The sequence below is a fragment of the Malaclemys terrapin genome, chromosome 1 (genome assembly GCF_027887155.1).
Source record: "Malaclemys terrapin pileata isolate rMalTer1 chromosome 1, rMalTer1.hap1, whole genome shotgun sequence".
Lineage (NCBI taxonomy): Eukaryota > Metazoa > Chordata > Testudines > Emydidae > Malaclemys > Malaclemys terrapin.
The window spans coordinates 57,817,522-57,889,610 of record NC_071505.1 but is presented as its reverse complement, the minus strand read 5'-3'; the positions used below and the strand labels follow the sequence as shown (position 1 = coordinate 57,889,610).

The window sequence follows — 72,089 nt, the reverse complement described above, 5'->3', positions numbered from 1 at the left end:
TATGGCCAGTGTACTGGATTGACTTAATCTGACCCTGGGTACTCTTTCCTCTTCAATCCTTACTTCTCTACTGGATTTGGCTGTTGGGTATTTCTATTATGTTTGCCAGTTAGTGGCCAAACAATAATGGGAAAATCCTCCACCCAGCACCCAGGTTGAGTAGTTAGTCTACTTGCTGGTATCTTCACATGAGTGATGAGGGAAGTTTTCTTCCTCCCAAAGTGTATAATGACTGTTCCATGGACATCACTTCAGTTTAAAGGCTGAGGTAGCCACCTACGTCACCGGGGATAAGGAGTACCAGAAAAATTGTGCACACTTGGATCCTCTGCCTTTCCCCAACATGACCCTGAAATGCTCCTTACATGCCCCCTTGCATGGAGGGAAACTCTACAGGGCATGCACAGTTCCATGAAATCAATTGTCCATCTTTGTGCAGTAGATCCATGCTAGTTCCACTGCCAGGAGGACCTCAGCAGTTGAGGAGATAGGGGCTGGATCTGCTTGCAAAATTAGATAATTGTTTGGTTGAAGACTAAGCTGTGGTAATGTGTATGGCACAGATCCACCACGTCTAGCCAGCAGGGGAGTCACTATGGTGACTGATTAAGTCCACTCTAGTGTCTGACCACTAATTGGCAGATATACAGCTTTGGTTTATCTTTATCGCTGCAAGCTCGTCTTGACAACATATTCACTGTGATGCTTGCAAAAAACAAACACAAGAAAACCTCACACAACAATTATATAAGACTCAAAATCACAAGAGGAAGCTCTCTAGAATCACTTATTTTTTTGGTCCTACTTTCACTCTCTGCTGTTTAAAAAAAAAACAGTTTTCATGGTCTCAGAGCGTTTCACAGAGAGGTGGCTGTATTTCAGTAATGGATAATGAAATCCCTGAGTATATTTTGTATATCAGTTTGATAAATATATAAATATTAGGGTCCTTCAAGATGTAGGGTGCTTTATTAAATAAGTACATAAAATCAAAGTTGAATATTGGAGAGGCTCATGGCAGTGCTGCTGTCAGAGAATCTGGCAGCATTTTAATTCTACATTCCATGTCTGAGAGGATTATAACACAGATTTGAAATTCTGTATTAAGATATTTTCCACTGATAAAGGACACTGCAAAGTAATAAAATCTAACCCACACAGCAACCATGATCAAGCAGGGAATGTCCTTCAATGAATAAATATACATATAAAATATTTTAAGGTAAAATGATGGCTATTGTTTACAATCCTTAAGCATTTTGGTTCCAGTACAGAGGAGTCAGCTTACCAGCCTGAAGAAGGAACACAATTTAACATCCCCTGTTCCCAGAATTGTGCTGATAATACTGAAGGCATGAGAAAAAGCAACCAAGCCAGAGCAAATGTTGGCATTTTCTTTAGAGGGAACAGAAGGGGAAAAGTTACTGTTTACCCATGATAAAGGACTAATGTGGTGAGGAGCTTAATGGTATGATGGCATTCATCTTGGTTATCACAAAGAGCAGTCTATCAAAACAAGAAAAAATCTGAATACCTGGTGGTAGCCCTTTTAAAATTCTTTATTTCTTCTCTTCTGCCTAAAGTACCCTTTAATTTTTAGCAGTGTAACTTTGGAGGCAATTAAGAAGCTGTTCTTCTTTGGGGCTCACTAATTAAAATTAATGGGAGAGGGCAGTGTAACATGAACACTGTGTGAAAATAATTTCACCTCCATAAAGCCAGAGGACCAAGTTCTGCCACTCTTACTCACATTATTCCTTCAGTAGCTCCCACTCCAATAACCTAGGAGAAGAGAGACACTTTATTCTATGCCCTGTAGGTCAACAGACAAGGTCCATCTATACATCTGTGACAGGGTTGGGTCTCACCGCTGCGGCGCCTCCTACTGGCCGTCTCGGGGAATTGGCTCGAACCAGTAGAGCGTCGCTCTCGGGCGGCATCCCGCCTGTTGTTTCGTCTTTGGTTGGCTAGGGGGAACTCGCGTTGCTCCCAACGCACAGCGCACTCTTCAGGAACACTGTCCTCCGACAGTGTTTCTTTGTCCATTCAAACCCCCTTCCGGGGGGGGGGGGGGTTAATCAACAGTCCCACACCTTCAAACCCAATCCTTGCAGTCCCAGATCTGGCGTGGTTCCGGCCGGCCGCTCCCTGCGGCCTATGGCTGTGCGTAGGGCACCACAGCACACAAAAGGGGAAAAAGGGGAGGGGGGACTCAGGCCCGCCCACTACTCTGAGTCCCGGTCCAGAGGCCCTCTGGCGACAGTCTCGCTGTCCTCCTTCTCCTTCCTCCTCTGGCTACTTCTCTGGACCGCTTCCCCAACAGCCCTTCTCTACGCTAGGCCTCCTCCTCCCAGGCCTGCCGCCTGGCAGGCTATGGAGTAGGGCCTTCTCCCACTCTCTCAAGCTGGCCTGCACTGCGCTGTCCATGGTGCTGGCCTCCCAGCTCTGGAGACAGACCTTCCCCTCTGAAGGCCTGGGACAGACCGACTGCTCTCACGCTGAGCAGCCTTTTATGTGGTTGAGCCGGGCCCTGATTGGCTGGCCCCAATCTGCCTTCTGATTGGCTCCCAGTAAGCCCTTCCCTGATTGGCCGCGCGTCTACGCAGGCATCTAGGCCTGCCGCAGCCCACTCTCTCTGGGCATGGGGCAGCCGCCCCACCACAACATCAAATGAAGGTGTGATTTTAGCAGAGGCAGGCATACCCGCACTAGCTTTAATCTATGTGGTGGCATGGACAGAATAGGCCCATTACTCAATGAGGGTGGGGGAAAGAACAGAAAATGTGCAAATAACAAATGTGCTAAGTGACTTTTTTGTTTCAAATTTTACCAAAAAGATTAGTAGCAATTGGACATCTAGCATAGTGAATGCCAGTGAAAATGAGGTAGGATCAGAGACTAAAAATAGGGAAAAGAACAAGTTAAAAATTACTTAGACAAGTTAGATGTCTTCAAGTCACCAGGGCCCAATGAAATGCATCCTAGAATACTCAAGAAGCTGACTGAGGAGATATCTGAGCCACTAGTGATTATCTTTGAAAAGTCATGGAAGATGGGAGACAGATTCCAGAGCAAATATAGTGCCCATCTATAAAAAGGGAAATAAGGACAACTGGGGAATTACAGACCAGTCAGCTTAACTGACTTAATCAGTACCTGGATATATAATGGAGCAAATAATTAAGCAATCAATTTGTAAATACCTAGAAGATAATAAGGTGATAAGTAACAATCAGCATGGATTTGTCAAGAACAAATAGTGTTAAACCAACCTAATAGCTTTTTTTGACACAGTAACAAGCCTTGTGATAGGGGGAAAGTGGTAGATATGGTATATCTTGACTTTAGTAAGGTTTTTGATACTGTCGTGCATGACCTTCTCATAAACAAACTAGGGAAATACAACCTAGATGGAACTGCTATAAGGTGGATGCATAACTGGTTGGAAAACCATTCCCAGAGTTTAGTTATCAGTGGTTCACAGTCAAACTGGAAGGGCATATCAAGTGGGGTTCCACAGGGATCCGTTTTGAATCCAGTTCTGTTCAATATCTTCATCAATTATTTAGATAATGGCATAGAGAGTACACTTATAAAGTTTGCAGATTATACCAAGCTGGAGGGGTTGCAAGTGCTTTGGAGGACAGGATTACAATTCTAAATGATCTGGACAAACTGAAGAAATGGTCTGAAGTAAATTGGATGAAATTCAATAAAGACAAATGCAAAGTAGACCACATAGGAAGGAACAATCAGTTGCACCCATACAAGGCATACTGCAGAAAGGGATCCAGGGATCAGAGTGGATCACAAGCTAAATGTGAGTCAACAGTGTAAAGCTATTGCAAAAAAACCCAAACATCATTCTGGGATGTATTAGGAGAAGCATTGTAAGCGGGACATGAGAAGTAATTCTTCTACTCTACATCATGCTGATTAGGCCTCAGTGGGAGTATTGTATTCAGTTCTGGATGCCACATTTAAGGAAAGATGTGGACAAACTAGAGAAAGTCCAGAGAAGAGCAACAAAAATGATTAAAAGTCTAGAAAACATGACCTATGAGGGAAGACTGAGAAAATTGGGTTTGTTTAGGCTGTTTAGTCTGGAGAAGAGAAAACTGAGAGGCGACATCATAACAGTTTTCAAGTGCATGATATGATCAGAGGTTTGGCTGTCTGTGTGTTTTCCCTGTGTGCTGTCCCAGCTCTGCGCAGATAGTCGCACAGCAGACCTTGAACGAACCACCCAATGAGCACAAGAATCGTTAAGGTAGGAAGGCACCTGGCCAGGTTTATTGTCGACAAAGCATAGTAATAGCACCTGGCAGACTCTACGAGGATACTAAGACATGTATGCCAATGACAATGGATGCAGCTCAGTCAGTGGCAGGACTTTCCACTGCCCCCTAGGTTGGCCAAAGATACTCCCTCTGAGATACATCTTTATACCCTGATATAAACAAGTTAGGGCCGGCCCACAACATTTTGGCACCTGAGGCAGGGAACTCAAATGACGCCTCCATGTCTCCTCACTTGGGCCAAAACTTTGAAAGGTCTCAATTCTGCCTTCTTCCTGTTCTACTCCTCTCATGGTACTGCTCTGCTACCTACCCCAATAAAGGAGAACTAACAACTTAAAATGCCTGGTTCAAAAATTTTAAGTAACACTTAACTTTAAAATGCCTGAACAGCAAATGTAACTTTTCTTGTCTGCATAGTAAACACTAGCATTTTTATCTGTTTGAATAATCAAAGTGGTGCTTTCTGTGCCTTCGTGGTTGCAAAGATTTGAACTGCTTTCTGAAGGTCCACAGTCTGGGCCAGCTCATGCTCTATTGAGATGGTTGCAAGGCCGACCAGCCTCTCCTGTGTCATTGTGGAGCGTAGATGTGTTTTTATTAACTTCGGCTTGGAGAAACTGCGTTCTCTACTGGCAACTGTTACAGAAAGTGTTATAAGTATGCGCAGAGCAACAAAAGCATTTGGAAAGAGGGTGGTCATCTTATTTGTGCACATATATGGACAGCCTTTGGAGTTGATCCTGCTGAAATGTATCTTGTGAGGGCTTTCAGTTCATCACCTAAATCACTTGCACCAATATCGTGCATGTCATCATGTGTCAACACTGTCTCTAGTGCCCTGCATTGCTGATGTAGGTCTTCTTCAGTATAGTGAGGAGTTTTGGAATATCATACAACATCCCAAATATACTGCTGTGTTCCTTGAGCTGCATGAAACGTTCTTCAACTGACTGTATTACACAATCTAGCAACTGGTTAAAGAATTCAACTTTGAATTGTTGTTTGGGGTCTCTTATGGGATTATCCCATGCCTCGTAATCAAAATGTCTTCTTCTTCGGTGACTCTTGTATCCTTGAATGGGTGTGAAAATAGCTTCAATGTGAAGTTCCTCTGCCAACTTCTGTGCACTCTTCACAACGTTTTGAAATCCCTCATCTGAGTGGTAAGACTGTAGGAATGACTTTGCTTTGTCCAGTTGTTGCATTGCTCCAGATATATCAAGGTCAACACCTTGGAGTCTCTTGCTTACAACATTTATTTCAAACAGTATGTCATGCCACAGCACTAAGCCACACAGAAATGTGAAGTTATGTATGTTTCTGGTGATTCCATTTCCCTCTGCCACTGTTCTCCCACGAACTGTTCCTGTCATAGCATTATCCCCCATAATGACAACTATGGCATCATCTATCTTCTCAATTTGGTGTTTGATAGGCTTTATCGCCTCCACTCGACTTTCCCATCATGTGGAACTCAGTGGTTTCTGTGTCAGAGAGGATGTTCCCAGATGTTGCTTCAAAATTTGCCATCGATGAGTTGATGCAGAGAAAAATACATAGATGCTTTGAATTACATTAAAAAATTCAGCAGCCTCACTAAAAGCTGATGCTACATCACTGACCACCAAGTTCAATGAATGAGAACTGCATGGGACAAAAAAAGCTTGAGGGTTTAACTCTCGGATCGGTGTCTGCACTCCTCTGTTCTTTCCTCTCATGTTATCGTAGCTCTGACCTCTCATGTCAGCTATCACAATTCCCATATCTTCCAGCTTTTTAAGAAGCACATTTGTCAGACCAGCTCCTGTAGTATCATCAATATCAATAAATTCTAGAAAATGCTCTCTGATAGTCACCATTACAGGGACATTTTCACTAGGTTCTGTTGTTGTTACAAAATGCACCATTAAAGTCATTTGTTCCATATGGCTGGTGTCAGGTGTGCAGTCCAGAATAACAGAGAAATATCTTGCTGACTTCAAATCTACCACAATCTTCTGTTTGACTTTTGTTGCCAGTAACTGTATGATCTCATTTTGAATTGTTTTTCCAAGGTAGTGGTGTGTGTACATTTCTTGGGTGGTGACTCATCTTAGATGCTCCTGGAATTCAGCATCAAACTCAGCCATCAGCTCCACAATTTTAAGGAAGTTTCCATTGTTTGGCACATACAGCTGATCTGAAGTGCCACTCAGTGCTAGATTTTGGGTAGCAAGCATCCTCACAATTGCAAATAGCCTTTTCAGAACATTTTGCCAGTAAAGAGACTCTGATGCAATCTTCTCTTGATGTTGATCATCTATGGTGGCCTGTAACCTTAGTCTGATCTCAAGCTCTTTCCACCTATGGAATACTCTCTGGTGATTTGCTGCCTTCTCATGGCATGCCAGATTTCTAGCCAGATTTTTCCAGTCCTTTGTTCCCGTAGAATCCAATGTGGCTGGAACATTAGACTAGAAGAGTTTGCAACAAAAACAGTATGCAGCATTCTGGGTTTTTGAGTACATGAGCCATGGCCTGTCCACTTTGTCACCATTGGGGATTTCACGCCAGTAATGCGTTGGATGGAAACTTCTGTCTTTGGGGAACATGAAGTTTTTCACTTGCTGTGGCCCATGCAGTACAAGGAAGTCCCTCAGGCTACTGCTCAAGTGGGTCCAGAGTCCTGGATCATCTACATTTAAGGAACTAAACTCAGCAGCAGCTGTTTCTTGTGCCTCCACCACACTCTTCTCTTATCTACACTTTTCTTCAGGAATGTACATAGTTACATCCATTTGAGATGGAGATATGGATGCTGCAGTAGGTGTATGGGGTGGCCAGGGAGGGGTAGTACCTCTGATGGGGGGACTTGTCGTACCCCTTCGGGGGTAGTCCGTCCACTTTGGTCCCCACCTGTCACTCAGCTCTCACCTGTGGCTCCAAGTAGCTGCAGCATGCGCAGCAGCCACACCCTGGGCAATGGCTTCGACAGGCCGGCCAAACCAGATGAGTGTAACTGATGGGATTCAAACCCTCAGTGAATTAGGGATATGCCTACCCCGCATGTGATGTCAGCTCTGGTGGACTGGGCGAAAGAGATCACTAAGATCCAACGGCCAAGAAGGCGGTTTTGCAATGCTTTGTGGAAAGCGAAGGGCTTGACTAGGCACGAAAGACGTCAAGGCCATCCACTGCAACCAAAGAAGTTACCAGTCATGACGATTTTTCGTACCATTGGTGTCTGGCTTCTAAGGTCGACAGAGTGGGATTGCTCCTGTGCAACGGCTCTACCACTTAAAAAGCTTCACGCATAGGTCCTGTGCAAATCATCAAACATTATCATCATACCACCCAAGTCCTGCGGCAATGGGGGAGGGGCAAAGCGACAGGCGGAGGTTACCGCTGGGAGTCGTAGTCCCAATCCTGCATGCAGGCGGTCTGTGGATAGGTGGCAGCATCCCAGGCATCTGAGCAGCCCTCTTCAGGACAGCACTGCTCACCCTAGTAAGGGAGGGGCCTAGAAAAGGTGGGCTAAAAATTGCCTGCTCTACAACAACAACTGGCCAGCAAGCCGCGGCTGGCAGTTTAACCCAATCTGCGGCCGAAACAAAAGAAAAATTTGAGAAAACTTACCATTGGATGTCACCGCGAACTTCCCATGCACCATCTGCAGCAAAATGTGCACCTCTAGAATTGGCTTGTATAGTCATCAGAGGGCACACCATGAGACCAACAATTGATGACCTGCACAGATTTTGTCATCATCGGATCGATGGACTACCAAGAGTAGCTGCCAGGTCACCTACACCTGGATCCATCATCTGCCTGTTCTCCTCAAGTGGGTTCAGGGAAGCAGCAGGAAACAGGAAGCTCCCTGAGAAGCTGGTGTTAATCAGTCCAGGCTCCTGGGGGTGCTAGAGAGGTACATAAGAGGCTCCTCTTCCTCTCTCTCCCTGCAGCTCCTGCAGCTTTCTGTTATTCCCTCTCACCTTTTCTTCTGCCTGCCTGTTATGTCTCTTGTGCCCTCCTTCCTCCAGCACAGCACTCCACCATCTCTGTGCATCTAGAGCAGAGAGAATACATATGCACCAGCAGCAGACACAATTTTCTACTCCCTGGGTCTTGGTGGCGCCCCCTCCCCCCACAGTCTGGCACCTGAGGTGGCCGCCTCAGTTTGCCTCATGGTAAGGCCAGCCCTGAAACAAGTTATGTACTGTCATCCTGACCTTATCTTTTAGGAGGGGTCAGGGTGTTCCTGTTATCCTCGGGGAATGTTTTTGTACCATCCTTGATATCGGGATGTTCTCGTACCACTTGATATCGGGATGTGTTTGCGTGAGTACTCTGTGCTTAGCACTTCTTAGGAATGTGTATTTTTGTAATATCAGCCCTATTCTTGCCAGATTCTGTGAGCAGGTCCTGCCTCAAACCAGGCCTCTGATACAAGGGCTTATGTCTCAGGCTCTCTTCCTCTTACACATGAAAGGTTGTTACAAGGAGGAAGGAGAAAAATTGTTCTCCTTAACCTCTGAGGATAGGACAAGAAGCAATGGGCTTAAATTGCAGCATGGGCAGTTTAGGTTGGACATTAGGAAAAACTTCCTAACTGTCAGGGCAGTTAAGTACTGGAATAAATTGCCCAGAGAGGTTGTGGAATCTTCATCATTGGAGATTTTTAAGAGCAGGTTAGTCAAACACCTGTCAGGGATGGTCTAGATAATACTTATTCCTGCCATGAGTGCAGGGGGCTGGACTAGATGAGCTCTCGAGATCCCTTCCAGTCCTACAATTCTATGATTCTATGAACTTCTGCACGGGCTAGCAACCCAAATACATACCCAGGGTCACTGGAGGGCTTGTACTGGGGTGGCTAGCCCAGCCTGAAATCCTTGCCACCATGTCTTCACTACCACATGCCTACCCATGATACAATCACACCTTCATCTGCTGTGTAGATGTACTCGTAGGCTGTTAAATCTCTCTATACTTTAGGACCAGGGTTTGTCTGTGTGGGATGGAGTGACCCTTCTCTGAGTTCAGCTGGAAATCAAGTGGTTCTTTCTAACATGATGCCCACTTAGAAGGGTTGTGGATGTACAAACATCAGGAATTACACTAAGACATTTCAGTTTAGGTGCATAGATAGATACATAAAGTTAACAACTCTATGGAGTCAGGAATATACATGAAAGTATAAGCAATAATGTATGATTTTCTAAATGGAAAGAAAAAAGGGTGATGAGATACAGAAAAGCAAAAGGCATTATTGCTTATCTCCTACAGTCAATAATGGGTGCTATTAAAAAACCCTAAAGGAATCCCAAGCAACTCACTCTCTCCCAGCGGAGCATCCCCCAGCAATTCCAGTCATGGGACCTTCTCCAAAATATCATTTTTCAAAACTATTTCTATACATGTAAAATGATTTTGAGCAGATGCACATGACAGTGGTTATGTGACACAGGATATCATCCAACCCTACTCTCAATCTATTTTCTCATAAAACTGTCTTTTCTCTGTAGTATCTGTGTCTAATTATCATCAATTTTGGCTCAGGAAGGAAATGACCTAACAATGAAAAGATCTTAGCAGCAAAAGGGGGAAAAAATCAAATTAGTAAACGAAGAATTCTAGATGGTGAGTTGATCTTCAGGACACTCAGGGCTTTGAGGAACAGTGCATTAAATAATATATACATTGTCAGTGATGGAAGCCAGATTGCCATTAACATCTGTAACTGAACCAGGACACAACAGACTGGCAATTTTATTCAATAAAAAAAATTATCTCTAACTTCTACCACTGAAGCTACCAGAGTAATTAATTTCCTTCCTAAGTAATAATAGCAAAGTGTCCTTGATAAAAGACTTTGAAGACAAAATAGGAAAGGGATAAAAAATTAGACTGAAAGAGAGCAACATCATGCTTCAAAAATTGAGACCTTTCTTTTTTACAGCAATATTTCACCACATTCACTCATCACAATGATTTATTAGCAGACAACAGAAGTACCCCTGACAGGCATGGTTAATATTTTAATACTGCAGGCAATGGTATGTGACAGTTTCACTTGTTGCATGACCTTTATTTTTCTTTGTACCATAATTTCCTAGAACTTTCATTTATCTGGAGAACATGCAATTAGAGCTAGCTTTTCAGATAAGCCATGATCATTTCTCACATATCTTTAACTCCTATCCCTCCAAAATGGAGCTTGTTCTTCACAGTGCCCACATCAAAGTAGTTTGAGAATGACCCATCACTAGAAACAATAAAGACCTTAGAAAAGTCACATTAAATGCTATTGATTACTTATCAGAGGTTATTAAACTAAAATTTGATTTTTGGAGTGTTGGAAGATTACATACCAAAAAGTACTTATAACCCCCTGGATAGAAGCCAAATTGCTTTTACATCTGTATCTGAACAAAGAAGCAGCAGAATGACAACTTCATTAAATTTAAATAAACTGCCTCTACCTTATGCTATAGAAGCTACTGGAACAATTAATTTCTTTTCTACAAGTAAAGATAATGTCTCATTGAATGGGAAACAGCCAAAAGAATTGAAAACAAAATAAGAAGGGGATAAGAACAGAAAACTGAAGAGCTAAATCAGACTTTGATAGCATGCTTTTTTTCCTTTCATGAACAATATTTTGCAATCATCTCTCCACACAATCAATTATTAGTACACTAAGAAACACCCCTTTCCAGGCATGGTTAATATTTTAGTACTCCAGGCAACAGTATGTGACACTTTCCCCACCTTCATGACTACTCTTTATTTTTCTTTGTACCGTGTAAGGTGCTGAAATGGGAGGACGCTCCCTGCGGGGTGAGAGCATAACACTCAGGAGTTTTCCACTGAACTTAATGGGAATGATGTGGCTCTTACCATCACACTCTTATATCTCTTGGTGACTTTACTTAGTGAGCAAAGTCATTTTAACACATTGGAACTGCAGTAAATTGTCATTCACTGAGTTTTCAGGTCAATTTGATATGAGATGTGTCGCTTGACTGGTTATTCAGGAAGACTTGATAAATGCTGAGCAATCAGGTCATTTAAAAGTAGTTGAACTTTTATGTACAAAATATTGGAAGTGCAGCAGTCAATAGCCAACAGGATTATCAAAGAATTGGCAGTGCTGTAGATACTGCAATTATCTCATTGACAATAGCTGTTACACGAAAGCACACAGGAGAAGAACCCACACAAACAAAATAGTCAGCCTGATTCTCCATTGCCTTGAACCTTGTGCAGTCCTTTAGACAAGTGCAAGGAGGGTGCATAGTGGCTGTTAAACACTATCAAATAAGAATGGCAGCATCGTATACCCACTCTGCACAGCAGTCAGTGGCTCTGATAGGTTCAAAGCAATGGAGAATCAGCTGAAGGAAGTGGAGGAACTAAAAGAAGAGGATCATAAAGAAAATAGCCTATTGTCTTTAGTGAAGCTGATGGGGAGTTTAGGGTTTAAGGCATTCATGTGGGAGACCCAGGTTCAATTTTTTTGTCTGTAGGATTCAGAGGAGGCACATAAACCTGAGTCTCTCACATGTGTGCCCTAACCACTCTATAGAAAGAGTCAGTCTCTTCTGTTGGAGCTGTTCCACTTTGTATAACTAATGAACTATGCACTGGGTCAGAGAAAGAGACAAACTCTCTCTATAGCTTGGTGGTCAGGGCACTTGCCTGGGATGTGATAACTTGCCTTGTATGTGATAGACCTTGGCCTGAGAAAACAGATAAGCCATGTGATATGCCCTTAAGATCAACAAATCTGAATTCTATCAGACCGAAGTTAGTTTCAGAACTGGACTTTCATAGAAATATTCTGTTTACATGGCCACCAGTTTAAAATGGGCGGGTTCTGGCTTGACCTCTCCAACTGTTCACAGCTGCCATGGTATCACACTGGGAGACAACTGGCCAGTTCCCAAACCACCTTGAGGTTTATATGTAAAAAAACTACATCTTAAATTTCACCTAGAAACTATTTGAAAGCTAATGAAGACTTCATAATGCCAATGTAAAGTGCTCTCTGTCTGAAGAACTAAGGAGGCAGCTACATTTTGCATTTGTTTAATTTTCTGAGTGGTCTGCCCCATGCAGAACACACAACTTTATTTTAATCTCACATGACAAGAGCATGGATAACTGAAGCAATGGCCACTTCCAAGACAACACATTGAACCCTATTCACCAAGAAGAGATTTAAAAGAAACATTCTTGGACACAGCTGAGACCTGAGCATCTTGGAGAGGCCAAGAAACTAAAACTAACCCCTGATTGCAAATCTGAGTAATAACATCAGCTGCATTTCCACAATCTTCACCATTTCTTCTGGTTGTTGCAGTCACCTTCCCAATACTACCTTCTTTTTATGTTGGTTAGGCTTCAACCGGCTAGCTCGTCAGCTAGGCCTGAATCTTGCCAGTGAGAGAATAATTCGCACCAGTACTCAAATTGGGAAAAGCAAGGTGGTGACAGAAAGCCAGGTGTCAAAAGTAAACCGAAGGCACCATTTCCTGCATCTCTTCACTGACCCTGCTGAGAGGCACATATACATGTTAAAAGATGTGTGCGACAAGTTAGTGACAATCTGGTGGGGAGCGTATAGCTATTTCAGTAAAAAAAAAATGTCAGCACTGTTTGCTGAGAAATAAATACAAGATGGACATTTAAAGGTTCTTCATTAGAAACATCTATGTCCTTCTGTGCTCACTCATCTGGTTTTTCACTAGACATGGACTAACAGTCCCTATTCTCAAAACTGTGCTTAAAGATGATGCTAGAAAAGAAGTAAACAAAAATATTCATAATTTTAATTGAATATGTTAACAAACACACAGGCAAACCCTGCCCCTGTTCACAACACAAATAAATGCAATCGTCCCTGCAAGCTGCACTCTATGGCCACTGCAGCAATCTTAGGTCATTACACTCTAATGATTGATCCACATCATCCCCTATACAAGGGAATGTTCTATTGATTTGTGTGCCAGTAAAGATCCTTCCTCTGGTTTTCATTCCTCCATAGGGGAGCGGGGGGGGGGGGAGGGAGAGGAAGGGACAGGAAACCCCTCCATAGGTATGTTCTTCAGTATACAGAGGTGTGGACCTTCTATGGATGCCCCTGAATCCTACTTCCCAATAAAGCAGAACCATATCATTTCTGCCTCAATTTAATCTCTATTCTAATGGTATATTTTTGAACCTTAAAAACTGGGAAATTGAAAGAAAAAATGAAGGCTCACTCAGAAAATCAAACCCAAACTAAATTAGGATATACACACTGTGCTCTTCTATGCTTATGTAATATTCTAAGACTGAAATATCATTATTGGCCAGTGTCAGAAGACAGGATACTGGGCTAGATGGACCATTGGTCTGACCCAGTATGGCTGTTCTTATGTTCTTATGTATACTCATTGAAATCAATAGGAGTTTTCCCATTGCCTTCCATAAAACTAGGCCCACAGTTAGCAATCTGGGCTTTTCACTTTGGTAAATAGCCACGTTCCTGTTCTTGAGATTTCAGCTGTACAAAATAAATGAACACAACACGCCTGTACTGGCAGCAATATGGTTCAATATTTTCACTAAAACAAAAAATAATTAGGAATCCTGTGTTCCATAGAACTCTATGAGTTAATTAAATTTTGTATGTCTTATGCTTATCTCGGTATTAATTAAGTTGCAAAGCTGAATCAGTCTATTATACACCCATTGGACCAAACTACATTTGTTTCTTACCATTTGAACACTGCAGGTGATTTGGTACCAGCAATGCAGCATGGATAGCAGAGAGAGGAATTCTTTCTCAAGCTTCTGATAATTGCATATATTATATTATGTTATATACTGGGAGACAGGAAAATGCACCTCCCTAAAAATAATTGCCCCAAATTATAGCATTTCTGAAGTCAGAGGAAAATTGCTCGTAAATACTGCCAATGGCAATTTGCCTGTCAAAACAGATTGTAATTAGAAATCTCACCTACAGAACTGAATATGGTGATCAAATCCAGGCGCCAAGTCCTGACATGCTGCCAGCTGAGCCAGTGTGACACATGCCACTAGCACATCATATTCACAGTCCCCACTTGGGAGCTATCTTACATTTACTAATACCTGAATATAGCTTGTCACTGGAGTGGTGTTATGGCCTTGAGGTGTTTTTATTAAGTAGCATTATTCCTTACCTTCTGTGCCACAGGTTAGAAACTACCACATTAAGTATTCTAAGACTTAAATAGCACTAAAAGCTTGCAATTAGCTTATGATAAATGATTTTATCATATTCACACAGGGTATTGAGGATTCATGCAGTGTATTCTTTACTCTGAAAGCATTAGAAGTGCAGGAAAATATCCAAAAGTGGGCCAATCACCAGCTACTGTAAATGGAAGCCACTCCATTGATTTCAATAAAGCTATGCCTATTTCCACCAGTTGAGGATCTGACCCAGCAAGTTTAACGCTAAACTTTACATCTAGCAATGGCTGAGCTCCCATTAACATTCCATTGTCCTTATAAAAAGTGCCGTTCTCCCTTCTATGGTTCTATATGTTTTTGTTTTTCTCAGAGCCATTCATTGTTTGGCAATACAATGCAACCTTGTCTTTCTGAATGTCAGAATGTCTGATGGACTTTGAATATATTTGCATAATTGAGGTTTTGGAGAACTGAAGTGCTTTTCAATGTTATTTATATACCCTGGGATTCATGACTCTATTTTTGAAAACCGAATTATGGACCTTGAAGTGTAGATGATAAAGGTCACACTGTGATGCTTATTTAAGTGATTCCCTCCTGTTAAATATTGTTTTTTAATGTATCAGTTTGCATTTTTTATCTTGTTTTGTTATTTCCTGCCCATATTTTAAACCAGTCTACATGCATAGGAATTGCCATGTTGGATATGATCACTCAATACTTGGTCAGTGGGACTCAGCAGCCTGTCTCCCTCGACCCTGGAACCAGTGCTTTGGCCCTCCTGAGCCCCCATGGGCTAAGGCACTTTCCCCCCAGAGTCCACCTGCTTGAATGAGCTCTAGTTTCCTAGTTGCATCCTTCAGGGATAACATGGCAGTAAAATAGTAAGCACAGGTTTAGCAAAGGTATTGTTTATTCACAAACACTTTACTCTTAAAAAAACATAAGAGAGTTACAGATCTATGGAAAACATTGAATTCTTGAATGCAATCCCACTAGTCTGATTTCACCACTCCTGTGAGTACTGGGTTTGGTCTGAGTCCTGAGTCCAGCCCTTCTGGTCTTCTTGGCCTGACCATCTTTCTTCTGGCATTGGTTGGCCTTCCTTGCTTAGAGAAGTACCCCTTTTAAAGCTGACTCTGTCCACTGTTTCCCTGTGTGCTTCACTGGAGGAAGGTTCAGGCTGCAGCTCCCAACAGTGTCTGTGCAGAGACCCATTCAAAGTCAAAGTCCCTGCTGTTCCAATAAGGAAGAGTCATTCATTGTCTATGGCCCTTGATGGTTCTACCAGATTCTCAGACATAAACTGTCCACTAGGTGTCAAGCCTCTGCTACAAAAGGGATGTCTGAGCCACTGTGAAATGCACAATCACAAACACAACACAAAAAAATAGAATTCTCACAATTTGACACAGATAAACCCCCAAACTGCCACATAGAGGAAATTTCTCCCTAACATCTATAAGTTAGTGGCTGGCTCATGGCTGAAACTTGAGGGTTTATTCTAACCCTTTTATACTTTTTCTCCCAATCCTGTTTCATGTAATTATGGATGTTCTCATTATCCACATACATCTTCAGTCTTTTCTGGAATCCTACTGAACCTTTGGCCTCGTTGATATCTTCTAGCAATGAATTCCCATTGGGCACTGCACAGTCCTCACTGGTGACTGTGACAAAGGATCCTCAGGTCTTTGCAAACAGGCCTTATTTAAGACCTGACAACCTTACTACACCAAACACGTCTTGCGGGTTATTTATCCATAAAGGGTAACTTGTAAGGTATCTACAGAAAGCTTGTAACTTGTCAAGATTCATAAACATTGCAAGATGTATGTATGGGTAATATTTAACAACAATATATCTATACTGAAAGTGTGCTTTATGGTCTTGGAGTAAAAGTTAGTCACCAGGCAATAATATGTCTTGATGATGGCCCATTCAAGCAGGTGGCAATTGTCACCCTTCCCTGGTTAGCTAGTGATCTAATATAAGGCTCAGTTGCCTAGCCTTGCTCCACCCCATGCTATCAGTGGAAAACCATCAGAGACAACTGCAAACAATCAAAACCAGTTGGAGATAAAAAAGGAACATTACAACAGACAGGGGATCACTCTGTCTTTGAATAAAGACAAAAGACTGTTTCAGCATAACATAGGGAAGGGAGAGACCTCCTGTGTCCATTCACTGAGGAAACATCTTGTAGAGTGGGGGTGTTTTCAAGAAAGCTTGGATTCTGTTTTTTGTAAAGCCAGCCAGCTCTGCAACAGATTAAATGTTGAGGGGGAACCTACTTTATTAGATAGGAAAGGTAACTATTAATAACTAGTGTAGACCCTAGTTCATATTTTATGATTTATTTAGAATCATTACCATTTGTTTCAATCACTCTCTCTTGTCTCTATTCTTTCTGAAATTAACCCTTTTTTATTGCAAGTGCTGTGTGTTATATAGGAGCAGTGATTTTGGGTAAAACTAGTAGACTGGGCTGCATTGCTCCTTTGGGGACAGAGGATCCAGGATTTCTGTGAGTAACCAATGACAGGGGCTGGATAGCACAGAGGAATGCTTCACAAGGACATAAGAACATAACATAAGAACGGCCATACTGGGTCTGACCAGTATACTGTCTTCCGACAGTGCCAATCACAGGTGCCCCAGAGGGAATGAACAGAATAAGTAATCATCAAGTAATCCATCTGCTGTTGCCCATTCCCAGCTTCTGGCAAACAGAGGCTAGGGACACCATCCCTGCCCATCCTGGTTAATAGCCATTGATGGACCTATGCTCCATGAACTTATCTGGTTCTTTTTTCAACCCTGTTATAGTCTTGGCCTTCACAACATCCTCTGGCAATGAGTTCCACAGACTGACTGTGTGTTGCGTGAAAAAATACTTCCTTTTCTTTGTTTTAAACCTGATGCCTATTAATTTCATTTGGTGACCCCTAGTTCTTGTGTTATGAGAACGAGTAAATAACACTTCCTTATTTACTTTCTCCACACCAGTCATGATTTTATAGACCTCAATCATATCCCCCCTTAGCCATCTCTTTTCCAAGCTGAAAAGTCCCAGTCTTATTAATCTCTCTTCATACGGAAGCCGTTCCATACCCCTAATCATTTGTTTGCCCTTTTCTGAGCCTTTTCCAATTCCAACATATCTTTTTTGAGATGGGGCAACCACATCTGCATGCAGTATTCAAGATGTGGGCATACCATGGATTTATATGGACTCAGGGACTGGGGTTCACCTATTGTTAACCTTCTAGACAAAGACAAGGCTGGCATAGACCAGAAGAGAGCACTTGAGTTGCTAACAAGTTGATAGTGTTAGGGACCAGGGGCAAGGCTATCTCTTGGTAGAGGCAGGAGGTAACAACATGAATCCAAGTCCTGGGTACACTGACCATCACTAGCTAACCATCACTGTTATTACAACCCATCTACATTTGGTATAATCTACAGAGTAATTGACTTGTGGTTCACTACCTCTTCCAGATCATGGATAAAGCATTTAAATAAAACCAGCCCAACCCTAGTCTATGCAGCGCCCTGTGAGACATCTCCCCCATCTTAAAATATTGCTGTTTATATTCTCCTTTATTTATGTTCCTTTAGTCATTTTTCAGCCCAGGTGACAGGGCGCACATCAAAGCCCATTTGAATTAATTTTTCAATAATGATTTTCTGAAGCACTGTGTTGAATATTTACTGAGCTATAAATGAAGTTACTACATTCCTTACAGGTACTGTATACAACTACACAAAATAAAACATTTTAAGTAACAAACGACTACTTTTCCCCAACATCTAGATGGTTGTTCGCTATTTCTAGGCTGAATTACAATTATTTGGGGAAATTTCTTCTCAGGGCAAGAAGTGTTGCCTGAAGCAATAAAAAAACATGGAAATAAGGCCAAGACTGATACGATCTCTACATCGCCTAGAGGCAGGATATAGTAAATTTCTTTGTCAAGCAATGTAATTTCTACAACTTTTTTTTATATAAATCTTCTCAGTGAACTTATATGCCTACTTTCAACTGATCACATTTACCAGCATCTAACAGTATGGGGTTACATTTGGGTTAGCTAAAAATCATTCTCATTGGAAATGACATTAATAAAGATGTGAAAATCTTTCACAGAGAGAGTATTCCTTATAATTTTGTTCCGCACAACTTCATAAATAATATTACACAATTGAATGTTACATTTCCATTGGTCCATAAATTGTAGGTCTGTCTTCTAAATTTGGAGACACAGTCAGGCTAGGTCAAGCTTAGTAAGTTTTCAAACTCCATTTTTGCTCTGGTTTTAAAACAAAAATGCTGATAAAAAAGTGGATGGTTTATAACTTCTCTCAGACTGGTGATTATTATCCCTTAATCTTCCAGTTAGAGATAAACCGAGCATGGAATGTCCAGCTTTGACAATATACACAAAGAGAATCTGTTGAATCATACATACCTTGTAGCTAATACTAATTTAGAATATAAGTCTTTGTGACAGACAGTTGTGACATCCTCCTCCCCAGAGCTTCATTCCAAGGAACTGGAGTTTAAAGATAATGAAATGGTTTGTGTCTCAACAACTCTATTACGGTCTATGGAGGAAGGATCAGCATGCCGTAGCTTGAGAGCTTTATGAGCATTCTCAGTCTAGCTCAGCAATTGTAGCTAACAAGCACATTATTTTTGCCCCCACGTAGAATAGGTCTTTCAGAGCACTGCTTGATCTTCTGTCTGCCTCAGATTTTCTCTCTGAATTCACCCTTCTTGGCAGCAATACAGTAAGTTGCAGATGGGTTTGTTTTGTGAGCTACTTCTTTATTTTTCTTCCATTTGATTGTGATGCCTGAACATTAATTATGCAAGTGGTTTCACATAAGAGCCCTGCCTACTAACATTGAAATGTCAATTGAATATGCTCTCATTAACATTTATGAAATAAATGTGGTGAGCAACTCAGAGTATGGATGTATTTGTGCTGGGGAGGGGGTGGGGGAAGATTATCAACAGGGGAAAAGAGCTAGAGGAGAGCATACCATTGTTTTCCTAACAAGTGTATCTAGGTAGAAAGTATGCATTGCATGTATTTGTTCCATCTTTCATTACTTTGTTAACTACACAAGATGAGATTTTCTGCTTTTGTAACAAACAAACAAAAAGTCAGCCTGTAAAACATGCCTTACAGCACTGGTGGGCAACCTGTGGCCTGTGGGCCGCACGCAGCACGTCAGGGTAATCCACTGGCGGGCCACCAGACCATATGTTTACATTTTCACAACTGCCTGCAGCTCCCAGTGGCCGGGCTTCACCGTTCCCGGCCAGGCCCATACCACTTTCCGCAGCTCCCATTGGCCGGGAACGGTGAACCATGGCCACTGGGAGCTGTGGCAGCCGTGAAAATGTAAACAAACAGTCTGGAGGCCCACCAGCAGATTACCCTAAAGACGTTCTATTACAGCAGAGCACACAGAGAGAAAGATCATCCAGAGCTAAGATCATCACACCAGGGTCTGAAGTGCTCACAAGTTACTCCAATAAAGTGCAGGCCACCCACTAGCTGTTTGGGTGAAATCAAAGGACAAAGTTATTAGCCAAAGACTCTAGTTCACCAGTTAGGTGCGTACCAAGCAGTCCTAAGAGTCACGTGCCAAATAGATTACACTGCACACGTGCAGAGAAAGAAGGTAACTATACATTACAGGACCTGAATAGCTCAAGGGTGCCAGTTCCAGCCATCAAACCTTCACCTGTACCCAGCCACTGAGAGTTCAAATCCAGTCTTAGGTAGACATTGGAAAGAAAAACAAGGAGACATGTGGCTACAATCTGCTTCAGTCAAAAGTTTTGGGTGTTTTTTGGGGGTGGGCATATAATCTAAGTACATTAGACTATTCAGAAGGCACTGAAACTATTTTTGAAATAAAAGTAAATTGCACATGCAAGTGCTTGCTGGAAAGGAAGGGTAATTAGCGGGTGGAAGAGTAGGTGGGAATAGGTAGAGAGAGGCCTGGGGTGCAGCAAGGGGGGGCAATTATGGGGAGGGGCATAAATGGTGATGGGTGGGTCAGATCAAATGAGGGGGAGGAGTGGAGGCTGGGAGGGGATGGGACACTGGAAGGAGGGCAGGGTGAGTGACAGTGGGACCAGGGGAGAATAGGAGCAGGGGCACCTGGCATCCTCACATTCCCCTCCCATGTGCCAGGATCTGGGAGGCCTCATCCATCTATTAAGGGTAGACCCCTCCTCATGTGAACCAGGTTCTGGGGGACTTGTTCTTTGGCAGAGTCCACATCCCTTATCTCCTTTTTCTGCCTCCCACCTCCATGAGAGCCACCATCTGGAGAAGTGAAGATGAGAACAGAACTATTATGAGCATGCACTGAGAACCCACTGCTGATACAGGTGGGGAGATGAGAACAGGCATACTTGATGCATATCACAGGTTCTCCAGCAGTGGGGAGAGGAGATGGGAACACCCGCTGCCATGAATGGAGCAGTTCACATATCTCAGAGCTATTGTGTCAAGCTGTATTCCTCTCCATGGGATGTTCCCATTTAGCTGAGAATATCTCATCGAGATGAATGGGCCATTTCACATTTCTCTGAGTCTCCTATGCTGTAAAACCCCTTCCCTCCAGCCTCTATCCTTCCTAAAAAGTCCCCCTTTCAACACTGTGGTTGTTATGGACTGCCAGATTCATTCTGTTTAAGGTGTAGACAAGCTTGCAGTTTAAAATTTGACTTTTAAGTGCTCTAAAATCTATATGATTACTCAGATTGCCTTGAATATTTGTTTGCCTCATGGAGGCATTGGGTAGGTTTAGTGAGCCAAAGGATTTCCCACAATACAACACTTTCCCTCCTCAAAAAGCCCAGTATTTTATTACATTCAAAGATTCTACCAACTATTTTTATGCACCTCTTCTGAAATGCTAATATTTTAATGGGGTGGGAAGAGAAGGATGAGCTGGTAAGAGGGCTCTATATTGCAGGCAATTGCAGGGGAAAGGAGCTTGACAGTCATCGGTCTTATCTCACATTTTTAAAGTTCCTATGAACACCAGATGTCTTGGGACACAGCCCATGTCTGAGATTTCTCTCACCAGCCCTGCTAGCAACTACACATTCCAAACATTTTAAAACAGGATTATCCGAATTCCATTATAAAAAAAGTTGCACAGAGGAGTCACTTAGGTATCACATAACAACTATGTGGTCTAGTAGAGTGAACAGTAGACTGGGACTTAGAAAACCTGGACTCTAGTCCCAGATCTGCCACTGGTCTGTGGGATGTCTTTGACCAAGTCACTTGACTTCTCAGTTTACCCATCTGTATAGTGAAAATAATGATGTTTCCATTACCTGGCCACAGTAGTGTCTGAGCTGCACATCTACATGATAATTACAACTGCCTAGATGACCACTAATGCCTACCAACACCATTTCTCTTTCTGTTAAAAAAAAACCCTAGGAAATCTGTTGCCAAAAAACTTTGTTAATGCAGAGTTACAGTTGCTCAGTGGTATCCCGTGCCCGTCTATAGAATGTCAACATGAGCAAAACTCAAATTTGTGAAAACAAGGAAACACCAAGTTCAGCTATACGCCCATGCAACCTAGAAGACTCTGCTCTTTTTGAGCAGTGCCCCAACACACTCATAAAACATACTGCATTCTGCCTTTGCATGTATTGAACAGGAACGACCTGCACCTGCTTTGCACTCAAACACTTAGCCTACAGCACAGCAAGAACACACTACAATAATGTAGCTCTGCTACATTTTACAACCTCTTCAACCCCTTTTACAAACTCTTAATTCCTATGCACATGCTGCTATCTAATACAATACTTTCATTATATTCCATTAAACTCCCAGGCCACACTCATCTCCACCTAACTGCTGACAATCCTGATGGCAAGAAGACCCCTCTGTCTTGCTAGTGATACAACCTGCACAATGCAGCACTGAAATGAGGGATACTGACTCTCTCAGGGCACACATGCATCTCTTTCCTTTGATCACACAAAGAGAAGTCAGGGGGAGGGGCTCGTATACACCCCCAAAAAGGCCACAGCCCCTCAGATTGCCTCACATCACAATCACAGCTCTTCCAAACTGCTAGAACTAATTTATCCACTATTCAATACAGCTAATGCAATCAATACATTCATTTCAGTGAATGCAACTGGAGGGCATGCAGATAATTCCCAGTGGCCATTGTAACCTCCGGGGGAGCAGTATTACGGCTGCTTCCACATGTACCTTATTTCCTGTATTTCCTGGTTTTCGCAAGTTTGAGTTTTGATTACCTTGACATTCTGAAAGGGGCTGAGATATTTCTTCCCTGCCCCTGGGCAACCTCAACTCTATGTTAATACAATTTTTTGCTAGTTAATCTATTTAGTTTATCAAAGAGGTGACTTGATCATAGTCTATAATTCTCTAAAAAGGGGAAAGTTATATGATATTAGAGGGTTCTTTCATCTGGCAGATAAAAGTATAACAAGGTTCAGTAGCTGGAAGTTAAAGTCAGCAAAATTCAAAGTGGAAATAAACGGTGGGAAGCAACTATTGGTACAGCTTACAAAGGCATGTGATATTGTATTAACTGTGTTGTAATAAATGGACCCAGAGAACCAAAGGTGTTAACATGACTCCATAATTGTACAACATTAACAAGGGTGAGGACTCCAAAGTACAAAGGCCTCAGCCTCCTCAGTATCATGGCAAACACCATGAAACATCTTTTTAACCTTGTATTAAAGATACAGAAAAGAAGAAGAAGAAGAAGAACAACAACAACAAACAGTTAGAGCACTTGAAATATAAAATATTAAGTAAGGCTTTCATTTTAATAATATCCTTTATTCTCCTTTCCCCTTAAATTGTAAAGAGATTTTATAAGGGAAAAAAATTGTTTGACAGTCTTTTAGATGGTATTAAAGATGGCAATAACCTTCCTTTTGGGGGAAAAGAAAATTAGTTGAGATGGGCTGGAGCTGTTATTGCTAAAGTTTGATCCCATTTCCTAGAAACCAAAACAAGACAAACACACACGAAAAAGGAGAGAAAAGAACAGGAAAGATAGAAAATACAGAAAGATGTGGACTTTCACTTGTAACCTCACTGCTGGAAAAACACGGCCATAGCACACAGTTTTATCAGTCACTCCCAGACCTGACAAACTTGTACCAGCATTGGGCTGTTTAGGTCATTGCTTTTAGTTGGCTCTTTCTCGTCACAGGCTTACAACAGTGTTACAAAATATACAGTGTTGGCCAGCTGAGCTTGATTTTTATTAGACAGAAGGAAATAAGGAGAAGGATAGGAAAGAGAAGGAATAAGATGGTGAAGGAAAAGGAAATATGGGGGAAAGGAAGAGGCAAGAGCATGAACCACAGTGTCACATCCCAGAGGGTGTTTGGGATTTAGCCATAATCAGGGCAAGGTGACAAAGTCATCTGAGTCCCTGTTTCTAGCCCAGTCTGGTCAGGACATCTCTCAGGATCAGGACAATTAAGGCCTAGTGGTGTTATGGTGGTTCCCTGGGTCCCAGTAAACAGTAGGAGCAGCAGTGAGCTTGAAGCTTATTCTTTCTGGTTCAACCATCTCCCAGCCAGCAGTGGCTGTCAGACAGCTCTTAATTCCACTCCCCCCCCCCAATCTTTTATAAGGACCCCAAAAAGGGATTGCTGGGTGGAATAGCCCATCCTCTCATTATTTTGTCCAACAATTAGACCTAACGTTTGACACACCAATTTTGGTCTATTGATTTCTGGACCCACGCTTCTCTTGTTTACCAGGCCTGATTTTATCACAGTCCTTAAATTATATCTTGTAGGTCTTTCTGTTTGGATTAACCAAGTCTTTCTGTCTCCCTTTTGAACCCTTTTTCATCAACATTTATTGTTATAGGTTATAGTGACATTTTATGATTTTACTCACTTCTCACATTTGAGCTCACAATAAATTTGTAAGCCCATATGATGGGGTGTCACCCCACACAAGCACTGAGTGGGTTAATGTGGGTCAGGAAGGACTAATTAAATTTATATGGTGCACCTGGAGGGGAACCAATGTGTGATGCTAGCAGACCAGGTGCCAGCTCATAACAAGGCCCCTAGATTTCATTGAATACTGACAAATACATAGCTGGAAATCAGTCTGGCTCACCTGTGTGTTAACATTGTTAAAATAGGTATCAGTGTGACAGGTTACCCCCAGGGTGACACCTGGAACTGAGGTACCACTGAGCTGTCCTGACCCACCGGCCTAGGCTCCCTCTCACACTGTGCTGCTGTGACAAGTTGCAAAGTGCGCCAACCTTGCTCTTTCACCCAATTTACCCTCTCAGGGCCAGTGTGGGGAGTACATCCCATCCCAGGGATCATCCATCACCAAGGCAGTCTTGCCTGGGTGTCAAGATAGACTGGAGACTGCATGTGAAGGCTGTTGTAGTGCTTAAGGAGTGCACACTTGATACTTAGTTGGTGACATCTAATTATAGAACACACAACCAGCTGGGCGACCTGGTTTGTTACAGTTTGCCCTGAGGGTGGCACTCATTGTCATGGGCAACTCCAGACAGCTTGACACGGGGATTGATAAGGCCTAATGGATGATGAAGCTCAGCCGGGGAAGGAGCTGGGCTGGGAGTAGATAGCCAGGAAGTGAGAGAAGGAAAGGGCTGCAGGGACATGGTCTGTAGTCGCTCTTTAGAGGGAAAGGGAGTTGGCCAAGGACAATGAGGAGAGCCAGGGGAAAAATACACCCTAGGGTGCTGCCTGGACTGGGGAGACTTAAAAGACTTACAAGAGGCCAGAGGTCAATTAGCCATTAGGAGTAGAGGAAGCTCCAATATAAACTTTTAGGTAAGGATATAGAGAGGTGGGGTAGGAAGGAGCCCAGGAAACAGCAACAGGATCTGAGACTGAGCAGACCTAAATTGCTAGTCATAGGGCCCCTGGGCTGGAATCCAGAGTAACAGGTGGGCCCAGATTCCCCTGCCGGCCACTGGGAAATGGCACAGGAACTAGAGGTGGAACAGAAGATCATCTGAAGTAACATCAGCCAGCTTCTTTGGTGGGACTTTGTTCCCTGTGTTGGAAGGGAGGGAATTATATAGTGAACCGATCGGAGGCTGAGTCATGAAGAGGGAGCACCCAGAGTCACACACATACACACACACAGAGATGGGCCACGGTATGAGCAACTGACAGAAGGGGGCACCAGCTGGGGTCAGAGCTAATTCCCAGACCCAGCCACAAGGAGGTGCACCTGCAGTGAGGGAACCCCTTTAGAGCCCAATTCTTCTTGGAATTTGTGCCTGGATTCCTCATACAGTATGCCTGTTTGGGGATTTAGGCCAAGGGTATATTCCCTCTGACATCCACAAAGTATGTTTCACCTAGTAGACAGAAGCACAGCATCGACAAAGCAGCCATATTTCTTGGAATCAGTGCAATAGGTCTGACAGCTGTGTCAAGATCTTTGGTGAATGCCAGCTAGTTTGCTCTGTTGAAGTTGAACTTCATTCTGGCACCATGATAGAAAAGACACCAGTGTTTACCTCAATTCCCATAGGGTGGTGGTGTGCGCTCGGAATTAGGTCTAGCACCAATTTTCTAGACGTGTGAGCTAATGTAGTAGTAACAAAGCTTAGGTCAGGGTTATACACACACTTCCACTGGCCACTGTTAAAAGAACTAGGGAGCTGCAGGATCAGCTGATGACCAACTGCTAAATTCCTATTATCTTTGCTCTCTGTATAGCCCTCTTGACTGTTATGGCTGTTGAAATCACCAATTAATGTGTGGTACTCTTCGTTGTCATACAGGTGGGTCGACGAAATTGAATAGTATCTCTGGTGGCTTCTACATAGACATTATGGAGATCTTATCTTGCTCAGTGGTGAGAAGTTGATATTATTCTCTTCCATTTTTTTAGATGGATGCAATCCTGATACCTGGCTTAACAATACAGTTCTGCCAAATTGACTGTGTGGTCTCTCCACAGCTAACATCATTCCTAATGTCCTGGGTCATTTGTCCTGTAATCCTGAGTGTATCTCCTGTCGGCAGAGAACATGGCACTGGTGTTTTGCCTTTTGAAAGTTTGAATCCTACAGTCTGATTTAAATAAATACCTTAAAAATTCAATAATAATTTTCATATAACTCTACACTGGTCAGGATATTTTTCTTCAGCTTTGCCAAAAAAAAAAAAAAAAAAAGCCAAGTGTAATGAGCTACAAATGTAGATTTACATTTAGACTAAATGTTCATTGTTACCATGAATAGATCTATATGAATTAATAAGACCCTGATTTGGCAAAGTTTCTTAAATAGGTTCCTAAATTTAAGCATGTGAGCCATTTCATATATGTTAGATTAAGGACAACAAAAAAGAAAAAATACATCTCCATGAGGAAAAAAAATAACCCAGAGTGTCTCTTTCACTGTATAAAATCCTCTGCCCCCCCAGCACAGCACCTAACTGACAAGCAGAGAGAATCCTCACATTTGAAGGTACAGTACTCAGAAAAAAAGAAAAATAATGGGCCTGATTCTCCTCTCACTTACACTGCTGTAAATCAAAAGTAATGCCATTAAAGCTAATTGAGTTGTACTGATGAGAGGGAAAACAGACCCAAGAGCTCTTCATATCTATCTAGCCCTAGACACCATGTTTGCAACCCCATTGACATCAATACAAATTATACTCACGTAGCTGAAAAGAGTGTGGTCATTAAGGGCTCACATTTTTCAGGGATGCTGAGCACCAGCAGCTCCCATGGACTTCAGCTGGAGTTATGAGGCTCAACACCTCCGCAAATGAGGCCCTTAATTCTGTTCTTACACATGCATAACTGTTTGAACATCTAACATGAGGGTGGGAAATGGGGAGTGAGGAGAAAGTGTAATGCTGGCAAGACTTTTGGCCTATCCAGTCTTACAGGCTATTATAGGGTATGTCTACATTAGAAATGCTACAGCAGCACGGCTGCAGCACAGTAGTTTAGACACTTGTTACAGCAATAGAAGGGGTTCTTCCATCCCTGTAATAAATCCACCTCTCCAAGTGGTGGTGGCTAGTGTCTGCACCGGGGCTTAGGTTGGCTTAATTACATTGCACAGGGCATGACATTTTTCAAAGCCCTGAGCCATGCAGCTAAGCCGACCTAACTCCATAGTGTTACAAAGCCCTGTTTCATTCTAGTTTATGTGTTATTTGAACCTCTATCCTCTTTCCCAATAGAGAAGACATTGATGAATCCCATACTGTTTATTTTATTGCACTGCTTAATGGTAAGCTCAGATAGCTAGTTCCTTATCCAAACAAGCAACAACAAATGATTTTTTTGATTTGATCAAAAGTGTTCCGGAAGTCTGTTAATGCCTATGTAGAGCTGCAGCAGCAACCAGTTTACCAAAGATTTGACAGCTGACAAACCAGTTGACCATGGCTCTCTTGTGTAAATAAGATCTCTGCTGTTTCTTCCTATTTAGGAACCTATTTAAGAAACTTTGCCAAATCAGGGTCTTATTAATTCATATAGATCTATTCATGGTAACAATGAACATTTAGTCTAAATGTAAATCTACATTTGTAGCTCATTACACTTGGCTTTTTTTTTTTTTTTTTTGCAAAGCTGAAGAAAAATATCCTGACCAGTGTAGAGTTATATGAAAATTATTATTGAATTTTTAAGGTATTTATTTAAATCAGACTGTAGGATTCAAACTTTCAAAAGGCAAAACACCAGTGCCATGTTCTCTGCCGACAGGAGATACACTCAGGATTACAGGACAAATGACCCAGGACATTAGGAATGATGTTAGCTGTGGAGAGACCACACAGTCAATTTGGCAGAACTGTATTGTAACAGGGTAATCTGCCCCTTAAGGGGGTAGTACTGCCCACTGGTCAGCCCTCCCTGTCACATGGCATGGCCCTTTAAGAGTTTGATATACAAAGCCTGAGGAGCTGTGGGGAGAGAAGAAAGGAGTCCTGGGAAGAAGTAGTATTTTGAAGAAATCCTGTTACTGTATCTTTAAAGGCCTGGAACCTGGTGCCTTGCAGAGAGGGGTGGGGCAGGGCTCATCTCTCACCCAGCCAGTAAGAAATGTGGGGAGAGAAGGGGACATCATATATGCTGGCCTTCTCCTTCATAGCAGGGCAGATGCCTGCAGACACTGAAAGGAGCAAGAAGGGTCCTGCAGGCAGGGGTGAAAGTGAGCCGGTATGGGCCGGTACTCCCTACCGGTAAGAACCCGCACCAGCCCATACCCAGCCCACATTAAAGTGCCAATGGGGGGGCGGGATGGGCAGCACTTTAAGGATGGTCCTTTGCTGCGGCGGCACTTTAAGGATCCTCAAAGCGCTGCCGCGGCAAAGGACCGTCCTTAAAGTGCTGCGGCAGCGCTTTAACGTCACTGCCCCTTCCCCCCATTGGTGGCTCTGCCAGTAGGGTCCATACTGGCAGGGCCGCCAACAGGGGAGGCAAAAGGGGCAGGGACATTAAAGCACTTTGTTGGTCCTTTGCCGCGGCAGCGCTTTAACGTTCTTGTGCCCACCCCACCCCCGGTCGGTGGGGGGCGCAGCAACATTAAAATGCTGCCGCAGCAAAGGGCCCTGCAGTGCTTTAATGTCCCTGCCCCATTGGCCCCCCTTCCCCTGCAGCCTCCTTGCGGGGCTCTTGCCATAAGGAAAGACTTGAAGACAGAAGTCCCTGAGAGGACTGAATAGACCTTAGAGGGCAGGCTTCAGAAGGAAAGTCAGCAGGTACACTACTCAGAAAAAAGAAAAATAATAGGCCTGATTCTCCTCTCACTTACACTGCTGTAAATCAAAATACGCATGACATGCTTATCTTTGCACTAACATGTTCCACTCAATGCACCAGCCTGTGGCTCTGTCTCATACAGGCCTGCCGACGCGGGGGTGGGGGTGGGAGGGTGTGTGCAAAGGGGCAATTGCCCAGGGGCCCAGGCAATTTTAAAGGGCTGCCAGCGCAGCAGGGCTAAGGCAGGCTTCCTGCGCCCTCGCTCCACTACTCCACGCCGCTCCCGGAAGTGGCCGATGTTCCTGCAGCCCCTGGGGAAGGGTCTCCATGCGCTGCCTCCACCCTGAGCGCCGACTCCGCAGCACCCATTGGCTGGGAACTGTGGCCAATGGGAGCTGCGGGGGCAGTGCCTGTGGGCAGCGGTGCACAGAGACTACCCGAGACCCCCACCTAGGAGCTGCTGCCAGAGGGGTGTGCCAGTCACTTTCGGGAGACGCCCGAGGTAAGCACCGATCCTCTGACCCCCTCCTGCACCTCAACCCCCTGCCCCAGCCTAGAGCCTGCATCCCGCACTCAAAATTCCTCCCAGAGCCCGCACCCCCTCCCACACCCAAACTCCCTCCCAGAGTCTTCAACCCGCATTCCCTTCTGCACCCCAACTGTCTACCCCAGCCTGGTGAAAGTGAGTGAGGGTGGGGGAGATCGAGCAACGAAGGGAGGGGGGATGGAGTGAGCAGGAGGCGGGGCCACAGAGAAGGGATGGGACAGGGGTGTGGTCTCAGGGAAGGGGTGAGCAAGGGTCTTTGGGTTTGCGCGATTAGACAGTTGGCAACCCGACCGGGTGGGCATGTGGAAGCCCTGGCCATGCCAGAAGAGCGCCCCCAGCAGCACAGCCCTCAGTTCACTGAGCACCGGCCAGCGCAGGTGCAGCACCGACCAAATGTCAGGTGGACCATGTCTGCGTGGACACAGCTTGTGTGTGCGTGTGGGCCCATTGACTGTTCTGCCTTGGTGCCCGGAACTGCCGTCAACGGGCCTGGTCTCCGATACTGAAAATATTATGTGTATCCTCTTGCACTCGCTTCCCTATAGGGCACATGGCCCTAAGTAAGGGGTAGAGCACAGTAGAGCTGATCAGAAAATTAAAACAAAATATACTGAAAAATGTAAAGTTATTTCCACATCACAGGATTTGAAATGGACTCAGTTTTCATTTTCCTATTTTTTTCATGAAATTCTTTAATTGACTTTTTTCCCCCAGATTTATTTGTTTAGAGAAAATGGACTTTCAGGAAGTGGTCTACCAATAAACCTTCATTTTGGTAAACAAAATTTTTCGCTAATTATTTTGAAGAGAACAATCATTTTGATAAACATTTCAATATAAAAGTCACAAAAAGTTTTTTTTAATGTCAACATTTTGCAGATTTCTTGTTTTAATTAAAAGGCCATTTTTGACAAAAATATATATTTTTTAAATTTTGGCAGGCTCTAGTGTAGAGCGTGTGTGCGTGCATGCGCATGTACACAAAATGTGCCTCAGAAAGCAAATTCCTTCTCCCAGCTCTTTGGTGCGCATGGGCATTTTTTCCACTGCTAAGGGATCCCGTGGACTGATGCAGAGTGAGACAGAACCATGGACTTGCCTTCTTTCTTTCTTTCTTTCTTTCTTTCTGTTCCTGCCTTGTGATTTGTGCCTCAAGAGATAGTATGAGAAAGCATTTCCTGGCCCTCAAACTGGAATGCAAGAGGATAGAAGGTTCTTGTAGCATTTCTTTCTATCTGCACTAGGGCCAGATACAATATCTGACATTCAAAAAACAGTAAACAGAAAAGTGTATCCATTTGGCTCATCCCAGAAGTCTGCAAATGGTGTCAAATCAATAGCTTTTCCTCTGTAAAGAACTTTAACCTAAGATAGCACCAAAACAGAAGAATGAAGTCAGTAGTGCTTTGGTGTGAAAATGTTCCTTTTCTATGACAAAATGCCCTCTTTTGGAGATCAGTTTGAATCATAGAATCACAGAATATCAGGGTTGGAAGGGACCTCAGGAGGTCATCTAGTTTAGGATGACCAGACAGCAAATGTGAAAAATTGGGACAGGGGATGGGGGGTAATAGGAGCCTATATAAGAAAAAGACCCAAAAATCGGGACTGTCCCTATAAAATCGGGACCTCTGGTCACCCTAATCTAGTCCAACCCCCTGCTCAAAGCAGGACTAATTCCCAACTAAATCATCCCAGCCAGGGCTTTGTCAAGCTGGGCCTTAAAAACTTCTAAGGAAGGAGATTCCACCACCTCCCTAGGTAACGCATTCCAGTGCTTCACCACCCTCCTAGTGAAATAGTGTTTCCTAATATCCAACCTAGATCTCCCCCACTGCAACTTGAGACCATTGCTCCTTGTTCTGTCATCTGCCACCACTGAGAACAGCCGAGCTCCGTCCTCTTTGGAACCCCCCTTCAGGTAGTTGAAAGCAGCTATCAAATCCCCCCTCATTCTTCTCTTCTGGAGACTAAACCATCCCAGTTCCCTCAGCCTCTCCTCATAAGTCATGTGCTCCAGACCCCTAATCATTTTTGTTGCCCTCCACTGGACTCTTTCCAATTTTTCCACATCCTTCTTGTAGTGTGGGGCCCAAAACTGGACACAGTACTTCAGATGAGGCCTCACCAATGTCGAATAAAGGGGAACGATCACGTTCCTCGATCTGCTGGCAATGCCCCTACTTATACAGCCCAAAATGCCGTTAGCCTTCTTGGCAACAAGAGCACACTGTTGACTCATATCCAGCTTCTCGTCTACTGTGACCCCTAGGTCCTTTTCTGCAGAACTGCTACCTAGCCATTCGGTCCCTAGTCTGTAGCTGTGCATGGGATTCTTCTGTCCTAAATGCAGGACTCTGCACTTGTCCTTGTTGAACCTCATCAGGTTTTTTTTGGCCCAATCCTCTAATTTGTCTAGGTCCCTCTGTATCCAATCCCTACCCTCTAGTGTATCTACCACGCCTCCCAGTTTAGTGTCGTCTGCAAACTTGCTGAGAGTGTAGTCCACACCATCCTCCAGATCATTAATAAAGACATAAAACAAAACCGGCCCCAGGACCGACCCCTGGGGCACTCCGTTCAAAACCGGCTGCCAACTAGACATGGAACCATTGATCACTACCCATTGAGCCCGATGCTCTAGCCAGCTTTCTATCCACCTTACAGTCCATTCATCCAGCCCATACTTCTTTAACTTGGCCGCAAGAATACTGTGGGAGACCGTATCAAAAGCTTTGCTAAAGTCAAGGAATAACACATCCACTGCTTTCCCCTCATCTACAGAGCCAGTTATCTCATCATAGAAGGCAATTAGGTTAGTCAGGCATGACTTCCCCTTGGGTGAATCCATGCTGACTGTTCCTGATCACTTTCCTCTCCTCTAAGTGTTTCATAATTGATTCCTTGAGGACCTGCTCCATGATTTTTGCAGGGACTGAGGTGAGGCTGACTGGCCTGTAGTTCCCCGGATCCTCTTTCTTCCCTTTTTTAAAGATGGGCACTACATTAGCCTTTTTCCAGTCATCCGGGACCTCCCCTGATCACCATGAGTTTTCAAAAATAATGGCTAATGGCTCTGCAATCTCATCCGCCAACTCCTTTAGCACCCTCGGATGCAGCGCATCTGACCCCATGGACTTGTGCACATCCAGTTTTTCTAAATAGTCCCGAACCTCTTCTTTCTCCACAGGGGGCTGGTCACCTTCTCCCCATACTGTGCTGTCCAGTGCAGCAGTCTGGGAGCTGACCTTGTTCGTGAAGACAGAGGCAAAAAAATCATTGAGTACATTAGCTTTTTCCACATCCTCGGTCACTAGGTTGCCTCCCTCATTCAGTAAGGGGACCACACTTCCCTTGACTTTCTTCTTGTTGCTAACATACCTGAAGAAACCCTTCTTGTTACTCTTAACATCTCTTGCTAGCTGCAACTCCAAGTGTGATTTGGCCTTCCTGATTTCACTCCTGCATGCCTGAGCAATATTTTTATACTCCTCCCTGGTCATTTGTCCAATCTTCCACTTCTTGTAAGCTTCTTTTTTGCGTTTAAGATCAGCAAGGATTTCACTGTTTAGCCATGCTGGTCGCCTGCCATATTTACTATTCTTTCTACACATTGGGATGGTTTGTTCCTGCAACCGCAATAAGGATTCTTTAAAATACAGCCAGCTCTCCTGGACCTCTTTGCCCTTCATGTTATTCTCCCAGGGGATCCTGCCCATCTGTTCCCCGATGGAGTCAAAGTCTGCTTTTCTGAAGTCCAGGGTCCATATTCTGCTGCTCTCCTTTCTTCCTTGTGTCAGGATCTTGAATTCGACCATCTCATGGTCTCTGCCTCCCAAGTTCCCATCCACTTTTGCTTCCCCTACTAATTCTTCCCTGTTTGTGAGCAGCAGGTCAAGAAAAGCTCTGGCCCTAGTTGGTTCCTCCAGCACTTGCACCAGGAAATTGTCCCCTACACTTTCCAAAAACTTCCTGGATTGTCTGTGCACCGTTGTATTGCTCTCCCAGCAGATATCAGGGTGATTAAAGTCTCCCATGAGAACCAGGGCCTGCGATCTAGCAACTTCTGCTAGTTGCCGGAAGAAAGCCCCGTCCACCTCATCCCCCTGGTCTGGATAGCAGACTCCCACCACGACATCACCCTTGTTGTTCACACTTCTCAACTTTATCCAGAGACTCTCAGATTTTTCTGCAGTTTCATACCAGAGCTCTGAGCAGTCATACTCCTCTCTTACATACAATGCAACTCCTCCACCTTTTCTGCCCTGCCTGTCCTTCCTGAACAGTTTATATCCATCCATAATAGTACTCCAGTCATGTGAGTTATCCCACCAAGTCTCTGTTATTCCAGTCGCATCATAGTTCCCTGACTGTGCCAGGACTTTCAGTTCTCCCTGCTTGTTTCCCAGGCTTCTTGCATTTGTGTTTAGGCACTTAAGATAACTGATCGATCATCCCTCTTTCTCAGTATGTTTATTTCCAGTTTGTAGTAATGGCTCAGACCCAGTTGAAAACAGTATTTCATGTTTTCAATGGTATTTTATATTTATCACAAGATAAATATGAGTCAACAGTGTAACACTGTTGCAAAAAAAGTGAACATTATTCTGGGATGTATTAGCAACTGTGGGGTAAGCAAGACACTAGAAGTAATTCTTCCGCTGTACTCCGCACTGATTAGGCCTCAGCTAGAGTATTGTGTCCAGTTCTGAGTGCCACCTTTCAGGAAAGATTTGTACAAATTGGATAAAGTCCAGAGAAGAGCTACAAAAATGTTTAAAGGTCTAGAAAACATGACCTATGAGGGAAGATTGAAAAAATTGGGTTTGTTTAGTCTGGAGAAGAGAAGACTAAGAGGGGACATGATAAAAGTTTTCAAGTACATAAAAGGTTGTTACAAGGAAGAGGGAGAAAAATTGTTCTTCTTAACCTCTGAGGATAGGACAAGAAGCAATGGCCTTAAGTTGCAGCAAGGGCGGTTTAGGTTGCACATTAGGAAAAACTTCCTAACTGTCAGAGTGGTTATGCACTGGAATAAATTGCCTAGGGAGGTTATAGAATCTCCATCATTGGGGATTTTTAAGAGCAGGTTGGACAAACACCTGTCAGGGATGGTCTAGATAATACTTAGTCCTACCTTGAATGCAGGGGACTGGACTAGATGACCTCTCGAGGTCCCTGTCAGTTCTATGCTTCTATAATTCTATGTATGGGGCAGTTTCAGAGATTAACATTGATGTGTTGCAGCCAGAATAACATTTAATTTGAAACTGCTTATATGAGTTCTTCCTGGGGAATCTGATGGAAGATTTTAGGCCTAAATGCTTAAATCTGGTTCTGTGGGATTTCTCCCTTGACTTTGGAAGCTCTCTTTGGGCTTGAAAGAGTTGAGAATTTTTTTCTAAAGGAAAAACAGAAAAGCCTGCTTCACGAGGAGGAATGCATAAGCACTCACATCTCTAGATAAAAGACAATTGTAAGTCTGGGGATAATTACAGTAGATGCATGCAAATTGCTAATCTTGTACTGAACTATAATGGCCTGTGCAATTGGGTAAGAAGCTCTGAAACTAGCCAACAGCATGACAGTCTACACTGATTAAACTTTCATAGCAGATTTATGTGATTTACTATAATACAGGGTTGGGTTACATTATTCAAACCTGATCTTATATTTTCTTTTCTGTGTAATCAACCCATGCTAATGTGTCTTATTAAAGCCAAATGATTTTGAAACTAGAACAAAGGAATGTAGGAATATAGAAATCGCCATGACCACTTGTCCATCTAGTCCCGTATCTTGTCTCTCACCTTGGCCTGTTCGAGATCCATAAAAAGGAGGAGCAAGAACCCTATAATGGACAATTATGGAATAACTTGTCATCAGTTCAAAGATTTAAGGGCAGAAGGAAAGGAGCCTAGTGCCATATCTAAAAAGATTCTTCAGCCTCAGCCAATAAACCTTAAAATAGTTACAAAAGAACTATGTTAATAAACTAAAAGGGAAGAAATGCTATGATAAGACTATCAAACTGTTTACTCCCTCCCCCCCTCCCCCCACAAGTGGGATAGGAATGTGGATTTTAAAGAAATTGCAGGTAATTTAACTGATATAAAATTTGAACCAATGGTCATACTTCATAAATAACGATCCAGCTGGAAGGCCTCTCCTACAAGAGGAATAATAGACATCTAAATAAAACCAAGGAGAACACCTCCTAACACATCCAGAATGCTATTGATAGAGCTTGTGAACTGACAGAAGTAACGCAAGTTCACCCAGTCACTGACAATGAAAAGAGCAGGAATAGCAAACTCAGGATCTGGGTTGGATCCAGGGCCGGCTCCAGGCACCAGCTTGGCAAGCAGGTGCTTGGGGCGGCCACTCCGGAGAGGGGCGGCAGGTCCAGCGATTCGGCGGCAATTCGGCGGACAGTCCCTCACTCCAGCTGGGAGCGAAGGACCTTCCGCCGAATTGCCGCCGCAGATCGCAATCGCGGCTTTTTTTGGGGGGGGGGCTGCTTGGGGTGGCCAAAACCCTGGAGCCGTCCCTGGTTGGATCTACACAAAAGGAACTATTTCGAGAATGAAAAGTGACCATGTGACTAACAAACCATTAAGGTTCACAAACAGCAGTTATTGGCAGATGTCCAATAAAAAGCAAAATAACCCTCTCATCTGTCAATGAGTTCAGGTTGTCTGCCCTGAACTGCATCCTAGATGTTGTTATTTGTGTGTTTTGTTAATTAGTTGTATTCATTTGTTGGAATTATAGCTTACAGTGAAGGATATTATGATATCATGTGATATTAAAATTATGATATGATATTATATTGAACAAAATTATAACATTAGCAAATGGAATCAGTGGCTACTGACTCCTGCCATGTAACAGGGGCATAATCATGTGTAAACCCTAGTCCGTGTCATGGGGCTGGAGGCAGGAAAACAACAGTTACTCACCTTCTCGTAACTGTTGTTCTTCGAGATGTGTTGTTCATGTCCATTCCAATCAAGTGTGTGTGCGCCGTGTGCACGCCAGCAGGAAGATTTTTCCCTTAGCAGCATCCGTTGGGTCAGCCTGGGCGCCCCCTGGAGTCATACCTTCATGGCGCCCAATATAGGGCCCTGCCGACTCCCCATCCCCTCAGTTCCTTCTTGCCAGCTGCTCCAACAGAGGGGTAGGAGGGTGGGTATTGGAATGGACATGAACAACACATCTCGAAGAACAACAGTCACAAGAAGGTGAGTAACTGTTTTTTCTTCTTCGAGTGCTTGTTCATGTCCATTCTAATCAGGTGACTCACAAGCCAAAGTTCAGGAGGTGGGGTCAGATCATCCACTGATTGGGGCACAGCTCATCCGAAGACCACGTCGTCTCTTGCCTGTTGAGTGATCACATAGTGCATCGTGAAAGTGTGTATAGAGGATCACATTGCCAGTCTGCAGATTTCCTGTGTGGGGACCTGTGCCAGGAATGCTGCTGAGGAAGCCTGAGCCCTGGTGGAGTGTGCAGTGATCGACAGAGCGGACACCTTCACCAAGTCATAACACTCCTGAATGCATGATGCAATCCACGACGAGATGTGTTGTGATGAGCCAGGGAGGCCTTTCATCCTGTCTGCCACTGCTACAAATAACTGGATGGACTTTTGGCTTCATTCTCTCGACATAGAAGGCTAGTGCTCTGCAGACATCCAATGAGAGAAGCCTTTGCTCCCTGCTGCAGGAATGCAGCTTAGGATAGAATACTGGGAGGAAGATGCCCTGGTTGATGTGAAACTGGGAGACAACCTTAGGGAGAAAAGCCGGGTGAGGCCTGTGCTGAACCTTGTCTTTATGGAATACGGTGTCAGGGGGCTCTGATGTAAGGGCCCTGAGCTCCGACACTCTCCTAGCTGAGGTTATTGCCACCAGAAATGCCACCTTGTATGAGAGATAAAGCAGGGAGCATGTCGCCAGTGGCTCAAATAGTGGACCCGTAAATCTGGAAAGGACTGAATTAAGGTCCCAAGGTGGGATAGGCTGTCGAATTTGCGGGTAAAGTCTGTCGAGACCTTTAAGGAAATGGCTGACCATCGGGTTCGCAAAGACTGAGCGGCCGTCTGCACCCGGATGGAAGCGGAGATGGCGGCCAAGTGGACCCTTATTGATGACATGGATAGTGCCTGTTGCTTAAGATGGAGGAGGTAGTCCAATATAAATGGCACCGAGGTGAGCGTCGGACACTGATGGTGCTGCTCCAACCAGATGGAGAACCTCTTCTACTTGGCAAGGTACGTCACCCTTGTGAAGGGCTTTCTACTACCAAGGAGAACTTGCCTGACTTGATCAGAACAGAACAGCTCCACAGCATTTAGCCATGGAGCATCCATGTTGTGAGGTGGAGCAACTCAAGGTTCAGATGCCAGAGAGGGCCGTGATCCTGTGTGTTTAGGTCCAGGACGAGTGGTAGGGTAACCGGAGTTGCCACAGCCGTTTCCAGGAGCAATGTGTACCAGTGCTGGTGTGGCCAGGCTGAAGCTATCAATATCACTAGGGCTTAGTCCCTGTGGATCTTGAGGAACGCCTTGTGGACTAAAGGAACTGGCGGGAACGTGTACAGGAGGCAGCCTCCCCATGGAAGGTGGAATGCATCCACGATGGAGCCTGGACTGTGACTCAGGAAGGAACAGAATAGTCAACACTTCCTATTGTGTCGTGTGGTGAACAGGTCTATTTGGGGAAAGCCCCAGTGTTGGAAGATTGAGCTCACTATGTCCAGCCGGTCAGACCACTCATGGCCATGAAAAGACCTGCTGAGACTGTCCACCAGCTCGTTCTGTATCCCAGAAAGGTATGATGCCTGCAGGTGTATCAAGTGCTCTACACAGAATTCCCACAGCATGAGGACTTCCTGCAACAGGGGAGAGGAGCATGCACCCCCCTGTTTGTTGATATAAAACTTTGCTGTGGTGTTGTCCATGAGGACTGATACACATTTGCTTGATATGTGGGCTATGAAAACCTGGCACACCAGGCACCCCGCTCTCAGCTCTCTGACATTGATATGCTGAGCGAGGTCTGCCTGAGACCAGAGGCCTTGTGTTCTGAGGTCTCCCAAATATGCTCCCCATCCCAGATCCAAAGCATCTGTCACTAATGAGAGCGATAGCTGGGGGATGGTGAAGGAGACTCCTGCACAAACTACCTGTGGGTCAAGCCACCACAGGAGGGAGTCTGTTTTTGAGCAAGGCAGGGTTACAGTGCTGTCCAAAGTGTCTCGAGACGGTCGATAAACTGACACTAGCCATGACTGGAGCGGTCGAAGTCTGAGTCTGGCATGCTGTACTACGTAGGTACAAGCGGCCATATGCCCCAGGCAGCTCCTTGCTGTGGTAGTGGGGAATTGCCCTAGGCCCCGTATGATCTCACCCAGTGACCAAAATATGGCTTCTGGGAGGTATGCCCTGGCTTGAGTCAAGTCTAGCACTGCTCCCATAAACTCTATCCTCTGCACTGGGGACAGTGTCAATTTGGCCTATTTGAGAAGAAGACCCAGTTCGACGAACATCCTTCTCACTTGAGAGCTGGAGTGGCCTTTGATCAGCCAGTTGTCGAGCTCTGGGAACACCTGTACCTGCCGCTTGTGCAGGAACACCACGATGACTGCCATGCACTTGGTGAACATCCGAGGTGCTGCTGACAGGCCAAAAGGGAGGATGGTAAACTGATAGTGGCTGTTGTTCACCACAAACCCGAGGTATCTTCTGTGGGGTGGAATTATCGCTATGTCCTTCAAGTTGAGGGCAGCGTACCAGTCTTCTGGATCCAATGAGGGGATAATGAAGGTCAAGGAGACCATGTGGAACCTGAGTTTCTTGATGAACTTGTTGAGCTCCCGCAGATCCAGAATGGGCTTGAGGCCATCGTTGGCTTTGGGTATTAGGAAATACCATGAGTAGAAACCCTTGCCCCTTTGCTCCTGAGGAACTTCTTCTACTGCCCCTACTGAGATGAAGGAGTGCACTTCCTGTATGAGAAGTTGCTCATGAGAGAGAAGGGTCCCTGAAAAGGGATGGAGAAGGGGGGGTTGGAAGGGTGGGAGGGCACAGAATTGGATGGAATATCCCCTCTCTACCGTGAGGAGCACCCAGCAGTCCAAAGTGATATGGGACCATGCACAATAGAAAGGGGATAGAGGGGATGAAAAGATAAGAAGGGATGGATCCAGTTGTGGTACTGGTGCTCCGTCCTTGACCACACCTTCAAAAGGGTGGTCTGGGGCCGGGCGGCGGCTTGGACTGGACCAAGCCCTGCCCTGAGGAGGGGTGCTGCCTCCTTCTACTGCTCCTATTCTTCCTACAAGGAGCGTCCTGGCGGTTCTGAGGTTGGTAGGACCAAAAGGGAGGTTGTGGATGGAAATGCCTAAGTTGAGTGGCCAGCATATGAAGCCCCAAAGATCTAAGGGTGGCCCTTGAGTCTTTCAGACTATGGAGTCTCTTATCCATTTTGTCAAAAAAGAGAGCCAAACCCTCGAAGGGGAGGTCCTGGATTGTTTGCTGGACCTCACGAGGCAGACCAGAGACCTGCAACCAGGAACCCCTCCTCATTACAACCCCCATGGCCATTACGTGAGGCTGCATCTGCTGCGTCCAATGTTGCCTGTAGGGAAGTTCAGGAAACCAGCTTTCCCTCCTCTACCAATGTAGAGAACTCAGTATGAGAGTCCTGAGGCAGAAGCTCCGCGAACTTGGCCATCGTAGCGCAGGTGTTGTGTGCGTATCTGCTCACAATGGCCTGTTGATTAGCAATGCGGAGTTGTAGTCCCCCAGTGGAATAGACCTTCCTGCCGAAAAGGTTGAGTCTTTTTGCCTCCCTATTCTTAGATGGGCCCTGGTAGCCCTGGTGCTCCTGCTGATTGGCTGCATCAACCACCATTGAATCGGGGAGTAGGTGGGTATATAAATGTTCAGATCCCTTCGAAGGGACAAAGTACCACTTCTCATGCCTCTTAGCCATAGGGGCCAGAAAAGCAGGGGTCTACCACAGGGTTTTTGTCATCTCTACGATCGTATTTATTAAAGGCAAGGTGACACGAGAGGGACCGGAGGGTACGAGGATGTCAACGGCTGGGTCTGATTTCTCCACTACCTCCTCTGCCTGTATGCCCGGGTTCTGGGCAGCACAATGTAAGAGCTGCTGGAGTGCCCTGTTATCCTCCAGAGCTGGGGCCGTCAGTGTCCCCACCACAGCTTCATCCGGGGAGGATGAGAAGGAGAGGTCTGGCAGGGGGCCCTGCTCACTCCCTTCACCGCCCCGTGGGTCTTGCGGCACATGGTATTCCACAGCTTGCGATGCGGGGCCCACTGGGGGCGGAAATATCGGTGCCGAGGCAGGTGCTGAAGTTGCTGGTTCTGGCGGTGCTGATATCATCAACGCTGGTGGAATCAAAGTTGTAGTCATCGGCGGTACTGCTGATAGGAGAGTCGGTGCCGGAGCTGTATGGGGCAACAGTAGTGCCGACGCTTCTGTTGGTGGTGCTGCTGCCAGCGTTGCCGGCATTGCCTGTGGGTGGGATGAAGGATGCTGACCTAGACCTTGGACCCTGGACCTGTCCCTGGTTCTGGTGATACGCCCAGGGTGTCCAAAAGGGCCACTGCGTCGAAGGCTGCCACTGCGGAGACAATGGTGCCAGGTAGGGCTGGTGGTCATGGCGGAAACTGGACATCCTGCTCCTGGTCCTATTGGAATGATAGGATTCCGCCTCTGACTCTGAGGTCTCCGAGTAGGAGAACCACGGAGAAGCGGTACTCTGGGCTGCTGGAGAGCGGTGCCAAGAGGTCGGGGATTGGTGCGGCTCCCCTGCGTGGGTGGGCCATGCCAGGAAGAGGTGCGCTGGGGATGAGGATCGGTGCACCATCAGCACTGGTTTGTCCCTTGACTGAAAGTGAGGTTGCGCAGTCACCAGTGACTTGTATCTCCTCTGCGGGAAGGACGGCACCATGAGGCATATAAGGTCTTTGGCTGCCTCGAAAGCCTCCGGCGTCGAGGGGAGCTGAAGGTGATCACCTTGACATTCTGGGGACCATTGAAGGTTCAGACTCAACTGAACCCCAGCCAGGGCAGGAGTCAACGAGACCCTAGAAGGCTGGAGGGATGAGGTGGCCTGGCTCGAGATGCTCGTTGATGCCGCAGGTCCCTTGGACTTTAGAGGGGGAGAGTGACCCCTCTCCAGTCTTTTCTTCTTTTTTGGGACCGGGGACTGAGAACAGTGCCACACCAAAGAGGGCTTTTTATGGGTATAGCCATGGCGGTGCCAAGAGACCTTAGGGTCCTTGTTCAGCGCCGGCTCGCGCACCGTCAGTTCCGGAGCACTGTGGACTGACGAGGAAGTGCTCAGCACAGGTTTTGCGGACCCCAGGTCAGAATGTGGCTGGAATGCCACTTCCATCAGCAGTATCTTAAGTCTTTGCTCCCGGTCTTTAAGAGTCTTAGAGCGAAAACCCTTGCAGATCCTGCACTTGTCCTTTTGGTGGCTCTCCCCGAGGCACTGCAGACAAGAAGAGTGTGGGTCACTCTTGGGCAATAACTTGCCACAGTTCTCGCAGAGTTTGAACCCCAGTGTCGGAGAAGACGTTGTCGGCAGGGGGATGACCCCCAAGAAACACAAACACAACAACTACAAAAACTAACTACTATTTTAACTAACTATTTATACTATTTTACAATTAAAACTGAAGACGACACTGCCAAAAGCGCTTGCAAAGCAAGAGTGAGTGATGTTCCAGCTAGCCATCACCGGCGGTAAGAAGGAACTGAGGGGGTGGGGAGTCAGCAGGGCCCTATATTGGGCGCCATGAAGATGCGACTCAAGGGGGCGCCCAGACCGACCCTACGGACGCTGCTCAGGGAAAAATCTTCCTGCTGGCGTGCACACGGCATGCACACACCTGATTGGAATGGACATGAACAATCATTCTAAGAAGAATAAATATTAGTCTCTCTCCAATACTCCTGTCTGTCACATCTTTATTACATTTTCTGAACCATTCATTATTTGTAAACCGCTGCCATGTCCCCTCTTACTTAAATCCTCTCTAAATTAAACAGTCCCTGGCTTCCTCACGAAGAAAGCTCTCCAGACCTGTAGTCATTTTCACCACTCAACTCACAACTCCTTCTACTTTGCTGAAGGGAGAGAGATTTGTTTATTTGTTAGTTAGAGTGACAAGAAATGAACACTCTGAGTTCACTCATTAATGATCTGGAGGATGGCGTGGACTGCACTCTCAGCAAGATTGCAGATGACACTAAACCAAGAGGAGTGGTAGATACGCTGGAGGGTAGGGATAGGGACCTAGACAAATTAGAGGATTGGGCCAAAAGAAACCTGATGAGGTTCAACAAGGACAAGTGCAGAGTCCTGCACTTGGGACGGAAGAATCCCATGCACTGCTACAGACTAGGGACCAAATGGCTAGGCAGCAGTTCTGCAGAAAAGGATGTAGGGGTTACAATGGATGAGAAGCTGGATATGAGTCAACAGTGTGCCCTTGTTGCCAAGAAGGCTAATGGCATTTTGGGCTGTATAAGTAGGGGCACTGCCAGCAGATCGAGGGACGTGATCATTCCCCTCTATTAGACATTGGTGAGGCCTCATCTGGAGTACTGTGTCCAGTTTTGGGCCCCGCTACAAGAAGTATGTGGAAAAATTGGGAAGAGTCCAGCGAAGGGCAACAAAAATGATTAGGGGGCTGGAACACATGACTTATGAGGAGCGGCTGAGGGAACTGGGATTGTTTAGTCTGCAGAAGAGAAGAATGAGGGGGGATTTGATAGCTGCTTTCAACTACCTGAAAGGGGGTTCCAAAGAGGATGGATCTAGACTGTTCACAGTGGTACCAGATGACAGAACAAGGAGTAATGGTCTCAAGTTGCAGTGGAGGAGGTTTAGGTTGGATATTAGGAAAAACTTCTTCACTAGGACGGTGGTGAAGCACTGGAATGGGTTACCTAGGGATGTGGTGGAATCTCCTTCCTTAAAGGTTTTTAAGGTCAGGCTTGACAAAGCCCTGGCTGGGATGATTTAATTGGGAATTGGTCCTGCTTTGAGCAGGGGGTTGGACTAGATGACCTCCTGAGGTCCCTTCCAATCCTGATATTCTATGATTCTATGTACAGGCACACCATTGAGATCTATAGAGACATTATAATGTTTTCTTTATTATTTTTTAACCAATTCTTTATAAATATTATATAAAATAATAAACAAGAAAAACAACCCTATATTAACAGAAATGTTATTGCAAAATCAAGTACTCAATATGTAGGAAATGCAAGAGTACAGTCGTGTGTGCAGCCTTAATTTTTGTGTCCAGCCTGAGCAGTGAATGAGTCAGCGGTACTTTTGAAAAAATATTATGTAATCACGTAAAATTAAGTTATGTATCAAACGCATATGCACAAGGGGCAGAAATAAGGTTGCACAGGCAACTGTAAATCTGGCATTTCCTAACTTTCAGGTGTTTGACATTAAAATCTAAATAACTTTTTATTAGTGTATTTTTTTAAATGCAACTTCCCCATCAGTGCAAGAGGTATTCAAAGTTATTCCTTGCAATGTGTATTCCTTGCATTTGTCATCAATGAATTTTATCAGCTCTCATGTTACCCATTCACTTAGCTTTGTTAAGTCCCTCTGTCTTCTCTACTCTTGACTAACCTAACACACTGATACTGCAGACACTCAATGGGATGACACACAGATTTAAAATATCTTATGTGTATTCACAGGTACAAGGCCTAAATAATTTTGTTCATTTGAAAATTCTGCCTCATATTGTTCACCACATTTTCCAGATCATTAATAAATATTTTAAGCAACACTGATCCGAAGAATCTGAAAGGGGCATTATATAGGCAGTTTGAAATTTGCTTGTGTATAATCGTAGTAGGATTTTTACTAGTACTTGGGAAAAAAAACTTAAGTCCTTGGTTCTTATCATAACTCCTAATATATAACCAAATTTGAAAATATATATAACTTCTTCTGGTTTTAGTGGGATAACATTATCCTTGCTTTAAGGACATATCCAATCAAGAATGAGCAGGGATTTGCTTAAATAATTGTCAGAAATGTGGGTATCTTCCAAATAAGGGCTAATCCATAAACCTTTTAAATTTGTATTAGCTTTTCATTACCTTATGGTTTCTGGGCCTGAAACCTTTGTGTGAGGTGCACAATAAATTCCCATTTTCTATTTGCAGAGTTTTACATTTCAGACCTTTTCCTTAAACGATGCACTTCAATGGAGTTACTCTTAATTTCTGTCAGCATGAAGGAACACAGTTTGTGTACTCATTTAACTACAGAAACAGAGATAGTTAAATCATTGCAAGCACCCTAGTGTGGACACAGTTATACTAATTTAAAAGGAGTAGTGGTTTAGCTTATGATAGAACTAAATTATACTAATATAGTAGAGGGACGCAGTAAAGCAGTCCTATCCCCAAACTGACAGCCTTTGTGCTGTTGAGGAGGATGAAAGTCTCAGGGAAGAAGAACATCAAGTTGGAGCAGAGGGAAATGATCCCATAGTTGGGATCCTCCATCCAAATGATGTCATGGTATCCTCTTGCACTGGGGGCTAACTATCCAGGTGAGGGGATCACAGTTATTAGGAAAAGACAGGTAATACTAATGAGGGATTCAATTATTAGAAATATAGATAGTTGGGTTTGTGATGACTGAGACAACCACAGGGTGAATTGCCTGCTGGGTGCAAAGGTTTTGGATCTCTCAAGACATCTAGATAGATTTATGTGCAGTGCTGGGGAGGAGCTGGTGGTTGTGGTACATGTAGGTTCCAATGATGTAGGGAAAGGCAGGAAAGAGGTCCTGGGTCAAATTTAGGCTGCTAGGTAAGAGATTAAAGACCAGGACCTCAATTGTAGCATTCTCTGATATGCATCCAGTTCCAAACATGGGGCCAGTTAGACAGGCAGGACTGCAGGGTCTCAATGCTTTGAGATGATGGTGTTTGGAAGAGGGATTTAGATTTATTAGGATCTGGGGGGACCTTTTAGGAATGGAGGAGCCTATACAGGAAGGATGGGCTCCACCTAAACCAGAATGGAACCAGAATGTGGCATGGGGAAAAGCTGACAGGTGTGGAGGAGCACCCATGTGGACAGAGACATCCCTTAGGGGAGGATTTATTAAAGGGAATACTCTATATCCTAGTAAAGAGGAAAGGATAGAAGTTGATAAAGTACAGGTAGAAACTGAAAAGAAACAGTCAAACCAAAAAAAGTCCCATTCAATTACTTCACATAAAGGCAGACAACTAAATATTGACAAATTTTATAAATGCTTGTATACAATTGCTACAAGTCTAAATACTAAGATGGTGTTAAATGAGGATATTGATACAAAAGGCATCACAGAATCTTGGTGGAATGAGAATAATCAATAGGACATGGTAGTACCAGGGTACAAAATATACAGGAATGACAGACTAGGTCTCTCTGGTTGGGGAATGCACTGTAATTGAAAGAAAGCATAGAGTCAAATAGAGTAAAAGTCTTAAATGAACCAAACTATATCATGGAATCTCTAGGGATAGAAATTCCATGCTTGAATAATAAGAGTATATCAGTAGCAATATACTGCTAACTACCTGACCAGGATGGCAATAGTGATTGTGAAATGTTCAGGGAGATTAAAGAGGCTACAAAACTAGAAAACTCAATAATAATGGGGGATTTCAACTATCCCCATATTGACTGGGTACATGTCACCTCAGGACAGGATGCAGAGATAAAATTTCTACACACCATTAATGACTGCTTTTTGAAACAGCTAGTCCTGGAACCCACAAGGGGAGAGGAAATTCTTGATTTAGTCCTAAGTGGAGCACAGGATCTGGTCTGAAAGGTGAATACATCTGAACCACTCAGTAATAGCAACCATAATGTAATTCAATTTTACTATCTTGTTGGGGGGAAATACCAAAGAAACCCACCACAGTAGCATTAAACTTCAAAAAGAGGAACGACACAAAAGTGAGAAAGCTAATTAAATGGTAGTTAAAAGGATCAGTCACAAGTGTGAATGCCTCAAGCTGCATGGAAACTATTTAAAAACATAACAGAAGCTTGTACTATATGTATACCCCGAATAAAAAAAAACAGTAAGAGGACCATGACTGAACAGCAAAGTAAAAGACAAAAAGGCATCCTTTAAAAATTGACAATCAAATCCTATTGAGAAAAATAGAAAGGAACAAACTCTTGCAAGTCAAGTGTAAAAGTATAATTAGGCAGGCAAAAAAGAATTTGAAGACAAACTAGAAAAAGACATAAAAACTAACAGTATTTTTTTTAAATACATCAGAAGTAGGAAGCCTGCCAAACAATCTGTGGGGCCATTGGATGATCAAGGTGCTAAAGGACCACTCAAGGAAGACAGGGCATTGCAGAGAAGCTAAATTCTTTGCATCAATCTTCACTGGAGAGTATGTGAGGAAGATTCCAACACCTGAGCCATTCTTGTTTGGTGACAAAAGGTACTGTCCAAGATTGAGGTGTTGATACAGGAGGTATTGGGACAAATTGATAAATTAAACAGTAATCAGTCAGCAGGACCAGATGGTATTTACCCAAGAGTTCTGAACAAACTCAGATATGAAATTGTCAAATTATCAACTGTGGCATGTAACCTATCACTTGAATCAGCCTGTATACCAGATGGCTCGAGGATAGCTAACGTAACATCATTTTTTTAAAATGGCTCAGGAGTCAATCTTGGCAATTACAAGCCAGTAAGCCTAACTTCAGTACCAGGCAAATTGGCTGAAATCTATTAGAATTCTTCAAGGATGTCAACAAGCCTGTGGACAAGTGTGATCCAGCCAAAGGCTTATAAGCAAAGTAAGCAGTCATGGGATAAGAGGAAAGTAGGGCTATCAAGAGATTAAAAAAAATTAATCACAAGTAATCGTGTGATTTAAAAAATTATTTGTGATTAATCGCACTGTTAAAGAATAATAGAATACCATTTATTTAAATATGTTTGGATGTTATCTACATTTTCAAATATATTGATTTCATTTACCACACAGAATACAAAGTGTACAGTGCTCACTTTATATTATTATTTTTATTACAAATATTTGCACAGTAAAAAACAAAAGAAATAGTATTTTTCAATTCACCTAATACAAATAATGTAGTGCAATCTCTTTATCATGAAAGTTGAACTTACAAATGTAGAATTATGTACAAAAAATAACTGCACTCAAAAACAAAACAGTGTAAAACTTTAGAGCCTACAAGTCCACTCAGTCCTACTTCTTGTTCAGCCAATAGCTCAGACAAAAAAGTCTGCTTACATTTGCAGGAGATAATGCTGCCCGCTTCTTATTTACAATGTCACCTGAAAGTGACAACAGGTGTTTCCATGGCACTGTTGTAGCTGGCGTCACAAGATATTTACATGCCAGATGTGCTAAAGATTCATATGATTCAACCACAATTCAAGAGGACACGCGTCCATGCTGATGACAGATTCTGCTTGATAACAATCCAAAGCAGTGCAGATCTACGCATATTCATTTTCATCATCTAAGTCAGATGCTACTAGCAGAACGTTGATTTTCTTTTTTGGTGATTCAGGTCCTGTAGTTTCCGCATTGGAGTGTTGCTCTTTTAAGACTTCTGAAAGCATGCTCCACACCCCGTCCTTCTCAGATTTTGGAAGGCACTTCAGATTCTTAAACCTTGGGTTGAGTGCTGTAGCTATCTTTAGAAATCTTTGCGTTTTGTCAAATCTCAAGTGAAAGTATTCTTAAAATGAACAACATGTGCTGGGTCATCATCCGAGATTGCTATAATATGAAACATATAGCAGAATGTAGGTAAAACAGGGCAGGGGACATACAATTCTCTCCCCAAGGAGTTCAGTTAAAAATTTAATTAACAAGTGTCATCAGCATGGTAGCATGTCCTCTGGAATGGTGCATTTAGTGCATCTGGCACATAAATATCTTGTGACACCAGCTACAACAGTGCCATGAGAATGCCTGTTCTCACTTTCAGGTGACATTGTAAATAAGAAGCGGGCAGTATTATGTCCTGTAAATGTAAATAAACTTGTTTGTCTTCGCGATTGGCTAAACAAGAAATAGGACTGAATGAACTTGTAGGCTCTAAAGTTTTACATTGTTTTGTTTTTTTAAAAGCAGTTATGTAACAAAAAAACCCTACATCTGTAAGTTGCACTTTCATGATAAAGAGATTGCACTTCAGTACTTGTATGAGGTGAATTGAAAAATTCTATTTCTTGGTTTATCATTTTTACAGTGAAAGTATTTGTAATAAAAAATAATATAAGGTGAGCACTGTACACTTTGTATTCTGTGTTGCAATTGAAATCAATATATTTGAAAATGTAGAAAAACATCCAAAAATATTTAATAAATTTCAATTCATATTCTATAGTTTAACAGTGTAATTAAAAGTGCAATTAATCACGATTAATTCTTTTTAGTTAATCATGCGAGTTAACTGTGATTAATTGACAGCCCTATAGGGAAGGTCTTGTCATAGGTCAGTAACTGGTTAAAAAGTAGAAAACAATGTGTAGGAATAAATGGTCAGTTTTCACAACGGAGTGAGGTAAATAGCCAGGTCCCCCAAGGATCTGTACTAGGTCAAGTTCTGTTCAACATAGTCATAAATGATTTGGAAAAATGGGGTAAACAGTAAGGTGGCAAAGTTTGCAGACAATATTAAATTACTCAAATAGTTAAGTCCAAAGCTGACTGTAAAGAGTTACAAAGGGGTCTCACAAAACTGGGTGACTGGGCAAGAAAATGGTAGCTGAAATTTAGTGTTGGTAAATGCAAAGTAATGCATGTTGGAAAAAATAATCCCAACTATACATACAGAATGATGGGGTCTAAATTAGCTGTTATCACTCAAGAAAGAGATCTTGAAATCACTGTGGATAGTTCTCTGAAAACATCTGCTTAATGTGCAGTGGCAGTCAAAAAAGCTAACAATCTTAGGAGCTAATAGGAAAGGGATAGATAATACAACAGAAAATATCATGATGCCACTATATAAATCTATGGTATGCTTGAATATCGTTTTCAGTTGTGGTCACCCCATCGCAAAAAAAGATATATTGGAATTGGAAAGGTACAAAGAAAGGCAACAAAAATGATTAGGAGTATGAAACAGGTTCCATATGAGGAGAGATTAAAAGACTACGATTCTTCAGTTTAGAAAAGAGACAATTAAGGGGGAATATGATAGAAGTCTATGAAATCATGATCAGTGTGGAAAGAATGGATAGGGAGTGTTATTTATCTTGTACATAACACAAGAACCAGGTTTCATCCAATGAAATTAATAGTGAGCAGGTTTAAAACAAAAATAAGGAAGTACTCCTTCACACAAGTCATAGTCAATATGTGGAACATGTTGCCAGAGGATGTTGTGAAGGCCATAAGTATAGCAGAATTAGATAAATTCATGGAGAATAGGTCCATCAATGGCTATTAGCCAAGGCAGTCAGAAATGTAACCACATTTTCTGGTTGTCCATAAACTTCTGACTGCCAGAAGCTGGGACTGGATGACAGGGGTGGACCACTTGATAATTGCCCTGTTCTGTTCATTCCCTCTGAGGCATGTGGCACAGGGCACTGTGAGAAGATAGGACACTGGGCTAGATGGACAACTGAGCTGACCCAGTATGGCCATTCTTATTTTCTTCCGTACCTTGATAACATTATATTAGATCAATACAAGGAGTATTGCTACAAATTAACTCAGTGTTTATCTAAATATATATAACGTGACTAGCGCCTGAGAGTGGTAGATTTCTCCAGCTGAGCCTTATAAAACAACAGCTTAGGTTGAAAGAGGGATCCTAAAACAAGCGAAATAACAAACAGTGAAATTCCTAGTAAAAAAGGAGGAAAGCTTGAAGTGATTTCCATTTTATACAGGGTTTACAGTTTTGTTCAATGGTTCTCAGCACCCCCACTATAAAAATCGTTCCAACACCCCTATCTTCTAATCATCACGGAGGCCTATCAAAACCAAATGAGCCATTGGGGGACATCACAATACAAAGACTTTGTTAATGGGCCCTGTACACCCATGAAGAGGCTATGTGCAAAAGGGCTCATCCCCTCAGATTGGAAATCAAAACAGCTGACAAGAAAATTTTTCATCTCTGTTTTGCTGTTTGGATTCCCACAGGGCTGGAGTTAAGATACAGAAGCAGAGATCCCCAGAGTCAAGCTGGGATAGCCCTAAAAGACATTCAGAGTTGACAGATTAAAACCATAGACTGTAGCTCATTTGCGTATAGATATTTGCCTGCTTTAACCTTGTAATAACTCTCATTTATTTTTCCTAGTTAATAAATCTTTAGTTAGTTTACTACAGGATTGGTTACAAGTGTTGTCTTTGGTGTGAAATCTAGGGTACAAACTGAGCTAGGGCAAGTGATTGGTCTCTTGGGACTGGGAGGAACCTGAATATTTTGTGATCTTTGGCATCTAGCAACCAACTATCACTAAGTCCAGCTTGCCTGGATGGCAAGATACCTGGAATGCCCAGAGGGACGGTCTGTGACTCCATAATAAGAATGTTATACTGCTTTAGGTGTTCACACTTGTTACTGGGTTGGTGAAATCTATAATTATAAACATACAAACAGTTTGGGGTCTCTGCCTTGCTTCTTGACAGTCTGCCCTGAGCTTGGCACTCATAGTCGGGAACCACTTCCAGACAGTGTGACTACAGGATTTTAAAGTAAGAAATGTGTGAGGAGAAGAAAGATCTGAGAAGATCCCTGCTATTTAAGAGAAGGAAGGTGACTAGGAAGGTGTCAGCCTTCTTGTAGACAGATTATGACAAAACTCACCAGTATTAACTGAATTTGAACAGATCATACATATTGTGTTGCTTATTGAAGCTAATAGAAAAATCCCAAATGTCTTCTATGGGGATTTAAAAAAAAAACATTTAATTTGAAGTTTCCTGTGAAAATGTTGAAATAAAAAAAAATTCTTTTAGATTTTGATAAAAATATTCCATTTTTGAAAACCTTCCAAAATATATCTGAGAAATCAGTTTTTGTTGAGAAGTTGGAAAACTTCAACCAAAATGGAAAAGCCATTTTTTCATCAAAAAATGTTTCAACAAAAATGTAGACCTGCTCTGTTGCTTTTTATAATAATCACTGGTTTTGGCTATCATTAAATAAATACTTTTCATCCATCACCCTAATTTAGGATTAAAAAATCTAGAATATATTGTTTAAGGTCAAAAGGTCACAAGGAAAAGCAGACAGATGTGTACAGTCTTTTTAAAGAGACCAGCATAATTAGTCAAAATTAATGAAAAATCTGCTGATAAAAGACTACATAAGAAGTGCCTCCCTGTCTCCTCATGAGATGTGCTACACAGGGATACTTTTTAAAAAATTCAATGACTACATGAAAGCCGCCAAAGCAAAAGGAGGAGAAGGGAGAGTATTTATGGTTCAGGAAAAAAATATCTAGAAAATCCCACCACATGAGAAGATTTTTTAAAATTATCATTATTACCATTTTAAGACTGTAAATGTTGGAAGGTAAAACCTATACACTGGGCTTGATCCTGTCCCTGCTAAAGTCAATGGGAATTTTGCTCTTAACTTCTGTGAGAACAGAATTAGGCTCACAAACTGCATTGGTTGTCACAATAGAATTGGGTGCCATCAATGTTTAATATGATTGAAGACAATAATAAAATTCTAATAAACCAAACAGAAGGTGAACTTTTTAAAGATTTTTTCATCTTACAAAGAAACCTAAAACCTTTCAGATTTAACCAGCTATATTAGAGATGAGTATTAGATAAACTGTAATATTGAATATTTGAAAGGAAGGAGTTACTTCAAGGAGGAGGAAATGAAATAAAAGCTCTGAAGGGTCATGGGATTTGGAAATAGTTATTTAATTTTACTTCAGCAACTATATGAAACTAAAATGTATTTCTTCTTTAAATCCCTGTAGTCTGTATTATTTGTTTTGCTAAGCAGTGAGTATCACCAGAAGCTTTCTCTCCAGTGTCAAAATGTCAGGAAATTAATGTAATATATTCAAAGGGCTATTCTGGGTATAGGCAGAGTTTTAAAATTGGTTCAACTGAAGTTAACGCCCCTTCAGCTATTTTGTGGCCAGAATAAAAATGCAGATCTACTTCTAAATAAAATACAGTAAGCTAGTATTCTGTACAAAATGTCTTGTAGCAAAAGATTTGATAAAGACCCCTGAAAAATGGTGCGGAGTTGTCTCTGTTTGAGTTTATCTGTCTATCTCTAATATAGAAAGCCACATTTATTACTTTATCTTGCTCAATATTTCATTTTGTGCTTTGTTAAAATGAAGTATTTTTATATTAAAAGTTGGATGTATATTGAACTAGTCGCTCCTTACAGCACTTTTTTCTCTGAACTTTCTTTGCAAGCCAATGAAGATCCCCAGAATCCACCTGAAATGTATAGTCTTAATCATACTTTAAATATGTATAAGAACTAGGCCCAGTGAAGATCTATTTCCTAACAGTGATATGAACTGGGTTAAAAACTTGTAAAAGGCTGTAGCTAGCAATGCTCAAGCCCTGAGCCTGGTTCACCACTAGCAAAGATGAAGCATATACAAGAGCTACTCCACAATAGGCTTGTGCTAGCCATCAGTGGCATAAAGCATTAGTTTTGAGACTTGAGCTAGAGCCAATTGAAGTGAATGGAAAGCTCCCATGTTTAAGATACATCCAAGCACTCTACACCACCAGGATGTCCCCCAGTTTTGACCTTTCATAGTTTAGCTCCTCCCACAATTTAGAGTAAAAGGTTTACTGAAACTGGGTACAGCCTAACCAGTACAGGATATGTACTGAGAGATCCACAGTTTTCTACTGGGAGTTTGGGTTACAGGAAGCAAATTAATTCTCTAAAATGTAAAAACTGCTGTTTACATAATAGATTATAATAAAAATAATTGGGCTAATTTAACAATGCTTTAGCTGAGGTTTTTTATGATTTTCTTTTCTTTTCTGACACTTTCCCTATTTTTCTCTGATAAAATGGAACTGGTGATTTATGGAGGTGGAAATTACTACTGGGCACCTTGGGATACTCTTGGAGATAAAGACTCTCTCTGCTGTTATCAAGAGAGATAGAAACAGAGCTGCTATGGTGTAAGGTATGTGGCTATGATATGGGAAATGTGAGTCCTATCCTAGAAGATACTAGCTGCTGCCAGTCAAGCACCTTAAAAATCAGAGTTCTAGACATGCAACACTCCAGAAGGGCATTTTACTGTAATGTCTGAATATTGCCTATTGTTGCTGCAGCTGTCATCTGTCAGTCTAGTATTCTCTATCAGTTCAGTCATTTTTATTCATATCCCATTTTCCTGAATTGTAATGGTTTATTCCTTTTGTCGGAGAAAAACTGAGTTCTCACTATTTGTTTTGGTACAGCAAGTCAGATGCTTTATTAACTCTCACATGTGCAGAGGGAGAGCTGAACAGGTCTCTCAACAGGTAAACAATTACAGCAAGCATTTATACCTTTTGTTACAGACAATAATGAGCAACAGTTGCATTTTGTTTATACATAGGTCATTCTGATATCTTGTTTTGCTCACTAATGTAGACTCTTAGTCTACATTCCATATTATCTACACAAGGTCGCAGCAACTTCTCACACAGTTCTTTCCCACTTGCCTCACACATTCCTCGCTTCTACAAATCTCGCGTTATTAGGGTTACAGTTAGCCTAACTCTTGCTAACGAACTGTCATGCATTGCATCCCCTTCCTGTCAGTTCTTTCTCTGCTTCCACAACCCCCCCTTTTGTACTACTAGTACAACAAACATTTTCAAATCTCTATTTGCATTAAATCTCGGAATTCAGATTCTACATCAGATGCTTCAACCTTAGGGGTTTTGATTGGATGTAATGACAATGCATGATGAGCATGGACATGAAAGGTATTACTATTATTACGTCCTTTACAACAACAATAACATACTCCTGCACAACACAAGCAATAAGATTCCCATAGCAATAATATGATGGGGTTGTTGTACAATCTTAGTCATATAACACAATACATCATACTTAGTACATAAGGTGGATACTCTATAAGCTGTCTGAAAGGCATACTTTTTAACTTGATACATATTTTGAAGCATGTGAATTTGCCCTTGTACTTCAGAGATTTTCTGAACCTCTGGTAACAGTGAAAGCAAATTTTGAAATCTATCAGGTACTAAACTAGTCCAATTAAAGGGTATCTGGAACCTAAGGACTACTTGCAAAATTCTATCTGCAGGCCAGTAAATAATATGATTGCCTGCAGTGGTAATGAGATTAAAATGTATGTCTTGCAATATGGTGGCTTTAACATACACACAGCTATCATTAGCTTAAAAAAATAAGTGTCCTGTCAGGGTAGTTCCTTGTCCCCTACCCTCCTAGCAAACGTAGTCATGAAGAGTAACAACTTCTCCTGGCTTCAGTTTACGGATACACTGAAGCTGTGGGGGTTGTAACGGCCAAAATGTCCATTGACTCCCTAACCCCATCCAAATGTCAGATGTAATCCCAGGAGCACTGACTAAAAATCGATTGGGCATACCAGGAGGTCTAATTTCCCAGATGTCTCGGTGAATTACCCAATCCCACATGCATCCTCCCCCATGGACCCGGCAGGATTCGGTATGTGGGAGCCCACACCCCCTGAACCGGTCCATATGCTTGGAAGGAGCACTGAGAACGTCCACACTTCCACCCAGAAAGTTTCCAAGTGTGTCTCCATGGCCACAGATCAGATGGTACTCCTGATGTGTCTGTAAGGGCAGTGGGCCAAGCCTGATGCTCTAGATCATTCCGAATGGCCATTAGCTGGTCATTCAGGAAATCCTGAATTTCTGAGCATGCTAGATCCCACTGCAATGCCTTCCCAGCCTCAGTGATATTCAATACCATCTCTGTCAGCAACTTCTGGGTCATTGAACTAAGGGCGGAAATAACATGTAACACACCAACTCCAGCCTGTACCTGGGTTAGTTGTGCTCCAGAAACAAGGCCAATGGCCTTCTCTAGTTGCCCCAATTTCTCATCATGTTCTTGGTTCTTAAAAATATTCCAAACTGCTGCTGCATTATTGGCCCCATCCCAAAGGGATCCGGTCAAGTCTCTCTTCTTTCTAGAGGAAATAACCCAAGCCCTCTGTTGTGCTAATCTAATGGCAGCCCCCTGTGAACAATTATAAATTCTTGGGGTTCACTGGTAGTGATATCATATACTTTTATCTCCACTGATCCATTCAATTGTTCGCTTATATGGGATATCCTGAACCTTAAAAATATATTTTTTCAAACAATATTTAAATAAATCACTAAAGTGTGAAGGCCTTAGTCATTGGTTTTATCAAATATATGGCATTGTCTGTATTTGGATGTGTTACAGGGGTAATAGTGTAATGGAGGAGATGGCAGGGGCAATGGCAACAAGGTGCCTTTGGTACTTATCATTTAAAATCCAATTAGGGAGGGCAATACATGCTGAAGGACTTATCCAAAACACAGGGCGCAGCCTGTAGAATAAACCCCAAAATCCAATCAATACCACGTTCCCAAGCATGGGTCCCACAAGTTTCTTCCTGCCAGTGTATAATTCTTTGTTTCTTCACCAGGGTCAGTTCTTAATGTCTCTTGTAGTCAGGAATCCCTGGACTTTGTGGTTTCAATGAAGTAAGTGTTCCTTCTTCTCTTTTCCTGAAACAGTGTGGTTTAGCATCATACAGGGGAGAGGTTACTAGCACATCACCCTGTAATGGTTTTGCTTCTTCTAGAAAAATCCAGAGGCACAGTAGGTCTGTCAGTGGACAAGGGAGAGGTTACTAGCACTTCACCTTGTCTTTTTTTTTTTCTTTCTTTCTTTTTCCTGCTGTCCAGAAGACACAGCAGAGCTAGAAGGAGAAATAGGCTTATCAGTCGGAGAGTCCTCCCGAGGTGGAGGGGTCTTTTTACAGTGAGAAGCATGGGTCCAGGCAGGTAGTCCTTGGCACTTCATAGTGGTGGTGGTTAACAGGACTTGGAAAGGGCCTTTCCAGTGTGGAGCCAAAGCAGTCTTTCGTTGATGGACTTTACGTAGACTCAGTCTCCTTGTTTCAATGAATGGCAGGGCTGCTAGGGTCTTTGGGTAGCACTTCTTTTATCTGTGAGAAAAGAAACCTAACACATTTCATTAATGCCTGGCAGTGTTTTGCAGATCTCATAGTTGCTTGGGCACATTCAGGCCCCCCTTTTCTTGGCTATCAGCCAAGTCTTAGCTGTGGGCAGTGTCCTTGGATGGTGCCAGCATCTTATCTTTGGACTGAGCTTGCTAGCTATTTTTCCTCAGTTAACTCGTTCTGTTCTTTTTCCTTCTCCCCTTCTTGGCTTCTTTTAACCTACAAAGGAAACTTCCACTCTTCACTCATACACCTTTTCTCAACAATGAACACATACACATTGCCATTATACAGTACATTAGTCTTATTATTCAATGTATGCCATGTACACCCTTCCAGTAAAATAACTTTATTACAGAGCTTTGGACCAACAAACCAGGACAAGCACACCCACTTTTGAGGAGTCCACTCGGTACAACCTCAGGTGTCCAATAGCTTTCCTCCCTCCCCAGCCCTCTGGCTAGAAATCTGAGGTAGCCAGAAAGATCCCATGGGCAATATGGGGAGTGGGTTAACCTTCCAGGTCCTTGCTTCCAAAGACTGTTGGTATGCAAATTTTAACAACAATTTTTTTCAATTAAAAAATCTGGCCAATGAAGTTTCTTTTTCTTACTTAAGCAACTGTATTAGACTTTAGTATATCACATTTTCCAAGTTGAATAAAAACACGTATCTGCTTTTTGATTTAACCCTTCTATTTAATTTTGAACTAGACTGTCTTATGAAAATATTAAACCCAACAATTCTGGCCACAAGACAAACACCACAAGACAGGACAAAGAACACAAAAATAATTCCTATTGTACCAGTAAATGCATGGTACATTGAATGCTGTTCAGCTGGCATCCGTTTTCTCTGATGATCTGAAAGACAAAAGAACAGAGGTCTACCCCTTCTGGGCACTCAGTCATTGCTTAAAATATTTCCTTTATATACACACATACTCTTGTTGATTTTAGGCAAAACAGAGGAATTACCCCATATTTCCTTGTATTTGTTTCATAGGCAGCCCAGGTTTCAGTGGCTTCTACCTTATTAGTTAGAAAATTGCATTAATACAGATGCTTTCTGGCTTGCTTCCAGATCCAAAGCTATCCACAGCTTAAAAATTCTTATGTAAAAAGGGTCACAATTAACTTTCCCAGACTTTTGATTGCCTTTTACTTCTAACTCCTGCTTTCAAACACCCAGTGATCTGAAAAGAGACAACACAACCTATATTGGTAGGTTTGCATTTCTTTTACCTCTGCTACAATATACACTGCACATGTTCTGGGGAAAATGCACATCCTCTCCACAATTCAATTTCCACAACACTAGCCACATCAATTTCTACACAAGGTATAACTGTTTCTTTTGTGCTTACAAAATCTCCATGCACCCCTAGTAAAGTGACAGCTCGACCACACAGAGCCAGGGGCACTGTCCTTCTCTCTCCTTTTTACCAGATCTTTTATCTGCTATTTTGTTACCCCAAAACAAATTCAAATCTTTATTCTTTCCTGAACACTGGGTAAAAGCCATTTACTTAACATATAATTCAAAGGGCTATCCTTAGAGGGTTTTACCAGAGACCCACCCATCTGCCTGCTGATACTCTAACAGAGAATTACACAGAACAGAGGGAATTATGGCCTAATAGGATCCTATTACAGGAATTTCTACTAATACTGACCGCTACAGGGGACGGGACAGAAGGATCCCAATTCAACCTCAGAGCTTCATTGCACGCGATGGCTTCCACTCTGAGGAATTACAAATGAGAGGCTCAGTTCCGTCCACACACCTAACACCTAAATGTATAAGACAGAAATTCATTAACCGGAGTTGCCAGTAACTGTCACCAAAATATCAGGTCCACCTAGCTGAGAGCCAATAACAGCCAGACAGGGATAAGGAAGAGTTGCTTTATTCAGCAGAAGAAAGGAGAGCCTTGCACCTTGGTACAAAGACTCTGTCTTACACACATTTTACCATTTCAATTATTATCCTGGGAATTTGAAATCCCCATGCTTATAATTACTTACTCCTTTCCTTCCACTATGCCCTCAAAGTTTCCAACCTGTTCTCCAATCTCTCTATCTATTGCCTGCCCGCTTGGGCCCGATCCTGCTTTTCTCGCTGAACCGTCCCTTCCATGGGCACCAGCTTTTTCACTACCATTTTAGATAGGAGGGTGGGCTTCTCAACTAGCCCCCACCCTTCCTGGTCTCTTCTCTTAAACATTCTTACTCACAAGGCTACCCGAGTCCTCCCTCGTGAGGCTTGCCACTTGGGCAAAACGCATGACCCATTGGCATTTAACTATTCAATTTTCTCTTGTGGCAAACACACTGCTCTTACAGCATATGCAAACACAAATGGTTAAATTCTGACAAGTCCCTGAAGGACCGGTACTTGCTTAGCCAGTGCTTCCTTTTCTGCCTGGAAGTCCTGTCTCAAGGCTTGCAACATGCCCTGGGCGTAAGTTTGAGTTGCTGCCTGGTTAATGATCTATGCTCTTAATTGCTCAATTCTAGTTATCAAGTAAACAACTCTTCCCTTTTCTCCAACTTCTCTATTGCCCAGTCCTGCTACGACTGGGGTAGATCCACCTGACACCCTTCCCGGTCAGCCGGGGTGGAAAGAGGAATGCTAAATCCCTCTCCAGTTCTCAGACTTACTGCGGCTGAGAGTAGGCACACTTTCATACTCACACACGTACGTCCAGACTGGCCACGTCTGTGTATAACGTTCAGAGAAGGTGCTGTGCAATCTCCAACTTGCTTCCTCTCTTGGGAGGGCAGTTCTTTTACACCCTGAGGTCTCCTGGGGCGTCTTTTCAGTGATTCCAGTCCAGGCCGGCTGCCTGTGGCTTCTTCAGCGTCCCCAAACCACGCCGGCTCCAGGGTCGCAAAGGCAGACTGTTGGATCTCACTGGACAGTTAAGCTTTGCAAATGTAATCTCAGCACTGTAACTTGTATTGCCTTTGGTTTGACTATGTCTATATTTTTTCACAGTCAGCTGGGGCCGAAAGCAGTTTTTCTTTGTACTTAGCCTGGTCTGCATTGATTCTTGACCTTGAACGCAGATTAACTTTCTCTTTATCTCTGGACCAAGCTGAATTTCAAATTAACCCGTTCCTTTCCTCAATAGACAAATTGCTCCCATTGTGTGTCAGAGGCTTTTTGGTGATTAAAAGCTCCTCTGAGATGTATGATCTTATCTAGATTGAAGGTACCTTCTAGTGGGCATTGTTTAGATGAATTTTTCACGCGTGTAATGATTTCAATTCTCTAAATACCTGCAGGTTTTAGTACCATAATGTACGTACATGAAATAAGCTGGGGTACCCTTAGTGGGTGAGAGGGAATCCTTAGACTGTCCCCCACCCATTTTCCAATCACACACACAGGGAGGAGGATGCCCTGTCCGCGCTAGCGGCACATAAACTAAGGATCTCTCCCTACAGGGTATTCACACAGGAGAGACTAACAAGGATGGCCACGACCCTCCTACACCTCCCTTCAGCAAAGAGCGTCGGCTAGTCTCAGAGAGACGGCGCCGCTTACTCTGTTACATCCAGTGAGATGATCAGACTGTCACTGGCTCACACAGAGAGGAAAAGGGGGAGGGAAGATGGGTTCACACACTCCTAGACCCAGGTAGCCTCCTCGCCGGACGATGCCAGGCCGAGTTAGCCCACCGTGGGTCGGATCTCCTAAAAGATCCTCTAGTTACCGGGCTTGCGTTAGAGTAGTTCTGGTCACGAGCCAAAAGACTTCGCAGAGTACTCTGGGCGTCTTCCGGTAACACTCAATTCACACTGGTGTACACACACACACACACACACACACACACACCAAGGCCTTATTCCAGGTACTATTCCCAAGTACCTCCAGGTACTATTCAAGTACCTCGATGCATCACTTGAGGCGGTAAAAACCCCTCCTGAGGCGGTAACAACCCCTCAACACAGGTGCAAACCCTATGCACCTAGCATATGCATACAGGGGGCGGCAAACAATTCCTCTATTACGCCGCTCAGCATCTGACCTTGCTGCACAGTCAATAAGTTCGGATGGCGTGAGCCCAACAGGGACAGACGGCCCCACGGACAGTCCTCCTCCGACACCCCAATAGAGATTTCAAAAGGTCTCCTACCTCTATTGTGGCGCCATGGGGTTCAAAGGGGAACGATCCGTAGCAGCTGCCGGTGCCTCTGCGGGCGTTGCCATCCCGGACGAGCCCCCAAATTGTCGGAGAAAAACTGAGTTCTCACTATTTGTTTTGGTACAGCAAGTCAGATGCTTTATTAACTCTCACATGTGCAGAGGGAGAGCTGAACAGGTCTCTCAACAGGTAAACAATTACAGCAAGCATTTATACCTTTTGTTACAGACAATAATGAGCAACAGTTGCATTTTGTTTATACATAGGTCATTCTGATATCTTGTTTTGCTCACTAATGTAGACTCTTAGTCTACATTCCATATTATCTACACAAGGTCGCAGCAACTTCTCACACAGTTCTTTCCCACTTGCCTCACACATTCCTCGCTTCTACAAATCTCGCGTTATTAGGGTTACAGTTAGCCTAACTCTTGCTAACGAACTGTCATGCATTGCATCCCCTTCCTGTCAGTTCTTTCTCTGCTTCCACACTTTATATTCTATACATTATAAGCATACTTAGACACACATAAAGAGCTCTGGTACCTGTTGCACACTAATTGGTCCATATAGACACTACACATGCACACTAAATCTTTTCGTGCACACCAGCAGGGTTTACATGGACCAATTAGTGCACAACACATTAGTGTGCTTTAGAAATCACACCCACATAGTGCGTATTGCTGATCTGGGTAGACCTGTCCTTAGGTTAATAGTTTGGTGTGGTCTCGACTCTGTCTGCATACTTTACAAATGGCTATTTTATCATTGAATAACAAGCACATTGCTAACTTAACTCTTACATCCAGCAAAAAACTAAAAAAATATTCACATATTCGGTATGTAAGGGTTATTTACTTTAAATTTTTTATTTTTTATTGACTACTATCAGCCATTCATCTTTTATTGTCTTTTCTTCTGAAATACACCATTAATTTAACTCCAGGTGAGCTATTGTTTAAATATATTAATTCAGCAGTGGCAGGATATGAATCTTATTAGCGGGAGGGCCAAAGAAAGAGCCATGCATTATTAAAGAAACTCCTATAAAACTGCACAGAAAATTTCAAAGCTAAAAGCATTCTGTGACTTTTTGTACTGCTAAAATATGAGCACATCAGAAAGTCAGAAGTGAGGAAAGCTGAGCACCTGAACACTAATGATAGTATCAGATGCAACCTGACATGTCACACCTCTCAGAGCAGGAGTCCAGAGCTGTACAGATGAACAGTACACTGATTTTAGGAACTCTAAATTTCTTTGCTTATTTTCATTACTGCCTTTGTTAGTCATTGAAAAGCATCATTTGATTTGTCTCCCTGTTTTTCATCCTTCCCCTACCCAGGGCTCCACAAGTCAACAATTAAACAAGGAAGTTTTCACAGGACTGCTACTCATCCCATCAGTTCTACAACCAACTCAGTCACAAGGTTTGCTGTAGTCATACCATTGTTACCCTCATCTCCTGTGGCTAAATGCACTGTCTCTGCAGAGTTCCTAGTCTTTGGCGTGTCATTCTGGACCTGTGAATCAAGTCTAGGAGTCCTAGTATGCAGAAGTGTAGCAAGGTCACCCAGGCTGGGTGTAGACCACGTACCATTGCTAGCAATCTGCATCTTCTTTGTGTAGGCATAGAGAAGGAGGGGCTTGGAACATGCTGAATTCACAGACCAAACTATGGACATCTGAAAAGAAGACTTATGGTCTGGGCATTTCCTCCTTCTCTTGTTCCATGGTGATCTAGAGGAGACAGCTGAGAGCCAGTGCCTGAGAAACTGGGTGCTTCAGCCTGACATGCCTGACCTCAGCAAAGCCAGGAAACAATCTAGGGAACATGCCTTCAGCTTGACCACCTCCTTGATGATTGACAGTGGAGTCAGGACACACATAGTCTGCACTAGTGGCAATTACAACTGGTGAAAAAAAATGTCAGTAGAACAATTTTCCATTGAAAAATGCAGCTTTATTGAAATCAAAACTTTTATAGGAACAGAATGATTTTAATGAAATTTTCTATGGAAAAGTCAATATTGCAACATTGTGTTTTGACTTTTTCATTTTGATTCATTTTGTTGTCACTTTTATGCTATATACAATATTAATATTAACATTATGTATGCAATATATAAGTAAAAATGAAACATTTCAACACTATTGAAACAAAATGTTTTGATGGTTCCAAATTGAAATTTCTCAGAATGTTTGTTTGGCTGGAAATATCAAAATTTTGGCTTTTCATTCAGATTTGGAATGACATTTTGTCCAAATGTTGGAATTTCCCACAGGATGGGCATTCCAGTTCTTTACCAGCTGTATGGGCAGTCTGTCTCATGTATCTGTCTGCCACCAGAGTTGGAATGGGTAAATGTGTTGCTTAATCTACGTAGTTAAATGCTGATTTATCATGCAGTCATCCAAAGAGATCACTTGGTTAAACAAAGTAGATACTCTAGCACAGAAGTAATCTCTGCAAATAGCACCACACGGTGGAACATAGTGCTGCCTAATGTGGCAATAGCTGAATATTCACTCTCTATACATGACGATCAACACAAACTTTCTAGGAGATCTCAATTTTTTCACAAGAAACAGGCGGCATGAATCTCATTTATACTAAGGCCATTTTACACCACTTGGACAACATGCAGAGGGTTTAAATTGGGAGCAAATTACATTTACACACATAAAGGAGCCTTTGAGTAAATGAGAATCAGGCCCATCAGGCATCACTGCTTGACATGCATTTATCAAATTCTGACAGTTTCTTCATGTTAACCAGCAATGTAAGTCTGAAATCAAAAGACTTTTATATTCCAAAATACTTCTCTACATACGTAGAAAATCTGACAGAACATGAAGCTCCTTCACAGAAGGTATTTGAAAAGTGAGGCTGGCTCTCACACTAAAATCACACACATAGTAAATTATTCATATGTACTAAACCTTGATATTACAGCTCAGACATCTTCTGTTGTCAACAGCAATGAAAGTGATTTCCAACAGAGACAAGCTTATCATAGCTCCCACTGGGTAATCAGGCTCTCCTTGACAGAGTTGGTAAAGTGGGTGAATGTATGTAACAAGGATCCCGGTTCACATCTCAGTTGTGGTAAGGTACAGAATGTGCACTCAGCCAAACCAGCCAATGGATGGGGTAATCTGCTAACTAGATTCTAGAGTCTAACCACCAGCTGGAAAATACAATTAGTCTCCTGAGAGGCACACAAACCAATAAGCAAAAATGGAAAAAAAATCCCAAAATATTGTTTTTCTATTGCCTTGAATAGCTGTTACCCATGTATACATGGGAGAAGGTGCAAACAGAGCAGACATATTTAGGAATTGTCCAGATGGCTTCAGCATGAGCATAAACACAATAAAGAATGAACATGTTAAGAAACAAGAGATTAGAACTGAACAAATGGCAGGGAGTGGGAAATTATGATCATTTGAATTCAGGCCAAATTTCAGTCCAAACCGATTCAAACCCCTTTTGTGTTGGAGAATTTGCAATTAGCCTGTGATGGCACAAAGGAGATGGAGGACAGGACTGAACAGCCAGCTGAGGTTTCCTTTGACACAGGCAAATCCTGAGTGATAGAAAGCTGGTGTTGTTGGTTCCAAACCATCCCTCCAAGCCCTGTGACATGGGTGGGGGATGTGATTCTGAAGCTGTGCTCTTACTTGCGAGGCAACCAAATCCGTTTTCTACTCCCAGGATTTTTTGGGGGGTGGGACTTGGTAGGGGAGAGACACAAAGCCACTTATGCCCCTCAGGTCAGCTGTACCTGATGACCTGGCTCTGTAGAGCGATGGAAAACAATGACAATACAGGTGAGGTAGTTTAAGAGGAATAAGACAAGCAAAAAAAGCCACTGAGGAAATCTTGAAAATGATAACAACGAAGATGCTGACAGGGAAATAATGCTTGTCTGTGGAGCGGTTCAATGTACGGAGAGTGTCATTAGCTTTGTACTGGAGAGGGAAAAGAGAGGGGAATAGTTATTCGACTGGTAGGATGCTATTTTTTTCCTGCCTCCCCCCTCCCCCCCATCATTCTTTTCCCTACAGTTACCCCCAAAGGAAGTGAAAGGAAGAAACTGGGCCATGTAGACTATGTCCAGTAAGAGAAATAGATGGAAGATATTTTTTGTTTCAAATTGCAAGTATTGTAATCTCACAAAACTTCCTTAAGGTAAAAGCCCTGCCCACCAAGAGAGACTAGTAAGGACTTCCAGTAATGTCCGTTCTTATTCACGGTGTTAATATAAGACATATAGGCAGCTGACAGGGTTCTTTGGTTGTCACCTTAACTGGAGAAGTGAGAAGGCTCATCAACATCACAATAAACCATCAGGAAGTCATGCTGATACTGAATAAAGCTGAACAAAAATCCAACAGCTGCCACACAAAAACTAATTGGAACCGAATAATCTGAGTGAGTCCAAATTAAATGTCCAATCTCTTGTGTGTCTTTTCAGATAAAAGATTATATTGCATGATGACAACTTGACTATCCAGCTGATATTATTCCAAGAAATAACCCCTGTACTAATACGTGTAAGAGTGGGAAACATGATAGCTTTAATTATATCTGATTTATGGGTTCAGAGAAAGGACTCAAAATTACATGACTGAGACTGTTTATTATTTATACAACACCAAAGATGTACATAGAGCTTTACAGGCCATAATATAAATATGATTTCATAGTATTGGTTAGTCTATAATTAATATGGGGCACTATCCGACATTCCTTAGTGCTTACTAAGGCATACCTCCCTGTAACAGGGTTCACACTGTGCCCCCCAGATTTGGCCCCTCTCCTCCGTGAATCAGGGACACTTCAGTCTGGTGCAACACCCATGTTCTTTATTCATGATCAGTTTCCCACCACCAGTTTCCAACTATATACAGGCTTTACAGCTGCTTGGCCTACCACAGGCCTGGCCAGCAACAGAGTAGGAGGCTCCTATTGCCTCTGAGCCTGACCTCCTGCTCTTAGTCTCTTCCCCCCTTTCTCTCACTTCCTCCCAGCCTTATAGCTCCTGCTAATGAGGCTGGCAGGTGTGGTCAGTTACCATGCAAACATAGGGCGGTTCACCCAGCCCCAATCCATTCTCCCTGATTGGGGCTGGAATGGCAGGAGCTGATTAAGGGCTTCTCCAGCAGCACCCTACCACACTCCCATTGACTGCGGACTGAAGGATTGGATCCATAACCATCAGATTAGTGTAGCACTCGTATTCTTATTACAAGTTTCAATATTTCCATGAAGTATCTTAAATAAATAATACATTTTGTATCTGAGAAGTTAGGTTTGAAATGATCCAACATTGTGCATTTACCTGGGTCATCCTCTACGCTTACCTCACTAAGATTCTAACCTATTTTTGGAAATCCTTAGCGAAGAAATACTTAGCTATTGGCACCTGACTCCAGAGTTTATTCCAAAGCCTAATTTCATGTTCTTTCAAAAATGTATTTCCTATATTTACCTTCAATATTTCCATCTTTAGTTTTAAACAATTTCTTCCCTTAACTGCAGAAAATAGTTATTGTCCTTCACTTCTGGTACCATGCCTCAGATGTATATAGAATATTATATTTAGGGTTGAATAAATAGTCCAGAAGGAAATGGTAATCCATCCAATGTTCAAGTGTACAACTGAATTTTATAAGCTTAGATTCAACAGACAGATAAGTTACTGGGGCTTGCCATGGGCAAGTGGTTGTCAAAGAGTCACTGAGCTGTCAAAGAGTCACTGAAGCCCATCTGTCTAAGCCTCAAAATGACGTAGGGCACCCACAAAAATCTCTCTCTTCTGACTTTAGGGATACTGATTTCTCCTGCCTCTGCGGTTACTCACCATTTGGGGGGTCTTGTGGCTCATGTGTGCTTGCCTGGGGTCAGCCAGTTAGTGACAGACATGTGAATAGTGGCTTTGTTCTAAATCAGTGGTCTGTGTGTTGCAAACAATACTGCTTCTTTAAAATGTTGCATTTTGTCTTCACAGAGATGACCTGGGGAGCCCAGCCTCCCTCTTTGTTATCGCTGACTGAACGGCTGACAGCGGCCACGAAGAACTAAAGAGGACTTTCTGCGTGAGGTCATGATGCACTCCGTGGCTGTAAAACATGAATTGAAGGAGTGGCGGGACAGCGAGAAGAGTGACCGAAAGGAGAACGCGGCATGCCAGAAGAAAGCCACAGAGCAGCTCTTAAACGTTATGGATCGCCAAGCAGACACGCTCCAGGCACTACTAGCACTGCAAACCGATCAGCTCCGCACCCACCCTCCCCTGCAGCCACTGTCGCAAAACTCTTTCTGATGCACCCCCGGACACTGCCAACACACTCTTATTAACCTCCTGGCTCTAGTCTGTACCCACTGCATTCCACTCCTACAGTCCAACCCCGTGGACTTCCAGTACCCACTGCACTCAATACCTGTCCCTCTGCAGTTTAGCCCTGCTGAAGTACAGTACCTGCTGCACTGTACTCCAAACGACAAGGTTGAATATGATACCTGGACATACACAAATCTTTAACCGTCCCAGGAACGTCCCAGGTCCCACACCTCCTCCTGGAACCCTCCCTTTCCCTATCCCCCACACTGCTGATGTGTTTTTTTGTTTGTCTCTCTCCTCTGGTTGTTATTTTTTAGTAAAAGAATTGTTTTGGTTTGAAAGCAATCTTTATTCCATTAATTGAAAGCAAACCGAGCCCTACAAAGCAACAGGCAATTTTCTAACACCTTCGTAGTGCATCGTCTGCACCAATCACAATGACCTCCTAGCATTACAAGCACTGCACTTCTAAGCACAGCAACAAATTTTAGTGGCTTTCAGCTTCAAATTGCTGCCTCCAGGCATCCCTGATCCTTATGGCCCCATGCTGCACCACTCTAATAGCCCTGGTCTCTGGCTGTTCAAATTCAGCTTCCAGGCACTGAGCCTCAGTGGTCCAGCCCTGAGTGAAGCTTTCACCCTTCCCTTCACAAATATTATGGAGTGTACAGCACATGGCTATAAGCATAGGAATATTGTCATCGGCCAGGTCCAACCTCCCATATAGGCAGCGTCATCAGGCCTTTAAACAGCCAAAAGCACACTCAACAACCATTCTGCACTTGCTCAGCCTGTTGTTGAACCACTCCTTGCTGCTGTCAAGGTGCCCTGTGTATGGTTTCATAAGCCATGGCATTAAGAGGTAGGCGGGGTCTCCAAGGATCACAATGGGCATTTCAACTTCCCCTACCATGATCTTCTGGTCCAGGAAGAAAGTCCCTGCTTGCAGCTTCCTTAACAGGCCAGTGTTCCGAAAGATGCATGTGTCATGCACCTTTCCTGACCAGCCTGCGTTAATGTCCTTGAAACACTCACGCTGATCCACAAGCACCTGGAGAACCATTGAGAAATACCCCTTCCGATTAATGTGCTCGGTGGCTAGGTGATCTGGTGCCAGAATTGAAATATGCGTGCCATCTAGCACCCCTCCACAGTTAGGGAAGCCCAATTGTGCAAAGCCAGCCACAAGGTCATGCATGTTGCTCAGAGTCATGGTCTTTCAGAGCAGGGTACAATTAATGGTCCTGCACACTTCCGTCAACACAAATCCTGTGACTTTCCCACTCCAAACTGGGTAGCGACCGATCGGTAGCAGTCTGGAGTAGCCAGCTTCCACAGTGCAATCGCCACGTGCTTCTCCAATGAAAAGGCAGCTCTCATTCTCGTGTCCTTGTGCCACAGAGCTGGGGCGAGCTCACCACACAGTCCAATGAATGTGGCTTTCCTCATCTGAAAGTTCTGCAGCCACTGCTCGTCATTCCAGACGTGCATGATGTTGTGCTCCCACCACTCAGTGCTTGTTTCCCAAGTCCAAAAGCAGCGTTCCACTGTGGTCAGCACCTCTGTGAATGCCACAAGCAATCTCATGTCATAGCTACTATACATGGCGAGATCAAGGTTGCACTCCTTTTGCCTTTGTAGTTTAAGGAATAACTCCACTGCCACTCACGACATGTTAGTCAAAGCGAGCAGCATATTGGTCAACAGTGCAGGATCCATTCCTGCAGACCGAAGAGGCAGAGCGTACAGTACACAAAGTTGAAAGATGGCACCAAATGCGGACGGAAGCACAAGGTTTGCTGGAATGCGAAGCAATGCATCATGGGGCATTAGGACAGGACCCAGGATGCCCCGCGCTCCTCTCCGCCTTCCCACAACTCTTAGTGGCAGAAGAGGAGGAGATGCTTTCTGGGATAACTGCCCAGAATGCACTGTTCTGAATACTGCTGCAGGTGTCGCAAGTGTGAACACACTATTGCGCAGGCAGCTGACAGTGTGAACACACAACAGCGGTTTCCCTTCAGCGCTCTCTGAGCGGCGCTGTAATTCTAACAGTCTAGACATACCCAGTTATATGCCCTTGGAATTGCTAGAATCTAGAAGAAAAAAGTTTAATTCTGTTCTATGATAGTTCTTTGCAGTTGCTGATAGTCTTTTTCACATTTCTAGTGCTTATTTGGAATGTTTTCCAACCTTGCTTTCCTTCCAAATGACATCTCTTAATCACAACAAACTGTCACACATTGTCAGTCAACAGCACTGGAAACGATAATGACCAGCTTTACATTACAAAAACACATCGAACTTATTTCAGATTGATGGGATGGCAAACAATTTTGCCCCAGACAGACATGAACATATTTGTGCAGCTTGGAAATTCCATTCCAAAAAGGTAAATGTGCTCCTGGCTGCTGGAAGAGTGATTGCAAAACATCTGCTCTGCTAACACAGTAATTATGGGGCAGATATTGATTTGCTGTAAAGGCACTTAATATATCATTCTCTAAACTCTAGGCAATAATGGCTACAATTTGTAATGGTCAATTCCACATGTTAGCTCTGAATGACAATACCTTTTCTGTGAACTTTGTCTTACAAGTGCCATATATCTTTCTCAGGTATCCAACATCTACGCTGATTAGCCAACAATCCAGTGGTCAGGGCAATCACCTGGGAGACTGAGGCTCAAGTCATTTCTCTAAATCAGGCAGAGCAGGGACTTGAACTTGGATCTCCTGTACCCTTGGGAAAGACCATAACCACTAGGCCATTGGCTATTCTATTGCAGGGCTGTCTCATTTTTTCCATGAAAATTTTTGAAAGGTCTCAGTTTCGATGCAGAACAAATCAAATGCCAAAACAGCATTTTTTAAAAATTAAACGGCATTATTGTTTTCTGGCCAGCCCTAGTTGGTGAGAGGCAATACCCATGTGCATATTGACATGCTAGTGGAATTTCATTCTCCTTACTTTACTGATGATATCTAGATGCATGACCAAGACTCACTGTCAAGCTCAGCTGAAGTAACCCCTTACTGGTATACTGCACTTGAGTTGTCATATTGGTCCTTCTTCTTGAGTCCTTGCATTATCCCTATTCGTTTTATGATGAAGAAGAAGCTTATAAAATTAATATCACAACACCAACTCCAGAATAGCTTTTATAGGAGTTTTTCTTTCCGTGCAATAAATAACTGAAGGACATCTATGAAGAGAAATGAGAAGTGATCTCTAAAGCAGAAGTTTACTTAAGACTGAGCAATCATGGTATTTTCAGTCTAATACTTTGGGTGTACATTAGTGCTCACAAAAGCAAAGAACTAACAGTACTGGCTAGTTCTCAAGTCACAGCTCTGTCAATCAGTGATCCTCACTCTAAACTAGCTAGACTAACCGTGAGCCTCTCCTGAGTAGAAATTAACAAATTTGCCCAACTGGGTGGTGTTACATGATTTCAGCCATCACAGGCGCCAGCTTCCATCTTTCCCTAGGGGTTCTCAACCCCTGCTCAGCCCCAGGCTCTGCCCCTACTCCTCCCCTTCCTGCCCCTTCCTTACCCCCTTCCTGCCTCATTCTGTCCCACCTCTCCTCTTCCCACTCCTGTCCCGCCTCTTCCCTGCCTCTTCCCGCCCAGTTCTGCCTCCTCCCATGAGCATTCCCTGTCCCCGCTCTTCCCCCTCCCTCCCAGCACTTCCTGCACATCGCCAAACAGCTGATCCATGGCTGGTGGGCGGCACTGGGAGGAAGGGAGGAGTTGATTGGTGCCACCAGCAGGCAGGAGGTGACTGGGGGGAGGTAGGAGAGTTTGTCTGCCGGTGGGTGCTTAGCACTCACAAATTTTTTTCCATGGGTGCTCCAGCCCTGTCGATGCCTATGTCAGCCATCATCCTTTAGGGAGACTATATCATTTTCACTTGTTGTCTATTTCAGGAACAGAATACATAAACCCTATTGCCCTGATTCAATCATGTTAATACCATCATCTTTCATCTTACCAGCAGCATGTTGTTTTAATTTTGTGATGGACTATATTGAGCATTGGGCACTATATATCCCCAGTATTTAGGATATTAAAAGGTAGATTGTTTTAGAACCTAGGCGCTGATTCTGCTCTGGGTTACATTGGTGTAAAAAAGGAGTAACTCAACTGAGTTACAATACTACAGTCAGAGCTGTCCCTTGGGTAGGGCGAATCGGGGTGACTGCTCCGGCCCCCCACTTTGGGAGGCCCTGCGGGCCAGGGTGATTGGCCAGCATGGTCGGTCCCAGAAGAGATGAATCTGTCACTTCTGCCCCGGGCCCCCACCACTCCAGCCCCGTGCTTTGGGGTGCCCCACGGGCTGATGCGATTGGCCAGTGTGGTCGGTCCTGAAAGAGACAAATCTGTCACTTCTGCCCCAGGCCCCGCACCTCACTAGGGACGGCCCCAACTACAGTAGT

At 43.3% G+C, this 72,089-nt stretch overlaps 1 long non-coding RNA gene across 3 annotated transcripts; it reads right to left on the bottom strand.

The window, feature by feature from the left end:
- Positions 1–54,780: 54,780 nt before the first annotated feature.
- LOC128835541 (uncharacterized) lies at positions 54,781–60,609 on the bottom strand. Of its 3 annotated transcripts, XR_008444670.1 has the most exons (3): positions 59,840–60,593; positions 57,950–58,006; positions 54,781–57,362 (listed from the first exon to the last, which is right to left on the bottom strand). It is a non-coding gene; the product is annotated as an uncharacterized LOC128835541 (long non-coding RNA). The 3 variants fall into 3 exon arrangements; XR_008444671.1 differs by lacking the exon at positions 57,950–58,006 and having other exon boundaries at positions 59,840–60,609; XR_008444669.1 differs by lacking the exon at positions 59,840–60,593 and having other exon boundaries at positions 57,950–59,833.
- Positions 60,610–72,089: the final 11,480 nt, after the last annotated feature.